The sequence below is a fragment of the Impatiens glandulifera genome, chromosome 5 (genome assembly GCF_907164915.1).
Source record: "Impatiens glandulifera chromosome 5, dImpGla2.1, whole genome shotgun sequence".
In the NCBI taxonomy this organism is placed as follows: Eukaryota; Viridiplantae; Streptophyta; class Magnoliopsida; order Ericales; family Balsaminaceae; genus Impatiens; species Impatiens glandulifera.
The window spans coordinates 44,967,239-45,034,831 of record NC_061866.1 but is presented as its reverse complement, the minus strand read 5'-3'; the positions used below and the strand labels follow the sequence as shown (position 1 = coordinate 45,034,831).

Sequence of the window (67,593 nt, the reverse complement as noted above, 5' to 3'; positions counted from 1 at the left end):
CAAGGCCCATCTTGTCACATAGTCTCGACAATTCTAACGAACTAAGCCCTTTAGTGAGACAGTCAGCCATTTGCTCTCTAGTAGTTACATATCCTAGTTTAAGTAGTCCGCTATTCAGTTTTTCCTTGATGAAAAATCTGTCAATCTCCACATGCTTGGTCCTGTCATGCTGCACGGGGTTATTAACAATGCTAATAGCTGACTTATTGTCGCACCACAGCTTCATTTGTGCCTCTTGGTCCATTTTGAGCTCCACCAACAGAGCTCTCAACCATATCATCTCTGCAACACCTAAAGCCATAGCCCTGTACTCTGCCTCGGTTGTGGATCTCGCAACTACCGACTGTTTCTTGCTCTTCCAGGAGGCCAGATTGCCTCATACAAACATGCAATATCCAGACGTGGACTTCCTGTCATCGGCACAACTAGCCCAGTCTGAATCACAATATCCCTCAATACTCAAATGCCCATTCTTGCGAAAGATCAACCCCTTGCCTGGTGCACTCTTCAAGTATCTCAGGATCTGGTACACCGCATCCATGTGACCCTCCCTAGGGTCATGCATGTAGCGACTCACCACACTCACCGCAAAGGAGATGTTAGGAGGAGTGTGGCTCAAATAAATCAAGCGACCAACTAACCTCTGGTACCTCTCCTTATCAACTGGCTCTCCTGCCTCAGCACTTAGCTTAGACTTTTGATCGATCGGGGCCACCGCAGGCTTGCACCCAAGCATACCTGTCTCTGTAAGTAAATCCAGCACATACTTCCTTTGAGATAAGACAATCCCCTCTGCACCATGAGCTATCTCAATCCCAAGGAAATATTTGAGTTGCCCCAAGTCTTTCACTTCAAACTCCTTACTCAACCTCTTCTTCAATAATGCAATCTCACCCTCATCATTACCAGTGATAATCATGTTGTCCACATACACTGCCAGCATCGTAATGTGAACTTCATGTCGCCTGAAGAAGACTGTATGATCTGCATTGGTCTGCCGGTACCCCATGCCTACCATAGCCCTCCTAAACCTGTCAAACCAGGCTCGAGGGGACTACTTCAGCCCATAAAGAGATTTATTAAGTCTGCACACCTTACCCTCCGTTTGTTTCGTGCCAAAACCCTGTGGGACCTCCATGTATACCTCCTCCAACAATTCACCATGAAGAAAAGCATTCTTCACATCAAGTTGATGTAACCTCCAACTCTCATTCGCTGCTAAGGAAACAAGTGTCCGCACTGTACTCATCTTCGCCACGGGTGCAAAAGTCTCGTCATAGTCAATACCGTACGTCTGACTGTACCCTTTTGCCACCAACCGGGCCTTGTAACGCTCAACCCGACCCTCTGGACTTTGCTTCACAGTGAAAACCCACTTGCATCCAACTGCCTTCTTCCCTGGTGGTAATGGCACAAGCTTCCAGGTTTTGTTCTTTGCGAGAGCCTCAAGTTCTTCAAGCATGGCGGCTTTCCACTTTGGATCCTCCTTAGCAACCTGCCAACACTTAGGGATAGAGACAATGTCCAGAGATGCAATGAATGCTCCGTGTGCAGGTGAGATGTGAGAGTAAGAAACAAATTGGGCAATATCATGTGGGAAACCGTATCGATTAGGGGAACTCCCGCATTGAGGTGAGGAGTCCTCCTTACGGACATGTGAGTGGGAATGGAAGAAGGAGGAATCATATCACCTGTGTACTCCTCTTCAGCGAGTGGTGTCTCAGAAGTCGGGGTAGGCAGGGACAAGGGACTTGACACAAGCGGCACTGTAGGCATGGTATCCTCAATCTGCCTCATTCGCCTCATGTATACTCGCAGCTCCCCTTGAGCTTGAGTACCATCGTTATCGGGGTCATCCCCGCCTCGTTCTGGCACCTCCTCACCTGTCGGTGCACAAGGGACATCGTTCACGCCCACCATCCTCCTCTCACTACCACTTCTACTCTCCCCCTCTCGCCTCATACCTCCATTATCAAGCGAGTCTCCAAAGGGTGATGTATCCTGGGAAGAATAGTATGGCTCATGCTCTCGAAACGTGACATCCATACTAACAAAAAACCTCCTCTCCATTGGGCTCCAACATGTGTAGCCTTTTTGAGTAGCCGAGTATCCCACAAAGATACATTTAACCGCTAGCGGATCAAGTTTTCCCACATTTGGTCTGTTGTTCTGCACAAAGCACACACAACCAAATACCTTCAAGGGGAGACTATCACTAATCTCACCTTTCAATAACTCAAGCGGGGACTTCCACTCCAACACACGTGAGGGCATCCTATTGATCAGTCTCGCTGCTATCAGGACTGCCTGTCCCCACAAGTACTTTGGTACATTCATTGAGATCATCATACTTCTTGCTACCTCAAGGAGATGCATGTTCTTTCTTTCTGCCACCCCATTCTATTTTGGTGTGTACGGACACGTGGTCTGATGCAGGATTCCCTGAGAGGATAAGTACTCTCTGAACTCATTGTTTGTGTACTATGTCCCATTGTCAGACCTCAATACCTTCACTACTGCCCCGTATTGAGTCTGAACCCCTTTGTGAAAATTTTTTAAACAAGCAGACACATCATTCTTGTTTTTCATCAAATACAGCCAAGTAGTACGAGAAAAGCAATCAATGAAAGACACAAAATATCGAAAACCATTAACAGAAGTTGTGGAACAAGGCCCCCACACATCAGAATGTATCAAATCAAAACTACAGGGGCTCCTACTACATGTACTGACATACGAACTCCTAGTGTGCTTGCCAAACTCACAAGCATCACAAACCAGTCTCTCTTTATTATCTTTTTTCAACATAGCTGGATACAAACGACTTAACAGATTAAAAGAAGAATGACCCATTCGCCTATGGTAGAGCAACAACAAGTCTTCCACACTACTCCTCACTCCTCCAGATCTCTCCACCACAGATGCGAGGGCTGAGTCCATCTCTTTTCTCTCAAGAAACCACAAGCCATTACGCCATGTGCCAGTCCCAAGCCTCATGCCCGTTCCCTTCTCCTGAAAGATCACCTTGGGAATATCAAAAGTGACAACACATTTCAGTTGGAGGATAATAGCACTAATGGATAAGAGATTTACTGGAAAAGATGGAGCATGCAAAACATTGGACAAAGTCAAGGAGTCAGTACATCGCACAGTACCCTTACCCACTACGGGTTGGGCCGTACCATCGGCTGTTCGAATACTCTCAGGGATTTCCAGGTGAGTATAAGAAGAAAATTCTCCAACAGTACCCGTAACATGTCTGGAAGCACCAGAATCAATAATCCATGGTGAACCAACGGTAGATATAGAGGCAAGAGCATGGGTGTCACTAGTACCTGCAACTGAATGAGCATAAGTGGCAATGTTACCCGAGGTAGATGCATTCTCTGCCGCACCTCTTCCCTTTCTCCTAAGAAGTTGGGAGTAGGATCTCAAGAGCTCATGATCCTCCGCAGAGAGCTCCTCCTCCTGCACACCATCTCCATTATCTTCACCTGCTACCATCAGGTTTGCCCGGTAGCCCCCTCTTCCACCTCCTTTGCGGCCACGGCCACGACCACGACCGCGCTCACCAGACTGACCACGTCCACCGGAGTTCCTCGCCTTTGGTGACTTGGTGCAAGCCGATATCAAGTGGCCTACCTCTCCACAATTGTAGCACTCCCGGGTCTCACCTCTAAACCTGGAACCACCTGAGTTGGAGACAGCTAGGGCTGACTTCACCCCTGGAAGTCCCCCTGCCCCGGCCTGGAGCTCAATCCGGGTCTCCTCCTGTATCATGGCCGAGACTGCCTCCTCAAGCGAGGGAATCTTCGGCTGAGCCAATAACATTGCAGTCCTCTGCTCAAAGGTTGGGGCCAGACCTCTGAGAAACCCCATGGTCCTATCCTGCATGCAAGCCTCAGTCTTCCTGCACGCAGGATCAGTGCAACATAATGTCCTCGTGCAGTAGTCATGATCCAGCCACAAGCGCTCCAGCTCTATGGCATACTCCTGAACAGTCCTTTCCCATTGTACACAAGCAGCGATCTCCCCTTGGACCTGGTAAACCCTCAGGTTGTTCCCCACTCCATCATAAGTCTTCTTCAGCTTCTCCTAGACACACCGCACATCCTCCATACCATCAACATTGGCCGCAATCGGTGTAGTCATCGAGTTTAAGAGCCAGACATACACCAGCATGTGAATGGACCTCCAATCATCCCATGCTGGAGTACCCTCAACCGGCTTAGTAACCGCTCTAGTCAAGTACCCCTATAATTTCCTCCCTACTAGTGTGTATCGCACTCGACGTGACCAGCGCAGATACGAAGCTGGACCATCGAGTTTCACATCAATCGGGGGAAGCTCCACCCTAGGTGCTGGTGCGGGTGCTGGTGTAGGTGCTGGGGTTGGTTTCGGTGTCGTGTCACTAGAGGCAAAGCTGAATGCTCGCATCAACATTGCGATCTCATCACCACTTAGTTTTTCCAAGGCCTCTTTCATCGCAAGACCCATGTTCGAACCCTCACTTGTCATCGATCCGACTCTGATCTACACGAGATTGAGTCAAATCTTCCTTCTTCCCCAAAACCACGATCACACGATCTTTAACCCGTAAGATCTAAAACTCATTATCTCGAACTTCTTCCTCTTCCTTTTAACCCGTTCTTGATCTCAAAACATCAAGGAGACCAGATCCAAACCCTCACCGGTGGGTCAGTTCTGCCCCTAGCAAGGCGGCGGCGCCCCTGGTGGGCGGAGGTCCTGATAGGGGCAGCGGAGGTCTGGTGAGGCCGGCGGCTGTTGCACAGTTTTTAGATACAAAACCCTAGATCTGAAACCTAGCTCTGATACCAAGTAGTTTTATATAAAAAGGAAAAAGCTCTTCTTATTAAATGAAAGACTAGAGTTATATAGAGGCATAAAAGCACTCTTACAAATAACCCCCAAACTATCCCAAAACTAACATTCCAACATAGTTAATATGAGGTAGTTAATATATTAATGTAGTTTTCCAACATTTATGCCCAATATATTATATAACTTACATGTTTTATTAAGTAAGTAAGCAAGCGGTATAAGTAACCCAATAAGTTAATAAGTTGTTTATGTTTGTGCAAATTTGAAAAAATAGTGAATCAAATTAAATCTACATTCTATGTGGGTAACCCACAGTGGTCATGATTTGAAAACATATTGCCAAAATCGTTAGAGATAAATCTTCCTACGAATTTTATATTTTGTATAAAATTAATCTTTTTTTATCAATAAAGGAGGAGTTTATAATTGAATAAGTGGTGAGAAAATCATTGAAATGACGTTTTATTTGGGTATATAAAAATAATGATACTTAATTTTTAAAATATCAGAAATGTCGGAGAGTTGTGGTTAATTTGGATATATATATATATATGAAGAGTAAATAGATATTTGGGTCGGATTATGGGTTTACCTGTCCATAAACTTAAAACGGTTAAAAATAAAATTAAAAATGTTATATGTATGTTTCAAACTTACAACCTAAAAAAACAAGTACCCCTTTAACCAATTAAGCTAATAACACTTTATATTTTAAATTCAACATCGTATTTGATGAACGCGAGATATTTTAATAATATAAGTTCAACTTTTTAACTAATTAATCTATATATATAATGATGCTTAATTTTTAAAATGTCCGAATTGTCGGATCGAGAGTTGTACTTGATTAGGATATAAATATGAATTAAATATTTGATTGACCAAAGTAAAAGTGTAAGGTCACGAGATAAGAGATTCATTCGGAAAAAATATGTGAATGAGATATGTGAGAATATATGGTGTATTACCGAAGTTAATTAAATTTGGAATGAGAACGTTTTATTTTTTATTTTAATACATTATTCGTTATTTATTAAGAATTTTAAACATTAATACATGTTTTTTTTGTGAACGTAATTTTTTTTTCACAATTTTTTATATAATTACTCGTGCGCTATAAACTAGTTGAACAAGTGATATATAAAGGTGCAAAGACTTTTTAATTTGGGTGAGTACATAACACAATTTTTTTTTATCTTAATAATATTTCTCCTAATTATATATATATTTATATATAATAACATAAATTATATAAACATGTAACAATTTTCAATAATCTTTTATATTTATATAATAATCTTTCTCTTAATTATATATATATATATCTTTTTCTATTTTTCACTTACTTTTATTATAAATATTATAAACAACCAATGTATATGTTTTTTTTTCCTGGTTCAAAAAAGGTTGAGGGATGATGAACCGCACAATTAATAACATTTTATATCCTATTTGGAAACATTTTTATTTATTTGTTTTCTTCTAAATTTGACAAAGAAACAGTCCAATTAATTTTTAAATATGAGTTAAGACTAAACTCTGATAAACTATTAAATATAAATTGATGTGAATTAACATATTGTTTGTCAATAAAGTTGTAAAATATTAAACTCAAATGCTCTAGTCATAATCAATACTAAAATATATCATACAAATTCATTGTTCATTTTTAGTCAAACACTAGGATCATGAAAATTATTCAAATTTGAATAATTTATAGTTGCAACTGATTAGAAATAAGTTTAAAAAAATATTGTTTAAGAAATAAAACAGTAATGATTCAATTTTCATGGTTATTTAAATAAAGGTTTTTGAGTTATACTACGAATAAATTATGGTTACAAAATAAAATAATAATTGCTATTTTTATGGAAGTCTAAACATTTCTTCAATAATAATTGACAACTTCAACCAGGGTGATTGACTCCCCTCTCCTCTCACCCACCTTGAATTTGTCAATATTGTTATGTAGAGCATAAATAATTAGGGCTTTTAATTATTATTTTTATAGAGAAAAAATCAAACAATGACAAGACCCCATTCATAATATTTCAAATGAGTTCATATTAATGGGTCACAATGTCACACTTCAAATGAAATTTATCTGTTTATTAAATTAAGATTGTAATTTAAAATATAATATAACATCGATCATAGATATAAATATAAATATGTACAACTTAGACAGGGAAATGCCTTATTTCGCAGTCTCTTGTTACATGGGCTTAAAATTGTAGTGTAATGATGTTTTGGGCCTATGTTTTTGTTGAGAACATATTTATTTATTTATAATTTTAAGTAACTTTAAATTGATTAACGGTTTGATTAAATAAATTAATATTTTATTTAAAACCCTATGGTTGTTATGTTACAATAACTAAATACTGGTAATTTACAAAATTAATATTAAGATATTAGTTGATTTATGATGAGTTTAATTCAAATCAAAGACCTAAATTTGTATCTTCATAACAAATCTAAGAATTTGTTTGAATTCAGATGATTTGAATAACAAGTTATTTAAAAAGTAATAATTTTAAGAAAATACGTATTTAGTAATTAATTTTTTTAATATATTAATATATAATAATAAAATAAATTTAAAATATATAATAATCGAGTGATTTGATAAATAAAAAAATAAAAAAATTATGTTTACTCCCGAAACACTGTCATCGATTTCAGCCTTCAATTGGACTTTTGACTAGCAATAAGAGCTTGTTTGATTTGAGTTATTAAAAAAATTTATGAATTTAAATTTTTTATTTGACAATGTTTAGATTATATCATTAAAAACATTGTATTTAAAATTCAAATTATTATTATTTTTTTTAAATGGACAAATTAAAATTATATCTAAAATTTAATTTTTATAAAAAATAAATTATAATATTTTAATAGATAAATTAAATAATTTAATTATTAAAAAAATCTTGTTATTTTTATTCTTCTTGCCTACCAATCTTGTCTTGAAGCTATTTGATATAGTTTTTTTGAGATTTTTTTAAATTATATTCAATCTTTTATAAATTATTTCTCATCATATAATATCATTCTAACAATCAAAATCACATCATCTAAAATATTAAATTACAAATACTTTATCTTACATAGATAAAATTTAAAATATTTATTATAATAATTTTACAAACTAAAACACAAATAATTTTAATTTGTGCTTTTAATTTGTGCTTCAAATCATATTTTGAATACGACTACATTTCTCTTTTATATCTCTTTTTTTATGTATAGTTATTTTATTGTGGCTATTCTTAGATATTTTCAGATTCTTTCTTTCAATATTTAACTCAATTAACATAAATAAAAACCTAATCCATACTAATCTAAACTAAATCTCACCACTAACACTAATGTCTCTTTCCCTAAATGTGTGATCTTCTTTCCCTAAATGTGTGATCTTTTTGCATCCAAACAAAAGCCACCTATCATTGAAGACATCATCTCTAGTGATATGATTCTTCATTCATTTTTAAATCGTATTCTGTTGTGACTGTTGTGAGCGTAATTTCAATCTGTCTTTGATTCTTCATCGTTATCATCTGAATGATAATCAATCCTAAAGAGTAAATATCCCAAGATGAAGGATCGGTTGATTTCACCTTGAATTTTTTCTTACAATTTAAATTTTTGATCAGAAAATTTATTAAATAATCAAACTTAAATCATAAATAATTTATATAGTATTTAACCCTCATTTTGTAGGTGCTCTGGTGGACCATATTCATCAGTTGTTACTGTAATTTTTTCTCCATATATATATCTTTTTGAACTTTCAGATATATACCAAGATTGGAAAAAATGCATCCACACATTGAGACAGATTGCCAAAGGTGTTAATCAAGTAAAAAAACAAAAATGAATTATTGGGATCTTAAGACCAGAAATGTGATGTTGGTTACTACTCAGGTAAAAATTTTACCTGAGTAATAACCAACATCACATTTATGGTCTTAAGATCCCCAATAATCCATTTTTGCTTTTTTACTTGATTAACCTTTGGCAATCTGTATCAATGTGTGGATGCATTTTTTTATCGATTTCAACGAGTTAAATCGCGATTTAACTACGATTTTGATTCTAAACGAGTTTATTTGACTCTTGACTTGTTTCTCCTTAGTCGACTCGCAAACTCGGACGAGTTTACGAGTTGACTCGTGATTTTGACAGCTTTTGGTAAAACACACTAATTTAGAACTTTTATTTATGAATGTTAACAAAATCATTGAATGTAAAGATTAATTTAGAATTTTTATTTATGATCATATTGAATGTAAACAGGTTATGAACATCGTAAAATTGATACATTTGGGGAATTCAAAAAGACATGGAGAAAAAATTATAGCAACAACAGAAGGATATAGGCCACCAGAGAATATACATTCTGAGGGTAAAATATTAAATAAATTATTTATAATTTTATAAATTTTCTGACCAAAAGTTGGAAAAATTTTGGGAAAAAATTCAAGGGGAAATCCACAGACCCATTATCATGGGATGTCTACTCCTTAGGAGTAATCATCCTTCAGATGATCAGTCTGAAGAACGAAGGACAGGTTGGAACGACTCCCACAACAGAATACGATTTAGAACTGAAGAACCATATCACAACAGACGGAAGTGGTTTTGATGGTAGGTGGCTCTTATTTGGATGCGATGTCACAACTTCTGAAAAGATAACACAGCTCGGAAAAGAATGCACGAGCTTCTATGCAAACCAGAGCTTCTATGCAAATCAAAGGCCGTCTATCAACAAGGTGCCAGAGAGGCTTTTAGATATGAACCAAGATGTTTGATATGGATTTTGAACTAAAACAGTGAAGAAAAAATAGTATTGGATGCATTTTGACACTGAACATTGAACAGTATTATGAATTTTAGATTTCTGCTTGATTTTGCATGTAAAACTTTGTATGGAAAGTTCTGATTTTGACACTGAACATTGATCCGTTTTATGCATTTTGACAAGAAAAACATTGTATGAAAAGTATAACACATATAAACCACACAACGCTTATAAAAGATCGATCTATTTGAGGACAAAAAAGTTAAGTTATTCAAACCTTGGTGAAGCAACAGATCTGAGGCCGAATAGGTGAATCCGCATTGAACTACAGATTAAAAAAGGTCGAACCTTTAATTCGCAAATACGAAGATAAGAAATAACGGAAATAGTCAGATCAAGCATGGATCTGTAAACAACCAACCAATATATATGATTGCTATATCATTAAAACAAATAAAAAATAAAAAGCTATGAAAAAAAATAAAATTTTTATCAAAATAGTCAGATCTTCAAACTTACTTATAGATCTCATAAAAAAAGCTATGAAAAAAATAATAATAATATATATATATAAGCCCAATAAACTTTTATATTGTAAAATTATTAATAATAATAATAAACAATTGATACTAAAGATTAAAATTACCAAGTTAACTTTAAAATTATTTCATTTATTTATATGCATAAAAATATCAAAACATTTTGTGTTCCTTTAACCCTAATTCAATATTCAACTTTTCTATTTTATTTTTTTATCCTAACATTATACATGTTTCATATTTGAAACCAAGTATTGTTTATAAAATATATATTTATATACATAAAATAATAATAACAATTATTCATTTTAAAACATGTGAGTTTATATTTTGTTTTCACTTAAATAAAATAGAGAAGCCATTTAAAAACACCTAAAAAAAACACTTTATTTATACAATCTTCTTACCTTTACCTATTGAGAAGCCCTTTGGAATCTTACTCAAAACCTTCTCATTAAAAACTCCATATTGCTTCTTAAACGCCTTCTCCCCAAAATCATCCATTTTATCCTCGTATTTCTTGTACACCACAGGTACAGTTTGAAGCAAAACAAACACTACACAACAACAATAATAAGATATGTTAGTATGTTACCAACATGACCTAAATTTTAAAACATGTGAGTTTATATTTTGTTTTCACCTAAATAGAACAATGTCAGCAAATCGACAGATAATACCCACAACCCAGAAATTACCTAGCAACAAAACCAGTCAGATCATATATTCATATGTTAATCCTGTTTACAATCAAATCAAAAGGATGGAATGAATGAAGAATTCAACATACAACAAGCAACTTCTAAGAAGATATAGAATAGACATGTTAATTAAAAAGCTTCACCGACGATGGCCATTATCTCCAACACTAAACTCACTGGCAACAAAATGTGATCAAAGTGGATCAGATTTTGGACACTGACAAGCGAAAAAAAAAAGTGAAAGTCCAATTGTTAATAAGCTATTGGAACAATATTTCTTTTGTTTCTATGAAGATAATGTGGACTAAATTGGTGAAGAAAATGTGCAAGATTCCTAATTTTCTTAATAGTTTGCAAATGATCCTACACTCTTAAATTCAAGGTTCCAATGGATTTTATCCAAACAAATAGTTAATGATATACTAACTTAATGCACAACATTTGCCTTTTTGTGTATATATATTGAATGAAGCTTCCAACTCAGAAGATTTTCAACAACTGTTTTTGAAGAAACTTGTAAATCAAAACATTCTGAAAACTCGAGATTTGTGTGAAAAAGTAGTGTAAGCCCTTTAACTTTTGGAGGTTGTGCAAAGAGAAGGTGGATTGTTGAAGGAGGCAAAAAACTGTGAAGATAGACAGGACTAAAAACTAATGTTTTGAAGGAAATTGTAAATCAAAACATACTGCAAACTTAAGATTTGTGTAAAAAAGAAGTTTAATTAACCCTAATTTGGCTGAAAAAAGAATGGAGCAATCATCTGAATGAATAATGAGAAACAAACTTTCCTTGATCTATTTCTCGTACACCAAATGTCTCTAATATTCAAAAACAATTTCTGTTTTTTCCATGGATTAATTGAGGGGTAAGAGACCTTTAGTTATAGTTTAAGATTCATGTTTGGGTATCAATTCAAAAAATTTGGTTTGGTCAGAAAATAAGGTATTGAATCTGAAAAATGATTGACAAATATTTGAACTAAAGAGCTTACTCACATTCATATGGTTGAAAAAAAAGGCGAAGAACTTGTAGGAACTCGGAGGAGTCTTCCCTGTCGTCCACAGTTTGGTTCGTCGTCATCACCAGCAGCAATGGTCATCGACCGATCTTTGTCTAAGAACAGAGATCAACGTTGCTTTCCCAAACTGCAGGACCAAAACGAACATCATCTGGGTCTTCTCCTTCTTCCAGATCCAGACTAGAATTGCGCCCACCACGACAGTCCATCTAACTGCCTGTGGAAATGCAAGAAGCTTCGCCCGGACGTTTTCCACTTCTCCGTGTCTCGTTTTTGCCGATGTAGCCTCCTCCTCCTCCTCCTCCTCCTCCTTGGTGCGCTTCAAATACAGCCTTCGACTTCCTCCACGCGAAACACGAGGCGAATACACCCGTCAGTCAGCGGATCTTCTGATTCCTTCGTCGTCTAGTTGCAGGCTTGCAATCAAAGCCTTTGACCGTCCTTTTCATTTGTATGTTTGTTTGAATTTTCTATATAAACTAAATACAACCAAACCAAAAATATGTTTAAATAGATAAGTTATCATGTTAAATAAAAACTTATAATTTTTATGCCACTTTAGTTCAAAAACTAAAATGAAATATATGAAAATTAATTCATATTTAAATTAAATTCCATTTGAACGAAATTTAATTCTTATCAAATTTTAGAAACTAAAAATTAATGAAATTTCATGAACTACTTAAAAAAAGAAGTGAAAGTCTTTATGTTAATAAGCTATCGGATCAACATTTCTTTTGTTTCTATAAAGATAATGTGGAGTTATATATTAAATAATAGGTTATCCTTTTGAGGTTTTGGTTGTAAATAATAATAATAATTTATATTTATTTATTCATTTTTTTTTGGTAATAAAATATTAATGTTTCCTTTTTCAATAAAATAAAATAAAATTTAAGACAAAATAAAATAAAATTTAAAACAAAATAAAAATCAGACCAAACCCAAATTTGAAGATATTTTGTAACTTAATGATATATATATATATATATTACATAGGTTTGTTTTTATATATTCGGCTTTCTCATTCTCTCTGTATCATTGTTTTGTAAGAATCATCTATCACCGATTGCCGCAGAAATGTTGAACTTCAAAAAGATTGTGTTGAATAGTTCCGATGATCAAACATTCGAGATGGATGAAATCGTTGCACATCAATCGCAAACTCTGCGGCACATGATCGAAGATAGTTGCGCAGATACTGTCATTCCTGTTCCTAATATCACCGCCAAGATTATGGCCAAGGTTATCGAGTATTGTAATCGACATGCCGCCGAAACACTCAAATCCGAAGAAAAGACTTTTGAAGAAGAACTCAAGAAATTTGATGAAGATTTCGTCCAAGTCGATCAGAGCATTCTCTTTGATCTTATTATGGTTTGATTTTTTATTTTAAAGTTTAATTCTTGTTTTGTTAAATTATTATTTGATAATTCTCTGTTTGTTTAGGGTTTCTGAATGAATTTTGATTTGTAGGCTGCAAATTACTTGGAGATCAAAACCCTACTGGATTTAACTTGTCAGGCTGTGGCAGATATGATTAAGGGAAAGACTCCTGAAGAGATTCGTAGGACTTTTAATATCAAGAATGATTTTACTCCTGAGGAGGAAGAAGAAGTTCGTAAGGAGAATGCTTGGGCTTTTGAGTAATCTTAATAATAGAAATCTTTAGATAAATGATTGTTATTAGTGGTGGTAAATATTATTATACTATGGATCCAAGATATTAAGTTTCTCTAATTTCTTTACATTCTAATGAATTGATGATGAGAGAACTAGGGTTTGGAAAAGGTCTCCTCCTCTGGAATCCATGGTCCGTGTTGTGTGACAGAGAGATGAATGGAGAAAGGGAACGGGTTTCTAAGAAGATATAGAATAGACATGTTAATTAATTTCACTTTTTATAGGCCCAAAATTCATTCATAAAATAATTCATCTTTTAATTCATCTTGGATAGTGCAAGAGCTCGGATTTAAAATGAACAAATTCAAACTAGAAAAACATCTTTCTGGTTCTTGAAGAACAGGGGCGAGGGGATTAATTTTGAGGAAAAAAAATTGGTCTTATTATTAGAAGATCAAATGAATGAAATTGGATATGAATGAAATATAATGAAATAAAAAAAAAAGGGCCCCACTAGGGCCTGATCTAGCCGGGCCAGAAGAATAGAATGAAACCTTTTTTTTTTTTTTGATGCGCATCAAAAGGTGACACCTTTTATTCGTGTATACCGATTGATTTTGTAACCAGTCGACATTATATTCAAACAACACCTGTTGGTCCGCTATTATTCAAATCATATATATATTGCCTGGTTAATGAGGTGTATGAAAAGTCCATATATATTTAACTACATGGGATGAAAGCAATGATTTGTAGGTGATTTTTAAATGTATATGAATGTAAGTGTATGAAAAGTCCATATAGATTTAATTACATGGGATGAAGCAATGATTTGTAGGTGATTTTTATTTGATTTTTTTGTGTAATGTATATGGATGTGTACTCAAAGGTGACATGGATTTTAATAAGAAAATCAATATGAAGAATGCATAATGAGCCCAAGTTAAGTGTGTAAAATGATAGTAGTAAATTGTTTTTTATTTTATTTTATTATTAATCATTTGTTTTTATTAATAAAGCCCAATGGATTTTAAAGTTTCTTTTTTAAATAAAGATATATATATATGGGAATTGGGAACTAACAACATTGCTCACTCCATCTCTTTATTTTTTATTTTTTTCCACAATAATATGAGATAAAATAAATAAATAAAATAAATTGAAAATAATTACTAAATATTAAAATTTATAAGATCACGAAGAAAAGAAAAAATTACATAACTTTTGGCCTCATCAAAACATTTCTGTTAGTAATTTATAAAAATGAGAAAAGAAATTATCTTTAAATTATATATATATATTTGTTGTAATGTAAAAATTACTTTAAAAAATGATAGAGAACACTTCTATCACGAGAATAAAAATAAATAAATAAATAAATAAAATAAAAATGAGTATGACCTTTAAATAGAAAATTAACACTTATTGTATTTGGTTATTTATGAGTATATATAATATATTTTTTTTAACATTCTAAAAACACTTTCATTTCGAGTCTATTATGAATTAAGTTGGTGAAATTACAATAGAACAGTCCATAATAAAAAAAGAAAAAAAGCAAGCATTCATAATAGCACATAAATCCAACTGTTAGACTTAGACACATACATATGCTAGGTAATTATCCTTAAAAAAATGTAATTTTAGAAAATAAAATAAAATCAAATCAAATCAGATTGGATGGCTGACATATATAACAATAATATAAAATCTTTTATAATTTGTCCACATAAAGTATAGCATCATATAATTTATAATACCATGTATGATATAGAATGATGAAAGGTATATGTGTGTAGATTTTAGGAACAAAATAGATCATGTATAGCACTTCATATACATACTAATTTTCAAATAAGACCTAAACATGAAATTGATTCATCATTTTTTCCCTCCTAAGGAACCATCAAAGTGTTAACTCTCATCCTTGCCCATCTACATCTATATCCATTTTATTCTACATTTTCTATAGTTTCTTTGTAACAAGTGCTATCATCTTCATAATTATTATCCATCTCATTGACATTCTCATTTAACATATCAATGCCCAAATCCTTCTCAGTATCTATTTAAGAAAAACATCCAAAGTAACATATATCAAACCAGCAAAGAAACATCTAACTAAACAACATAGTTTTCACAAATATTGTCAAGAAATTAAACATTCAGCTAGGTCAAACACATGACTTAAAAATATTGCAGATATTATGATACCGTGAAGAAAAATTAAATAGTTTTTAACAAACTGACAAATCTTTGCAAAGTTATGGTAAACAAACATAAGAACCGGTATGTGTAATGTGTGCATTATTATTCAAATCACAATAGTGAAAATATATGCTCAAGGAAAAAAAAAGAACTATTCAAGCAATCTAAAATTTTAATATAATCTAGCCAGGATATAGTTTGGTAGTTTATAAATTCTGCAATCAATGATAAAAAACAGACTCAAAATTAATATAGTTCTCATATCTTTTTATAAGAAAGATAGCAATAACACTAAGCTACTCCAAATAATAAAAAGTAAACTTATAGGATATTGTAAACACCCCATTTTTACACCCTAAATATTTAATAAAAAAATTCGGTCAAAATAATACTCATGTTTGCTTATTAAACCGGAAAAACAAAAATAAAGATGCCTTTCGAAAACCGACTCAGAAAAGTTTAAAAATCCATGATTCGAATGACAAGTTGCAAAAGTTTAATGGTGGTTAGGGTTTTATACATTGTAATGGGCTTTCAGCCTTTAGTGGACTTAATAATAGTTGTTTAGTCTTTTTTGTTTTTGATATACTCCTATAAATAGAGACATTGTAACCTAGGGTTACTTGAACCATTATTTCATGGAAAATAAATAGAATGGACGACTCCGCGAGGATTGTTGTCTTTGACTTGAAGAAATTCTCGACTAAAATAAGTTTGAAGAGATTTTTCTTTGAAAAATGGTTATTGCAGAAGTCCAAATTAAAATAAATGAAGAGTTTGAGGCCTATTTTAATTTCAAATTATAAAAATAATTCGAAATTAAAATAGAAAATACCTATTTAAAATAATTAAAGAAGCCAAGGGCCTCTTTGTAACTCCCCAAAGAGTTTGGGAAATCAAACATAACAAAAATCCTCCCGTCTCCGGCGACTCCTCCGGCTAGGCGATTTCCGGCGATCGCGACCGAACCCCGATCGGAGACAACAACGCAAGGGTCTTCATCGCGATTCACCGAGGCTTCGCCGTCCCTCCCCGCTGCACCTCATCGCTCCAGTTCGGATGAACTTCACTGTCACAAGAACAGCACATATCCGATTTCGCAAATGCAGGGCGGACAGATCTATCTTTGGCTCTTCTCCTTCTTCCAGGTTGTGATTATCCTTGCTGCATAACTGATCGGAGCTCGCCTGCGCCTTTGAATCGCGCTCAATCTTATGCAGCTGGATGATCCACTTACAGAACAAACAAGGATTGCAGAGACAGCATTTCACCTTTTCGGTGAATACCGATTTCGCAATCACAGACAAACAGATCCAGATCTTTGATTTAAGGACAAAGCAAAACCTATCCTAATCCAGTCCTAAAGCTAACCTAAACTAACAACTATCAATCTAGGAATCTAAACAACCACAGCAATCAAACACAGCAAGGGAAACAAACAAACTCAAAATAACAGACAGCAACTGTAAACAGATTTCAATCATCAATCAAACGGCATCGGTATACAAAACCGATGCCTTAATCATCACATTGAAGAAGAACATACCTGAACAGCAAAGCAAGGCAAAACAGAGAGAATAAATCTCGAATGAATCCGAAGTACAGATGATTTTTCCGGCCTTTTCTTGTTTCTTAGCAATTCGTCTTTGTTGATGTTGTTTCTCCTTCCTAGGCGTGCTTCAAATACATCTTTCCTTCATCCACGCAAGAACTGGTGCTCGAATCTTCCTGCTGCAGTCTTTCGTCGTCAAACAGAGCAGCTTTTCCTTTTCCTTTGTTGACTGTCCTTTGTCTTTCGTCAATCGAATGGAACAGAGCTGGAATCTCAAACAACCACTGGAATTATTGAAGGAAGAGAGAGAGAGAATGAGAGATGAAAGGGTATCTTTCCCACGAAAAAACTCTCTCCTCTTTAAATCCCTTTTTCCTCCTCGTGTTCCATGAGGCATACCTTTTGCATTTTATTGGAAGATTAGTTTGGTTGGGGGGTTTTAAATGGCATGTTACGTTTATGTTTCGTTTAATACGTCGTTCAATAATTTTTCTTCCTGCAATAAACAAAACCAAACACACATTAATTTTAGTATATAAAATTTATTTTATATCATGATTTTATTTATTACTTTTATTTTATTTTTGTAGACTTAAATTTAATTATAAATTTATTGGGCAAAATAGTTGTGTTCATGGTTAAAATATATTTTATTTCTTTTAAAAAATATTATTTTATTATTATATATTAATATTTTTTATAAAAAAAATTATATTTTCTAAATATCATTATCACCTTATTGAAAAACCTACAATTGCATAATTATTTTTAGTGAATGACAATTTTTTTTATAAAATAATTTAAAAGTTTCCTTTGAGAATTTTAATGTTAAACTGTTATATTATTTATAAAATAAAATCCATTAATTAATGAATTTAAATTAATTGTTTATTATTATTATTATTATTTTGTAATTTAAAAGTTTATGAAGCTCGTAATTAATTAGTTGAAGAATAAATTAAAAAAAAAAAACTAAAATTGAATACATTAGAGGCCCTAGGTTGACGGGCAGTGTATATCCATCATTCTTCTTCGAGGATCAAATTTGTTGTTTCAAATAATATGATACATCTTCATAAAAATTAATTATTTTAAAAAATAAGTCAAAAGTAATGAGAAAAAAATTCACATATTTTATAAAGATGGTACATAATAAACATATCATTTAAAAAAACAAATTTAACCCTAAATTGGCTATTTACATGAAAGATGTATTTACATGAAAGATGTCGTTGTTGGTCTTTTTATTTATAGGACGTTAAATTTTTGACATGTTATTATCATACATAGGTTTTGTCTTTAAGTTATAGGTGAAGTCTAACAAATTATTCTCTTAATGCTCAATCATCTACGCGAGGATCCTGGTTGCACAAAGATGATGACTTAACTCAAAATTCTATCGACATTTCCCAACCAATATTCTCGTCACTTATGTTCCAACCAATTTCTCATCTAGTTTGATGGATCTGAAGATAGATATGTCCAAATTCATCACAGCAAGTGGATGAATTGGATTGAATACTGAGAGATCTCAAGATGGAAGAAAATGATAGAAGTTAGTGATGACATTGAATCTGTACGGAAGGAAGAACGATGAGCAAGATATCGAAATTTCACCGTAGAGAAGGAAACCTGTAAAAAAAAGAAAACATATGTGTCACGTATTATGACATATGAAAATGTTTAACATTGTTAAAAATTTTATTCCATTTGAATAAATACGACATAATTTACATAATTTACAAGTTTATGGATATAAATAACATATTTGTAAATATTTGTAAGTGGCAGATAAAATTATGAAATTGGCTCAACTTTGTGAATAAGTATAGGATTTTTTCTCAAACTAATTTAACTTTTCTAATTAGTTTCTTTTTTTCTCTTTTTATCGTGTATATAAATAATTTCTTTTTATTTATTAATTTTACATAAATATTTTTTTTCTCACTAATTATATCAAATATTTTGTCAATAATTTTTATATTTATATATAATATTACTATTTTTTTATGTATTTATTTATTTATATATATAATAATATTAAATAATATATAAAAAATCACTCTGTTATAAAGTCATTGTTGAATTGATGGATAAATATTAAATTAGATAATTGGTTATTGGTACTAGTTAATATGTTCTATTTTTGTCTTCACCTATTCAAAAAACAACATTTATTTTATTAATATGTTAAATAGATCTATATAGTAAGAAAAATTAAAAGGATGTGTATCTCACAATTAATTTATTTGGTTAAATTTGTATTCATAGTTTGTGAAATTTTGCTTTTAAGGACAATTTCTAACACATTTACACATGGATAACCATTATGGGCAACAAAAGTTTTTTTAAAAATTTCAAAATGAAAAGTTTCAGTTGATAGGTCATATAGATATTGCTACAAAGCCGAAATAATTACAAAGAGATTCAATCAATATTAGAGAATCAGACAATTAAAACATTTTAGTGTATAAAATTAAATCTAAATTTCATAAAACTGAATAAAGATATGCCCAAAATGACTTGAATCTCATTTTAGTTTATAAAAGAAAATGCTGACCTAAAATAGAGATCTAAATATAAATTAAACAATATCAAGTTAATTATATTCTCTTGATAATTATATTCTCTTGATATAAAGAATAAAGTTAGAGATTCAATAATATAACTATATAGAGTTGTAAACATAAATGAATCTACATCAACAACAAAGAAAGATCTAATCTAGAATGTAAAAATGTATTCAAGATAATTACCGTCGTTGTGGCGTTAGAACGTATCGCTCCATCTGCAAATCAAATCGTAGTTTTTCGTTTTGAAAAGGACTTCAAGTGGATATCATCTTATTTAGCAGCCATTGTTGCTTCTCTCTCAACTCGGATAATAGCAATCTTCATCTACAAAAACGAATCACTTGAACATGTACAACTCCATCTAGAAAATCACATTTTTTTTTTTATTTCGATATGGACTTCAGCTGCCATCATCATCTATATGTTGCCTTGTTTGATCGTCAATGTTTTGGTACTGTTAGCTTTCACAGTTGTTTCTTCCGAAACCACTAATACACTATCTGTAACTAAGAATAAACTAATCAAAAGTTTAAATTTATAATGAAATGTAAATAGACTACGTAGATCCATCATACTTGTATCACTATGGACAACGCGTGAGTGCAAAACTGAAGAGTTTATCACTATGAACAACGTGGCGTGATGAGCACCTCCAAATAATTAGATTTTATTTAATTGAATCGGGAATAATTTGAATTTAACAAAACTACTTTATAAACAAAATGAAGAGAAATATCAAATAAAGATAATTTGATCTATCTATTCCTTTAATTTCTTCATGGCTATATTGTTTAGGAGAAATTCAAACCTATGGTTTCATATATAAAATGTGAACACTTTGATTGTTTTATCACTTATTATTGTTAATTTTAATTTAAAATTTTGTATATATATATATTTTTGATAAGTTTTTGACTTTTTATTTTAAATGGGTGGTTATATATATATATATAAGATTTGATAAAATATTATAAAGATTAGTGAATTTTATTTATTTTTTTAAATAAAAATATATTTTTATAGTTAAGAAATATAAATCTAGAACTGATTATAAACCTCTGAATGAATCTATAGATCTTAGGATGAATAATATCTTTGAGTATAATACATTTTATTTAATATCTATTAAATACAAGTAAAAATTCTAAATTAAATCATTATCAACTATATATATAGTTATAATTATATAATATATTACTAACCAAAATTGTAAAATCATATATACTAACAATGTTAACTAAACTACATATTAGTTACAATCTAATCATATATTATTACAATTAACGAAGAAATCAGTAAAGCTATTGAAACTATATTACTAACTAACTAAAAGATGAAACTAGAATACTAGATTATGTATACTAACTAAACTAGATAATATTATTATTAAAAAGTTCAATCTGCTTAATGATGTGACAATGCATAGCTGTTTTTTCACTATGCTCGATGTACTTTTCAGAGAGAAAAATATGAACGGTCACATAGGGCAGACGAAAGGACATATCCCCAATATTTAGTTATTGAGATAAAATTAGATTTATTGACATTCATATCACCATTAACCTTAAATTTCATCTTCACCCTAATTCAATATTCAACATGTTTATTTATTAATTTTATTTGAAATCTTCTTTATCCTAACATTACAAACCAAGTATTCTTCGTCAATATTAATAATTCATTTCTAATTAATACGATTACTAAGCTTTTTTTTTTATATATATATTTTACAAGTTCAAACTTCCACGTAAAATAAAACAAAAAATATTAATAATATATTAAGTAAGCACAATGACTTTCTATAGTTTACATTGACCTAAAAAAATAAATGCATTATTACACTACCCTGAAATGATCTTTCCACTTCTCTCAAGTAAATGAATTTTCTTAGTTTTCATATAATACAGCTTAATAAATATTCCATTTAAAGTTTTTTTTTATATTTATTTAAAAAGAAAAGCAAGGTCTGGATTAAATTATTTGGTGTTTGTGTTGAAGTGGTAGATGATGATATAAAGGGTGGAGTAAGGAAGTTTCAATAATTAATTAATCTTGAATCGAATAATAAATGAAAGGTTTGTTTCATTTATCGAAGAGAAAATAATTCAAGAAGTCAATTAAAGGGGGTTGATAACGGCACATTACTGTCTTTCTGAAAATTTAAGATGAAAATTGTTTTTGCAATAACACATGACTCAATATCTTAGTTTTTTTTAATGCTCTTTAAACTAACTTAAAAGTTTAACATATTTTGGTGAACTATTTTATTTTTCTTCCAAATTCAGTGTATTAGTTTTTCTAATTTGAAAGACATTGTATTTTAAGTATTTTTATAAAATAAAAAATAAGTGTTTATAAAAGTTATACGAATTATAGATATCTTTATCAATCAAATGTTTCAAGCAATCTTCCTTACTCCGTGAAATTGTTATGATTAAATCATTTATTTAGTTATATATTTCTTAACTATTTATTTTATACTCACTTAGATAGACTCGCGCTTCAATCTACTGTATATTTTTTCAAATTTTCGCATTCCGGCTAAACGGGGAAGAGCAAACCGTGAGCTTGTCCCGGAGTTGGTTTGAGATTTTTTTTATTATTAATTTATTTAAAAATTATAAATTTTATAATATCTTATTGAATTGTTGATTTAAACAAAATAATGTTCTGAGTATATTTTTAATTATTTATATATTAATAAATTTATTAACATTTGTTTGTTTAACTTGTTCTAAACTTGGAGTGTTTTGAAATAAATTAGGACCTGTTCGTTTCAGATTATTTAAATAACCTAAAGGGAGAAAATAATGATTATGAGTGATGATTTCAGATTATTTAAATAACCTAGAGGGAGAAAATAATGATTATGAGTGATGATTTTGAAAAAATGATGATGTTTTTTTTTTATAAAGAGACGTAAAAGCTATTCATATATATAAATAAAATAAATAATAATAATTTAAAATAAATGGTATTTTAATATTTTTGTTAATGATTTGATTGATAAAAAAAGAAATAATTTGATAATTAATTTTGTTGAATTATTTAAAAATTTTGAATAAAAACCTAACCTAAGTCATAATTTTAAATTAATACTAAAGACCTATTTTAAAAAATGTAGAGTATTAAATATTTTATAATTTAAAAGTTTATTGGGCTGAAACCCGGCCTGCAAAGGTAAGGAACGCATATGAGTTTATTTGAGCTTTTACGCCTTCTCTCTCTTTAAATAAGTTTCTTCCTCCGCCCTTTCTTCTTCTTCTTCTTGCTTATATCTCTCATTATAGGCAAAAAAACAAACAAGGTGTTCTATTCCCTTTGTCCATTTGCACTCCCTTCTATAACTAGGTAACAACAGTAGGTTATGGATGTCTTCGCAAAACGGTTCTTTCCCGACCATTCAACGCCAGGACTGCCACTGCAGGTTGATGAGCATATGTCGCTGTACACGTATTTCAACTCTCGTCTGAAAGTGTCGGATGATATCTTTATCTGCTCCAAACCTCTCAAATGCTTCCAACCTATGACGATGTTAGGACTCATGGAAATCAGATTGTGCAGTTCGGCGTCCTCGTTTGACGGTCTGCCGCGTGAGTTCTTAACTCCTAATCAGGACTCTATCAATTTAGAGTCTGTTCGTCACCATCTTTGGGATGTGTGCGGAATGCAGCAGACGCATATCCTGAGAACACAGATGGGCTGGAACTGGCGTGACAACCATGTGTCGCTCCTGTACAACATGTTACGCTACATAATGTTGGCGGATGTGGCGGAGAAGCACAATGGGCTCGATGCCCAATTCGAGATCTATGATGATGGACGTGCGAGGGTTGACCGCAACCAGTTTTGGACTGAACAGTACCCTGAGAACAGCAACTGGCTGCCGAGTGGCCAGGCGGTCGTGCTTATGGTAACTACCCTGAGTATCAAAGGCTCCAGGGGCATCCAGATCAGCATTATGCTGCAGTCGATCTCCGTGGTCTTGATGAGGCAGGGGCCCGCTTCGTGCTGCTGATGCTGGGATCATGGAAGCGTCGCAGTCGGCTCCGGCTAGACGCGGCTTGTCCAAAGCTCATAGATTATGTCTACTACAGGTCTAGTAAGGAGATCGGAAACTTGAAGAACTGGATGGAAGAAGAAGGCAGCCGCTAACGTTAGCGAGGTGGCACCGCCGGCTAGGCTAACAGCAGATGAAGCCTGGGATGCGCTCCGCGGGTATGTCGCCAATAATCGCATTTTTCACCCCTTCTCAGTGACTTTGTATATGCTGTCTGCCACGATGTTCCAATTTCTTCCATGTACGGCCGAAGGTCAGGCGTGGTTGAAGGTAGGACATGTGGCTTGTATGCCTACTTTCTTCTCCATCAGAGGCAGGTATGAGGCGTTTAACGCAGGTATTGATGACGCTAACATTAGTCATCGGGCTCTCAGCGAGTGGGACTATCTTAATAATGGCATGATCGAAATTCGAAAAGGTCACGCTTATGGCTATTTGTTTTTCCCAGGCTTACTATACTGGTCTGGGTGTTCGCAGTACGCGCCTAGGGCTGGAGGAAGACCCTAAATACTTGTTTAGCTCGTCAGCTGCATTCAACGCCAATAAGGTGTCGGCCGCTGCGGCGGAAGCTGTGCGCGGCACGGTGCCTCTTCCCTGCATGAATGCCGTATACCTTGAGATTGATCTTAACGTGGATAGGGTTGACATGTCTAGAACTGTTAGCCTGTTGAACCGGTCTCGTGCAGGGTTAGACGACGACTATGATTTGGTAGAATCGCCCCCGGTGAACCGATGAGTATTAGGGTGCCAAATCTCCCACTAGCCGGATACCCCACCTTGTTGGTCCCGCTTAACCCTTTCGAGTATACAACTCCATTGAGCCTTGCTGGCCGGATTAGTGCAACAGATTTACAAATAGGGCGGAGGGGGACGGTAATCAGGCCTAGAGACATGTGGCACATAGCAAGTCTGATTAAGATGTGTGGTTATGATATTGATTATGAGCCGTGGGCTCGTAAACAACATGGCCATGGTAAGTTCCAGGCCCGGGCCCCTGAAGCAGTCCATTTTTCTTGGCCTGTGATGGTTTCGCCCGATGACACAGAGCTAGGCGGATCATTTCTTAATATGTCTGAAGCTAAGACGCCAGCCATACCACTGCCGCACATCTGCAGTAGGTTCTTTTCAGGGCATGTGATCGATTACGAGGTCCGCATTATGGAGCGGGGAGGAGGATCAAGTGAAAAAACTGGAGATCTTAACCTTGTGAAAGACTTTTGATAAGAGTTGGCTAAAAATGGAATGTGATTAAAAGTAGAATTTTGAATTTAGTGATGGTGTGTAGAACTTCTTTGCTAATCAATAACCTTCTATTAAAAAATATATTAAATCGAATTTGATGTATTTTAATTTTGAATATTCTTTGTCTAGTAAGTTACTCACTCGAATTGAATTGAAAATATTAGAACTCGATCGAATATTTAAATTTATATTTGAATTCGGCTCGATTACGACTCGAACTCAAATTAAATTTTTCAAATTAAATTTTATTAGTTAAAATTATATTTTATCACTAAACAAATATAATATAATATATATTTCACAAATTGCATATTTATAATCACAATATTATTTAAGAATAAAAATATAAATATTATCACAAAATTTAAAGATAATTATTAAATCACAAAAATCTCAATTTAAAAATTATAATCGAAATTAATATTTAGAAGATGTCATCACAAATATTACACGTCTGGTAGGTAATATGAGTTATTGGTTATATAATAATCTTTAAATTCTAAAATATTCTAAAAGTAATAAACAAAATTCTCCGTTAATACTATAATCCAAATAATAGATAATTCAATGTCTTTTAACTGTGAAATAATCTAAAGATCGACGAAGGAAAAGAAAGGGAAGATTTAACCAAATAATGTAAAAGATGGAGAAAAGAAAAGGAAGATTTAACCATTTAGAAGGAGAAAATAATTTGACCATTTAGAAATAGAAGGAGAAAATGATTTGACCATTTAGAAATAGAAGGAGAAGAGAAAGATAGAAATGATTGACTGTTTGGGAATGAAATGTTTGGAATGGAAAGAGAAGATAAAAATTAGTTTGATTGTTTGGGAATTAAAGAAGGGAGTGAAATTGAAGGTTTAAAAATGAAAGTCTTTGATTTTTTTTATATATATATATAATATAATATAATATATTATATATGAACTAAATAATGTACCTATTTTATTAGGAAATTTGACGAAATCACCTCAGTCTTAAATGTGCTGGTTAATTGCATTGGTAACCACTTAATTTTTTTTTTTTTTATGAAATTACCTTCGGTTAGTAATGTGTGAAGGGAGGATCGTCACACTAAAGAACCCTAATTTTTTTTTATATAAATTCCCAGTTTCTTTTCATTTCGTTATTTTCCTTTATCTTTTTGTTATTTTACTCATCTTCCCAACAGCAACCTCTTGAATTAGTTTAAAAACACATATTACTCATCTCATGATCTAATTCAACGATTATAAAAAAAACATTATATTGAAATATTGTCATACCATCACTGAATCAAGTTGTCACAAAAATAAAATAACTCAAACCATGATTGACAACTAAATCATAAAGAATAAATAATTGAACCTAACATGAACAAAGTTCAAATTTACAAAAAGTTTCAACTAATAGTTAAATAAAAATAAAATAAGTATTTAAGCATCTTAAAATTCTCTTTTTGGTCTAATGTGTAGAGTTGAATTCAATGAACAAATGTTGTCTAAAAAGACAATTTCTCAATAAATGAACTGAGAAAAAATCTCTTAAGTCAGATGAAACTAAACTTTAGGACTTGAAAATTTGTAAGGTTATTTGTTGGATCAACGCCAAAGAATTCAAAGACCTACTGAGAAGAAAAAATTGTATTATGATACCAAAACAAAATAGCTAAGACCGTTTATGTTGGGGAAAATAATATATTTATAATTTATCCCATGACAAAAAAGATAAATCATCCAATTACTCAAACTAGAAATAGAATATCACACCAATATCATTTTGTTGAAACCTTAAGGTTATACTAAGCATAATAATACCGTATTTGGTTCTAAACTTTGCAATGAATCATATTATTCAAGATGTAAGTTCTTTCTTTTTCTCTAATAAATAAAAATAAAAAAAACATGTATATTCCACCTAATTAAATGTACACGAGGTTATTAAAGTCTATATATTTGTCAAAATTCTAAAAAAATAGTTAAGCCAAACTTGTCTTTACCACGAATTTTTTTCCTTAGTTAAAAATGAATAACATCATGTTGCAATTATAAATTTATTGACTGTTGTAAATGAAAAAATATTTCTTTAAATATTTCAAACATGAAGATCAAATTCTTATATCATTACAAGGTTAATTTTATAATCACACTACTTGGAGTAGTAAAAAAAGATAAGGTTAAAACATAAAGTAAAAACAAACCTCTAAAATTGAAATAAAATATAGTAAAAATATCCACAAGGTATGATAGAATATTAAAAGCCATCAAAATTTAGTATCCATGATCGATCGTCCCTAATAGATTCTAGCAAGATGAGGCATTCAACAAAGTATCATAATTTGAATACTAAACAATTTTTCTTTAAAGAACGACAAAATCATTAACATTTTAAAAAAAAGAAAAATTAGTTTGTTTTAAATTAGTGTGATTTAGCAATAAAAATAATTAAGTTTAACATATAAAATACTTAAATTTGGAAGCATTATAAAAACAAACAAGAGTTTTATGCGATACACACGAATAAAAATATAAACAAAATAAATTTAATAAAATAAAATTATAATAATTTGTATTTAAATGTTTAAAATCCTTAATAAATCACGAATAATATATTAAAATAAAAAATAAAACACTCACATTCCACATTTTATTCATTTCGGTAAAACAACTCATTTTTTCACATATCTCATTACATATTTTTTTTCCCAATGAACCTCTCATTTCGTGACCTTACACTTTCACTTTGGTCAAATAAAAAATCTCAAACATTACCAATTTCTTTTTACCATCACTTTAGTCCATCAATGCTCAATCGACCTCTCATCTCGTGACCTTAAAACACTTAGACTGACCAATCATCTCATTCCACATTTATCTATCAATTCAAATCGAATCTCTCATCTCGTGATCTTAACTTTCATTTTGGTCGAACAACTAATCTTCTCGCATATTTTAACCACCAATATCAATTTCATTTCCAATCGACCTTTATCTTTACGTTACTTTCACGTCGACTAATAAAAAAACATCTTATTTCATATTTATCCACCAATCACAATCAACATTTATTCTCTCGAATACATTACTTTCACTTCATTAACAACTCATATTCTCACATATTTTATAATATACAACCCATCATTCTTATCCTCACTTCGGATAACCATACATCTCATTCCACATTTATTCACTCCAATTGACCTCTGATTTTGCAACCTTACTTTCACTTTGATTAATTAATCATTTCATTCTACATTTTCCCACCAATTCACAATCGACATCTCATCACGAGACATTGCTTTCACTTCGTCACACAACTCATATCCTAACATATTTTACAATATACAACTCGATCATCTTTATCCTGAATTCGACTTACCATCCATCATATTCCACATTTATCCACTCCAATAATTGACCTCTCATATTTGACTTTACACTTTCACTTCGGTCAAATCAACCATCTCCAACATCATCAACCTCTTTTACTCTTTACTTTGGTCACCAATCCCCAACTGATCTCATATTTCGTGACCCATCTCCTCACATATTTTACAATATACAACATGACTTGTTATCCTTACTTCGGATAACTAACCATCTCATTACACATTTATCTACACTCTAATCAACCTCTCATATTGTGTGATCTTACACAATTTCATTTTGATCAAATCAACCATCTCCAACGTTATGAATCTCTTTTATCCTCACTTTGACCCATCAATCCCCCAATCGACCTCTCATATCGTTACCTTACTTACTTTGATTAACCAAACTATCTCAATCCACATTTTATCCCACTAATCTCAGTCAACCTCTCATCTTGAGACTTTACTTTCATTTCGGTCAAACAATCAATCTTCTCACATATTTTACAATAAATAGTCCAACTTACGTATCCTCACTTTGACTGACCAACCCATCTCATTTCACATTTATCCACCCTAATCGGACATCTCATACCGTGACCTTAAACTTTCACTTTGGCACACCAATACCCAATCGAACTCTCATCATGTGACATTCTCACTTCGACTAATCAATCATCTCATTCCATATTTTTATCCACCTCAATTGACCCAGTCGACCTCTCATCGTGTGGCATATTTACTTTGACTAACCAACCATCTCATTTCATATTTTTATCCACATTAACTGACCTCTAATCTTATAACCATACTGTAGACACCCCATTTTTACACCCTAGATACCTAATAAAAAACCCGGCCCGAAATAATACTCATGTTTGTTTATTGAACCGGGAAAACAAAAATAGAATCACATCTTGGAAAACCGACCCGGTAAAGCTTAAAAGATAACGATCTAAAGGTCGAATTTTATAACGACTCTGTTTTCCCAACCCGTGACATGTTCATGTTGTACGTTTTGAAAAATCTTGAATTTTGAGTATAATGTTATTGTTTGCAAATTTGTGCAGAAAATGCTCAAAAAGAAGAAAAAACTACCGATTCAAATCCTGGGAGCTAGCTGAAGCTATGTTGCACTTCTAAAAATCATATCTTTTACACCAATGATCCATCTTCAGTGTATGAGCTACCGTTGGAAATCCCTTTGAATTATCTTTCCAACGACACCAAATACTTCTCCCAGTTCTCCCTGAAGCTCAGTCCAAGTTGCCCGCAACGAAGGTGATGCGTGAATTGACACGTTTTTGTGAGGCTAGTCTCCTGACCAACACGGACCATTTCGTAAGCAAAGGAGAACATGGGGATGTAGGCAAGAGTCTTGCCTTTCCAATGGTACCAACCTCATTGTGGGGAAAGCTCAGTGCACAAAGTTATGGGCTATTAAAGTTATGAAAGTGAAAACTGCGGGATTGAAAAGATTGAAATGGAGGGGTGACTTTAAAATATCATAACTTTGGATAGGAAGGTCCGTTTGGGTTCATTCAAAAAGGAGATTCATGTTCGTGGTGTTAAGAACTGACCATAAAATTTTTACAATTTTCTGAGCAAAAACGCGACCGGAGTGATTCGTTTAGTGTGAAGGTGCAAAGAAAGAAAAATGGAAAAGGAGAAAAACGAAAAAAAAGGGAAAATATATATTTTTTCTTTTCTTCCAAGCGTGCCCTTCAACTTTTGAGCTAATTACAAATGAACCCCTGTAATAAAATTAAAAAAGAGGGGAAGATGAGTTTAGAGGGCAGTTTTTTGGAGGGATAGAGTTTTAGAGAAAGAGAGCAGTTTTTTTCAGTTCTTGGAGCTAGAAGAGCGGTTACAAAAATCCTAGAGAGTTTTTTGGAGATTGTTTCCATTGTTGAAGAAGGAGGAGTAATCCGAGCTCATTGCCTTGGACGATTGAATCGACGAACACGCGAAGAACGGCAGAAACTTTGGCTGAAGCTTCTTCGAATCCGGCTGATTCATTTTGTTTCATCTCCTTTTGCTAATCAGGTAAACATTCAAACTGAATGATGTTATTGAAAGGTTGATTGGAGGCATCGGTTATGAACACCGATGCCGCTTGATGATTAGAAATGTAATTGCAGTTTGTTTCATTTAAATTTGAATTATGTTTCCTTTGCTGCTGTAGTTATTTCCAATTGATTGAATGCTTGATTGATATTTGTTAGAGTTTGGCTGATAGATCTTTGATTAGGAGTAGTTAGTTTGATTAGGAGTAGTTAGGATCGAGGATAGGATTAGAAACCAGTCCTTCTCTCAATCTCTCTTCTCTTCTCTATCCTCTTCTCTCTCCTCTAAACCTGATGAATATACGACTTATGCTCTCACGTTCTGATCAGTAGAGCCATCACTCATATTAAGATGCCTGGATTAGGAATTGATGAATGTACTCAACCTTTTGGCACATGCTTTTGGAAGAAATGTTGGTGATGAGAATGTTGGCTATCGGGTAAGGTGTTGATGAGCAGAAATTAGAGTTTTAAGTTCTGCAAAGATGGAGAAGATTTCTGGTGGAATTGAACAAGAGAAAACAACAATTTGTGGAGAAGACGATGAATATTCAATATCACAGAAAGCATCGCAGACTTTGTGGGCTACTGGAAAGCTTTCTGGACCAATTCCTGATGGTTTCCATTCAGTCCTTCCTGAAAGAAGACTTCGGCAGCATGATACTAGCATTCCTTCACTGGATGGAAATTTTTCTCTTGATTCGGAAGATATTATAGCAGATATCATTCTAGTGGATGCAGAAAAGGACAAGAAGCTTTCTATGCTGAAACAACTAGCTGTAACTTTAGTAAAGGGAGCTGAAATCATTATCAAGGCGGAACTACAGGCGGAGAAGCAGCAACGGAAGAAAGGAAAGAAGGAAAAAGAGATCCTCTAATAGCTCAACTTCATCTTCTCCATCGGTATCACACCTAGATTCAATCACAAATCATCTCTTCTCTCTTTCCTTCCTTCTTCTTTGGCGGATTTATCAAAGCCCTCACTCTCTCTCTCTATAGGCGCGCTTCTTCAAAATCATCCCATCCACCTCTCAAATCTCCCATGGCTGGGACATCCTATAGAAGTCCAGCACCTGGTGAACCACCCTTTGTGAAGGTTGGAGACAAAGTTCAGAAGGGACAGGTTCTCTGTATCATTGAAGCCATGAAGTTGATGAATGAAATAGAGGCTGATCAATCTGGAACCATAGTTGAAGTTGTTACAGAAGATGGCAAACCTGTCAGTTTTGAGACACCTCTTTATGTGATTGCACCCTAGAGAAGGAAAAAGACACATCCAGAAAATGTTGTTAATAATGCAGGCACCCTGAATGATGAGCAATGCAGTAGTTATTTGCTTATTAGTCTTCTGAGGATACTATCCAATATGCATACTAATAACTCAGAGGGAATGAAAGACCAGGATCTTCTTTCTCATTTTCTAAGAAATCTTTCAAGTCCCTCTAGCACAATTAATGGGAGGGACATAGCTGGTTTGCTTTCTAGTTCTCAAAGTCTTCAACAAGTCATGGACACGTGTGAAAACCAATGGTAACTCTGATTTGGTTTGGGAAGCAAGCAGAGATGGGGAAGAAAGTCGGCGGCTGCTTCATTTTCTTTTCTTTTATTTTGTTTTCCCCAACTTCTGTTGAAGTTGCAAAGAGGCCCCTGAGCCTCTTTTATTTTTTAAAATAGCCTAAATACTTTAATTTCGAATTAATTATTTAATTCGAAATTAAAGTAGTACCTGAACTCTTTCCCTCCTTTCAATTGGAGCTCTAAACTTTCTTTTGCTTTTATTTTAATTTAAACTTAAAAATAAATATATATATATTAAAAATAAAGTAAACTTAAGGTCCTGTTTGTTTCCCAATTTTATCAAACCACCTTAAAATGATGATTTTAACATTCAAACCACTTTCAAACTTTCTTAAATTTTTCCCAAAAACTCCAAAATATTATCTTCTTCAAAAATAAATTTTCCCGGAATTTTTAGGGCCCGTTTGGAAAAATATCAATCTTTGTAGTGTCATATCGGGGGGTTCTATAACTCCGAAAATTCCAAACTCGATTCCTGTGAGCTTTTAATAATATTTTTGACTATTATATGAAGTTTTGGGAAATTTGGGAATTATTTTTAAAAATGACTCATTTTAATGTGTTGTGTTCGGAGTTTTACTTAACTCTGCTAATTTTGAAAGGGGAAACACTTGGGACCTTGGGTTAGTTCATTCTCTTCTCTCCTTTGAGCAAAAGAATAAAATTCTAGTCCTCCAATCGAATTGTTATTCTCCTCATCCATCCTCATTTGATCTATCTCGGGAATTCTGATTCTCGTTTTTCTTTGACAAAGTTGCTCTATGCCTTGCGATGCTCTTTGATGCCTTTCAATGCCTTTTAATACTTTTCAATGCCTTATCCTTGTCGAATACCATGAATAGGACTAGCCCCTTGCAAAATGATTAAGATTTTCTCACACAAGCAAAAGAGTTCTGAATTCAGAACGAAAACGTAACAATCTTTCAAACATCATATGGTCAATTACTTAGGAGCAGAGACTGTTTGTAAAGACAGACGTATAGGACATAGCGCCGTAGGCCCTTTCCTAATACGTAACCAAACACCGGACTTTTAAAATGAATCTCTGATTTTTTCTTTTCTTTAGTTTCTTTGGGAAGTAAACTAAAGTGGCGACTCTCAAGTCAATTAGATCGATACATTTGCGAGTGCATCGATTTAAAACATGTACGGGCCAATTCAATTCAGAAAAAGGGAGCATATGCCCAATTAAAAAAAAGAAGGGCACACGCGCCAGAAAACGGAAGTGAACGGAAATGAACGCGTACACATACACTTTCACTTCGGTCAAATTAACCAACAACAAACCATTTCCTTCCATATCATGAATGTCATTTAACCCACCACCAATTTCATTGCATATTTTAACCATCAATCATTGTATTTTTAAAATATTTAATCAATACTCAGTATTTTAATATATTTAAATTAAATATTTATTTTTAAAATTTATTAATTTTTGTCTAAGGTTTATTATATATATATATATATATTATACTATTAATGTTAATTTTTTATTATTGTTTTAAATAAATTTTGAATTATTAATTTTATTTATTTAAATTAATTATTAAAATAAAATATAAAAAAATGTATCAATTTCTTTCGTAATTAACTAAACTCAATTAAAGGGTTTGTTAAAGAGTTTTGTTAGGTTGTAAGTTCGAAATATATCTATAACATTTTATTTTTTATTTTTTAATCGTTTTAAGTTTATGGACGGGTAAACCCATAATCCGACCCAAATATTCATCTACTCTCACATATACCAAATAACCACCGCTCTTGACCCGAAAATCCAAAAACTTTAAAATTAATTATTATTATAAATAGTTAGGGGATCGAAATATTTGCAAAAAATGTGTATATAAATGATGTTGAAGGGTGACTAAATCTGTTGACTATACACAATTTTAAATGTTTATCTATCTCTTATTTATTAATAATTTTTCTATCTATTCTTTATTAATAATTTTTTTTTTATCTCTTTTCTTTATTAATAATTTATATTTTTATCTTTTTAATCTTTATTAATATTATTAATTTGTAAATATATGTTTATATATTTTATTATTTAATTTATTTATTAATAAAAAATTTAAAATAATAATAGGGACAATAATAAATAAAATAAAAAATAAAATATTTATTTTTAAATATATATTATATTTGATAAATATTTATTTAAGAGAATAAAAAAATAAATATAAAATTCTTAATTTTTTTTAATTAATTATTTCTGTACTTTGAAGATTAAAGATTTCTCTAATTAATTAATAAATATAATTAATTATTCCCTAAGTTCAAAGAAAGTATATATTTTTGTACTATTAAGATTAAAGGTTAAGGTTTTCTCTTTAAAAAAATTGAAGACAAAATCAAAATCATTAACAATTTTAAAGGAAGCAAAATTAGTTTGTTTTAAATTAGTGTGATTTAGCAAGAAGTTAAATATATAAAATACTTAAATTTGGAAATTTGGAAGTATTAAAAAAAATATTTTATTGAAATCAAATCCAAACTAATATATTTCTTTTCCCTAAGATCAAAGAAAGTTTGATTTTCTGTCGCCGATTAGAAGGAACATCTCCACCCTTCTTCCATCTCTCGAGTCTTGATATGGAGAAGAGAAAGATGCTCCCGCGCAATATGACAGGTTAGCATCTCGCTCTGCATATTCTAAGATTAGATAGATAGATGGTTTTACGATCAGATATCTCTTTCTCTATTGTCGATCGATTGATTTAGTTAGGCACACTTGTTTATTTGCTCTCTGAAACATTTATATCTATTAGGCTTAGTCGATTATAACATTCTACATTACATTGGATAACATGTTTTTTCGTTTTCATCAGGAAGAGGAGGAAGAGGGGAAGAAGAACCAAAGCTACTCACACACAAAGACTTAGTAATAATGACAGATAACTTCAGAGAAGAGAACTGCATTGGGACTTATCAGTTCGGTAAGCTTTTTCGTGGGATTCTTAATGATCAACACTTCACTATCAAGACATGGGATGCACCTAAATAGATGAAACTACCCTCGGAAATCATGAACGCAGATTGATGGTATTCATGTTATCAAGACACGTTGTTATTCTATTTCCCTTTCTGTCTCTTCTTAATTAGTCTTAAGTAACTTCAATAATATTTTCGCAGGATGAACTCATTATGCTGCGGCATGAAAGGCTTGTGCATACATGCATTCCCAGTTTATATGGATATTGTCGAGACAAAGACCATCCACCTGCTGTTGTTTATAACCTCAAGTCCCTCGATTCACTCTTCAACCTTATCCCAAGAGGTTTGTTTTCTACACAATTTTACTTTAGGTTTAACTGTATTGTGTTATTAAACCAAATTATAAAATATAGTTAAAAAGGTAGAATTGACCAAAGCCATAGAGATTGAAAGATATATTTAACAATGTATCTCTATTACATGATCTCTGGATTGTATATCTTTCTTTTTATACAAATTTACTCTAACCCTACTATTCTATTTACAATCACAACATATTGTTTTTACATCCATACCGTATTCATGTTTTTACTTTTCTTCTAACAACATATATTGTCTCATAAATAAGTTTGAACCCTTAAACATTTCTTGAGTGATTAGATTTTTAACTTAAAACAATGATGAACAGTTAATTTCACGATGTTTGTGGTCTATCTGAATTTGGCTTCTCCAATTCGAGGACACTATAATATCAAGTAATATTTTTATTCATAACTAGGTATCTGCATTGATTTGCTTAGGTTCTTACACAACTTGCAAACATGAAAAAATCTAAATCTAAGATTTTTTTTTTTATAAAAACATGTTCTTTGTTTTAGTTTATTCTTACAAATATAAAGCATATATGTTTTATCAATTTGAAACTGCATTGTTTTTCTTATCTTCAATTCATCTGGCATGAAAATTTCAAATTCTTTCCTTATATATCCTTCAACTATATCTTAACTTATCTTCTACAATATTAGACGATTTTACATGGGTACAAAGGATTAATGTTGCCTTTGCATTTGCCTGCCTCCTCAAGTTCTTACAAGCTAGATTAGGAGACCTTGATCCATTTGTGATTTGCAATTTGGCTGCAGAACATGTGTTATTGGATGAGGTCAGTTTTCTGCACTTTTTGTTATCTAATATTTTCACAGTCCAATAAGAAGAATATAAACAATCAATAACATTATGTTTTCTTTTTCTCTAAGACCCGCTTTTGTTAGCATATTTATCTTTTGTTCTTTTTTACATGCAGAAATACAACCCGAAGTTGGTTGATTTCAGCATGATAACAGGTGGAATATTTCCAAATAGGCACGTATATTCTTTTCAACCTTCTTTTGGATGCTTGGTTTACAAAGACCCAGACTTATTTCAAGACTTGCCAGCTCAAATAGGTTTGTCAATTTTGTTTTGCTCTCTCTAAATTACCTGTGCTAACTATGGGATATAGTGAGAATTATACTTCTATAACAGGTAGTTCCAGATAAGGGCAGTATCTTAGTAACGGCAGAATAGCTGAGAGTTTAGATGAATAGAGAATAAGATTGATTACAGGGCCTGCAATCGATAGAAGAGATTAGAATGAAATAGGACATAGAATAAGAGTAGAGAGAATAGGAATTAACCTGAAGAGTTTTACAAATTGATCGATAGTCTTTTTCATTCCTGTTCAGTTGGTATTTAACTATTTCCCCCCAGAATAAGTTCACTCAGTTTTTTCATTCGGTATTTAACTATTTCCCCCCAGAATCAGTTCACTCTCAGTTTAATCAATTGTTACCAGTAACTGTCACATTCTGTTACACAGTTTATTCAAAATAGAAAACCTGCTGTTGCACAACTTATTAAAAAAGAAATTACAGAATATTGAAGAACATTTTGTTTCTGAGCAGAAGAGTGCCATTTTTAAGTAGTGTTCAATCCATTATGAATTTATCAATACTGATTGGACTCAGGTTATCCACAAAAATGATTTGTCCAAGCCACTTCATGTTTAAGCTGGTATAAGCCTATTGCAGGTGCAAATTGTGGATTCAAAAGAATCTGGTCATGTCTGTTATTTAAATCGGTTGTTTACATGAAATATGTTGTTGTTGATCATTTTATTTATACTCCAGCAAGCCCATAAATTGTATCGTTTTTATGTTTCTGACTAAAATTATTCCCTTAATTTTGACATCTTGTCATTTTAAAATAGAGTAATCACTTAATATTTGAAATTCTTTCTTGCAGCAACCTGGACAAAAAAGAGTGATGTTTATGCATTTGGTGTTATGCTTCTAAGCCTAGTTTCCAAAAAAATCATCACGGAAGAAATGTATTGTATGGGTGAGATTTCTGTATGCGAATGGGCACATGAAAAATATGAGCTTTGCGAATCATTGGTTCACGAGAGCTTGCAGGAAGATCCATGTTTCTATGATGTTGATGGGAAAAAGTTTTCAATGATAGGTGTGCTTTGTACATCTGATAAATGTCAAGATCGGCCGTCAATAAAGGAAGTTGTCAATAAACTATTACATCTGCGTGTTCTTCAGAATCAAAAAGAACTTTTGATCAAGAAACTCTACCCCTACTTCTCTTTTGATATGGGGAAGAACAAGAAACCATTTAGCGATATGAAGTATAGAGATACCCAAATAGGTACACATTTATTCTTAACTTTTGCTTATCTGAGATAGTTTTGTTTTACTATTTGCTCTTTCTTTCTGACTCATAAAAATGCCTGTAAAAATGTTTTACGAAACAGATAAACAGTTTCAATTTGAGATATTCTTGAAGACTGACATTGTCTTTTTATTCAGATGATTTCACCGATTTATGATGAACGATATCGAGAGATTCACTGTTCGCCGCTTGAAATACTTCACTAACAATTTCAGCAAAAAGAATTACATTGGAAAGTTTCAGTTTGGCAAAATCTTCCGTGGAGTTCAGGAGTGTTGCGTTAGTGGGAACAGTTACCTCATTGTTAAGATATGGGACAATGATCAAGACCGAGAACATAATTTACTCAGACTAGGGGTACGGTTGTTTATGAATTTTATTTGTTGAACATATAAATTTTAACTACAACAATCTTGCTTACAGGATGAAATGTTACTATTACATCATGAAATGTATATATGCCATCCTGGGATGGTTAGGATGATGGGTTACTGCATTGAAGATGGACATATTGCCATTGTATTGTTCGTGAAGTCTAAGAATTCCATGCAAAATCTCTTGTCAAGTGGTATATTTCTTTTCATTTTATGGAAGTAGCATTTTATTTTTTTATTGTGTGTGTCCTTTAGATTTCTAAACTCTTGAAAATATACTAACTGGTGCATCATTGACAACATATAGAGTATATACTAACTGATGCTTTTCTATATCTAGGTGATTTTAAATGGCTACATAGGATTAAAGCTGCGTGTGGAGTGGCTTCTCTCCTCAAGTTTCTGCATGTTGTACCGCATCGCATGAACCCTTTCGTTATTCGTAATCTGCGTTCAACTCATATAATGTTAGATGAGGTTATTTTGATAAAATTGAAATTGTGATTTTTTTAAATTGTTTTTCATTTTTTTCATTTAAAGAAAAGATAATTTATTTTTATAATTGATATACAGGAATATAATCCAAAATTGATTGATTTTGGCATGATTGTTGGTGGGATTTTTCCAAGCTTGGGAAGACAATATCAAGTGGAACCAGCTAATGACATACGATGTAAGCTAACCAGTTTTAACTTAAAAAATTTATTTAGACGGATCCCTTTTAAGAGTTGTTTCTAACTCTAGTAGTTTAGTTTGTTTTTGTGCTGAATTTATTATGTTGACTTGTGTGTTTAATTTAGGAAGTAATGTTGAATTTAATAATTAAGTGGTTGTTGAATAACAATGATTTGAGATCATTTGGCAGGCACTTGGACAACAAAGGATGATGTCTTGTCTTTTGGGTTGTTGCTTCAATGTTTGATATCTGAAAAATTGAAAATTGAGTCAATTGATGGATGTTTGGCTACTTCAAATGACATAGAGAAGACTCTTGTACATGAGAGATTACAGAAAGATCCAACATATTATCATGAAGATGGACAAGAGATTACAAGGTTGATTGTGCAATGTGTGCAGCCTGATTCTACTTGTCGGCCTACAATGTCTGAAGTTGTTGAGGCTTTTCAAAAACTAAAACTGATAGAGACCCACCCAGAAATTATGTGCTTAGAGAACTTGTTTCGGAACAAGTGTAGTGCTGAGAAACCTATGAATCCTTCAAAACCTAATATGCCTATAAAACATTTGCTGGGTAACTGACCAACAACTTTACAATATTTTTTAAGTTATATCTATTATATATATATAGAGACTTTGGATAGTTAACTTTAGAAATAAAGATTTCTTATATTTGGAACAATGTATTTATTGTTTTGTGTAGCAATCACAACAATTTATCTTATTAATCATTAAATCAATAATATAATACTCAATCTAATCATATTTATGTAATACTATTTATTTTTTGGATTTTTTAAAATAATTTGTTTAATTTAATTTGTTGATTTATGTAAATAAAAAAATGTAAAAAAAGTATAATTTTATAATTTCTCCCCAAAATTTAAGTGATTGATGTTTTAACAAAACAAAAAAAGTTATTTATTAAATGTCTAATACAATTTTGGTAATACAGTAAGTTCAAAATGCATCACACAAAATCATTCAAACACCAACAAATTGTAGCAATAACAAAGTGATAAAAGAAAATTTAATTTCTTACCTAATTTTTCTTTATAAATCTTTAACTTTTATTCAAGTTATCTTTTCTCATTCTTCAATTTTATTTTTCTTTATATTATCCTCCCATCTAATATTCTTCTTCCTTTAATCACATTCAATAATATTAAATTTTTTGTTTTTCTCATTGATCCTTTATAATATGTTAACCTTGTTAATATTGAGACATATTTTTTCAATATCCAAAATAAAACAAATACAATAGAGAAAGAAAAAAAAGACATACCTAAATAAAAATGCTTAAATTTGTCTAACTCATGCAAACTATTTTTTTTTAATTATATAATGATATTAAATAATAAAAAATCTAAAAAAGATAAAGGATTACAATAGTTCAAGATTTAGGCAAAACAAGTTTTATAAAAAATAAATAAACCAACAAGATAAAAATAAAAAAAACAACAACTAGAATGAAAACAAAAATGAATGACACAAATAACAAAACTTAGAACGCATTAATAAGAAGTAATAGTGACTTTCTAATATGCAATGCTCAATCTTTGATAAATTAACCATTTTTTTTTTCATAAGTGGAAATTCGCCTCCACGTTCAAAAGCCTCAATTTGATCCAAAGAAGCCTCTGCGTCAAACAAAGATAATTTCATTTCAATAAACTCCACATCATTTCGAACTCTTGAAAATGTTATTGCGTTTCTCTTAATTCAAACAAAGAAATAATAAAAATACTTGAATACTTTTATCTTGATGATTGTCATTTCCTTTATATGAGTTATTTTTTTAATAACTAATCAAACAAAGAAATAATAAAAATACTTGAATACTTTTATCTTGATGATGGTCATTTCCTTTATATGAGTTATTTTTTTAATAAGTAAAGAGACTAATTGATATTGATGTTGAAAACTTAACAGCCTAAAGAGACTATCAATGGCCACTATATACTATCCAATCTTTTATCATCTCTAGTATTTTCAAATAGATATTAAGATATGAAATATTATATTATATTTTGTTTATTAATTAATTATCTAGAAATAACTCCTTCCAACAAATTAATAAGCCAGGAAAATCATTTAAAACAATAAAAATAATTATGTTATATATATAATATAAATATTTAAATTTACCAGTAATAAAAAAAAATATTTAAATAATTCAAATAAAACATCAAACCAACCCACCGGTCTATGTTTGTATAGTTTATTCTCACAATAGTAGAATTAAGGTTATTAGCGACGAATTTTGACGACGACAAAATTATACCATGATTAATAATTATTATTAACAACGGCGATCAAAAAACCGCGGTTAATAAAAAAATATCAGCGACGGAGAAATTACACCGTGGTTGATAATTATTATCGACGGCGGTTTTCGTTGTTAAAACCGTCGCTAAAATTCAGACTTTCCCACCATTATTATTCGCGATGATTTTCGTTGTTAACATTTAAAATTCAGTTTTTTTCTAAAATAACTTAGTTCAAAATAAATTAAAATAAATGAGTTCCAATGACAACAAAAACAATGATCGGTCAAACAAACTACTTGGACAAAGTTTACAGATATATTTTAAATTTGTTTGTAATTTATACGTATTAAATATAAAATATTATTTTTTTATTAAATTCAATTTTATTATATTTTTATATATATTTATTTTAAAAATAAATTATATAATTATATATTTTACCAATATATATTAAATTTGTTTGTAATTTATACATATTAAATATAAAATATTATTATTTTATTATATTTTTATATATATTTATTTTAAAAAACTTATATAATTGAATATTTTAAATATATATATATATAAATTTTTAACATTTTTAATTAAAACCCAAATAACAAATATTTAGACAAATATATATATTTAATCAAGAACAAATTAAAATTTAAAGAAGTTTGTTCGATCATTTTTTTTTAATTTTAAACTAATTAATAATATATTATATTTAATAATATTTTAAATTAAATAAATTAATATTTAAACAAAATATATTAGTTTAAATTATTATAACATATTAAATTACAAAATATTTTTATTTAATTTGAATATAACAAAATTCAAATTAAATAATTAAATTAAAATATAATCATATAATATAAATAAAATAAAAATCATTTGTGATAATATTTTTATTTATATATATATATTTATATATGAAAAATAAATAATTTAATAAAAAAAGTATTATTTTATATAAAAATAAAAATATAATTAATATTAGATATAAATGTAAAAAATATAAATAATTAAATAATATTAATTAAATATTTTAAATAATGTATTTATTTTCAAATTTAATACTTATTAATCATATTTATTTATTCAAAACTTATATTTATTATATGTTGGATCTTTCTATTGTTTTTCAAATTTATAATTCAAAACTAATATTTATTACAAATTATATTAATTATTATTATTATTATATATTAAATATAATTACATAAAATATATTATAAATTATTTAACCAAATTTAATTAATTAAATTATCATAAAATAAATTTTGAATAACTTTTTATTTTAATATATTTAAAATATTAAATAATAAAACTAATTTTAATTTAATAAAATAAAATTTAATTATAAATTTTAATAACATTAATAATAAATTTAAATATATATAACATTAAAAATTATAATTATTTAAAAATATTAATATTTTTATTATTTCTTCTAAAACATAATTTATCATATATATAATATATAATAAATATTTTTATTTCAATAAAATATTAATATGGTCATATTTATAACTAAAATTAGCAAAAAAAAAAAAAAATTATTAAAATTTTAATAATTATTATTAACTAAACTAATTGTTTAAAAATAAATAAATTTAATATAAATATATAACAAAAATATAATTAATAATTCATTTTTTGAAAGTATATTATTATTATTATTATATATATATAATTATTTTTATAATATATATATTTTAATTTAATTTTTATAATTAATTAAAATATCACTTATTTTAATATTTTTATAATCAGTTTTAATAATATAACTATATTTAAATCATATTTATAATTGGATAATTAAATATATAATACAAGTTTTATTATTGATAATATTTAAAAATATTTTTTTTAAATATATATCAAGAACAAAATTTATGAATATAAATATCATAAATAACTTGTATACAATAATAAATTGTTTTTATTAAAAAATAATAAAATTAAAATTTACATATTAAAATGAAAGATTATAATAAACAAAAATGAACTTTAATTTTAATTTAAAATTTAAGAAATAAATAAATAAATTATAAATGTATAAATACATTGTTATATATATTAAGATTAAAAATTATATATATATATATATATATATATATATATATATATATATATTAACAAAAAAAAAGAGAATAATATATAATAAATATTAGAATTTTAAATAATTTGTTTTATCAATTTAAATATATTATTTAAGAAATATAATATTTTAAATAATTGAATTACAAAACAATTAATTATATAAATTTTGTAAAAACTATATTATTTTGTTATAATTATTTCTTATATTTATATAATTTTATAACTATTTAATTTATTAATCCTATTATGTTTTATTATATATATATATATATATATATAAATCTGTTTAATATAATTTTTTTAAATATATTTGTCTTAAAATCATTTTATCTCTTATTATTATTATTATTTTAATAATTATTTTTTTAATTATGTTATAGATAATGTTTTAAAAACAAAATTTTAATTAATATATATATATAGGGAAATAAAATATTTAGTAATAAAATATTTTGTATTTTTATTACATACAAAATACTAAAATGTTTTATAAATATATATTATAATAGAAATCCGTTTGATAATGTCTTTAATTTTACTTTTTATTATTTTATTCTTCTAACTAATAATATTATAACATAAATTTTTTATTATATAATTTTTAAGTATAATTTAAATAATACAATTTTCAAATATTATATCAGATCGATCTTTTATTATTTTTACCTTTTAAATATTATACTTTTTAATATTTATTTTTTTGTCCTCAAATAGATCTTTTATAAGCGGTGGGTGGTTTATATGTGTTATTTTATTTTATCTTCTTTCATTTTTACTACCATTATATTATTTTCATCAGAATTTTTCATACAATTTTTTCGTGTCAAAATGCATAATACGGATCAATGTTTAGTGTCAAAATCAGAACTTTCCATACAAAGTTTTACATGCAAAATTAAGCAGAAATCTAAAATTCATAATACTTTTCAATGTTCAGTGTCAAAATGCATCTAATCCTATTTTTTCTTCACTGTTTTAGTTCAAAATCCATATCAAACATCTTGGTTCATGTCTAAAAGCCTCTCTAGCACTTTGTTGATAGACGACCTTTGGTTTGCATAGAAGCTCGTGCTTTCTTTTCCGAACTGTGTTATCTTTAAAGAAGTTGTGACATCGCATCCAAACAAGAGCCACCTACCATCAAAACCACTTCCGTCTGTTATGATATGGTTCTTCAGGTCTAAATATGTTGACCTGTTCTTCGTTCTTCAGATTGATCATCTGAGATGATCACTCCATCCCAGGATGATGGGTCTCTGAATTTCCCCTTAAATTTTTTTCCTAAAATTTTCCAACTTTTGGTCAGAAAATTTATAAAATCATAAATAATTTATTTAATATTTTACCCAATTTTCCAACTTTTGGTCAGAAAATTTATAAAATCATAAATAATTTATTTAATATTTTACCCTCAGAATGTATATGCTTGGTTTATATAGTTGTTGCTATAACTTTTTCATAAACTGTTTACATTCAATATGATAATAAATAAAAATTATAAATTAATCTTTACATTCAATAAATAAAAGTTCTAAATTAGTGTTTTTTAACTGAGTAGTAACCAACATCACATTTCTAAATTATTATTTTTACCTTTTAAATATTTATTTTTTCAAAATATAATTATTATTACTTTTACTATATAATCCATACCAATTTCTATGTTATTTCTCATATATATAAATATATATATTATATTTTTATTATATTTATTTAATTTGAATATAAAAAAATAAAAATTAAAATATCAACATAATAAAATTAAAAAACAATTGTAATAATATATATATATATATATATATGAAAAAAATTAATAATTTATTAATAAAATATTATTTTATATAAAAACGAAAAAGTAAAAAAAAAATTAATGATATATATAAATGTTTAAGATATAAATAATTAAAATAATATTAATTAAAATTTTAAAATAATATTTTGGATATTTTACATTTTAACGATTATATTTTGTATCTTTTAAATCTCTTGAATTTTCAAAAACTTTTAATTAATTAAATTATTTTAAAATAAATTTTGAATAACTTTTTATTTTAATATATTTAAAATATTAAGTAATAAAACTAATTTATTTATAAAATAAAATAAATTTAATAATAAAATATTTATAATTTTAATAATAATAAAATAAATGTAAATATATATAACATTAAAAAATACATAATTATTTAAAATATGTATTTTTAAATAAATTTATATTTTATTAACTATAAATATAAGATAAATTAAAAGTTTATTATTTATTTTATCTCTATTAATGTTTTTTATTATTATTGTTTTAATAATTATTTTTAGTAATGTTTTAGATAATGTTTTAAAACAAATTATTAATTAATATATATATATATATATATATGGGGAAATAAATTCTTTAGTAAAAAAAATATTTTTTATATTTGTTATATAAAAAATAAAGTTGTAAGCTGTAAAATTCTTTAATTAATTATTTATGAAGTCTAAAAAAAATTTAAAAAAAAACTAAATATATTGTCTATTTAAAACATTTTGTAGGTTTAAAAATACGTAAAAAAAACATCAATTTTTTAAAGTAATCCTTCGTATTATTTTGGTAAGAAGAAAATGAATTTTATTAGTGTATAAACACTTTCTTTACATATATTTGGGGTTGATTTTAGGTTAAACATTTTCTTGTGTTGAATCCATAAAAAAAAATTAAAAAAATGATAATAAATTGGATTGAGACCTAACTATTTAACTATTGTTTGTCCATCTTGTTTAAGAGAAGTTAATAAACAAAATTATGATTTTGCGGTTAACCAGTTAATTTTATAATTTTAAATTTATTACACTTAAATTTTATAATTTTATTAAAATTTGGTTTTATAATTTTACAATAAAAATTTAATTTATATTTATAAATAACAAAAAGTTATTATTAATTTAAATAGATAATTTTATTTTATATATATAACTTATTTATTGTGTCATTTATTTATTATTATTCATGAGTTGTATACTTAATTATATATATTTTAAATTGATAATACAAAAAAAACTTAATAATAATATAATGATTTTATGACAACAATAATTTATGTATTTGGCGACACTTTTGCACTATAATTTTTGTTTTTTTTTGTTTTTGTGTTAATTTATATTATTTTTATTTATATCAATTTAATTTAAAGTAAATTCTAAATTTTGAGAACCTTAATTTGAAAGTATAATAATTATCCTTTACAAGGTACAAGTCAAGCTGCATTATAATGTTTTTTTATTCGTTACATTCTTAATTATTAAAGAAGATAATTTGAGAACAACCTATAAAAATAGGATCCAAAAACATTTATTTTTTGTTCATTGCTTTTCTTTCTCGGTTTCTATAAAAAAAAAAAAATAGGAAAGATATATACTCAAATATGAAGATTTTAAGATAAATAAAAAAAAAAAAAAAATAGGAAAAATGTTAGAAAGTTAAATTTTGAATCGTATTTTTTTTTATTTTAATTTAAGAATTTAAAATACCAATATTTTATTTTTATTATTTAGGGAGTTAACAAGTTGAACAAGTAATTTTTTTAATTTAGTAAATTAATCTATAAAAATAATATTTTTTTATGCAAATTGAGTTCTGAACTTAATACTTAAGTTTAATAAGTTGTGTCAAACAATTATTTTAATAATATAAATAATATATATTCAAATTGTTTTATTATATTTTTTAAAATATAAGAACTAAAATTGAATTATAATTCTAAAAAAAATTAAACATAAGAATTGAGTTATAATTTAATATCAATTATAATTTAATATATATTTTGTAGTGTAATACAATCTAGTAAAAGAAAATTGGACAATATATTTTTAGTTAGACAAACTTATAAAAATCCGAAGTTAGTTCAATTCAAACTAGTTAATCCAAATTACTACTTCGGATTCGAATCGGGTTATGTTTCGAATTAATACATTAAATGTTCTAAGCACTCTATTACTCGATTTCTTACACTGAGATATTCATTTATAATACTTTGAATTTGATGTTTTATGATTTAAACATTCATATTTTTATACATTATATTTTATATTCACTAATAAAACAAATATATATTTATGAATTCCTGACAGTTTTGAGTTGTCCAAATTGATGGATTTTGTTCAAATTTATAGAGTTGAGATAGGAAAAATATTGTTGCAATCCAAAGTCAGCAGCCATGTACTAGAAGAAGTAAAATTAACTAATGTCGGCTAATTGGGTTGAAGAGTACTAATATAAAAAGAGTGATTAATATCTTGTTAAAATTACTAATATAAAAAGAGTGATTAATATCTTGTTAAAGTTGTCAATTATTCAATTATTTGTACTACTTGGTCAATTCTTAATATATATAAGTTTTTCATATTTGTCAACTTGAAGCAAATAATAATAATAATTGAAAAGTAATATTTGATTATTGAATGGTTGCTAACAATTAGTATATAGAGAGAGAAGTACGGCTTCACAATAATAATAATAATAAAATCTTTCAATTCAATGCCAAAATAATTTGGGGCCATTACTTCTTCCGCTGCCTTTCTTGTTTCCTGTCCGTCATCTCCTTTCCTACCATTACTTTCTCACTCACTATTATTAATTAATTAATTAATTAATAATTAAAATAAATAATAAATTATCAACCATGCATCTCATGATCTCATTAATATATCTTATCTACAGCTCACTTGTTCCATTCTACACCACTAAAAATATATATGATATCTCATTCTTCTCCATCACTTATTCTCTCTCTCTCACAAAGGATACTCTCTGATTCTCCCGCAATCTGAAGTGGTAAAGTTTTTGGATACTGGGATTTGTCTGTCTCTATGTAGGTAGATTTGGATAATGAAAATCCAATGCGATGTGTGTGAGAAGGCACCGGCAACGGTGATATGCTGCGCGGATGAGGCTGCGTTATGTTCAAAATGTGATTTTGAAGTACACGCAGCTAATAAACTAGCAAGCAAACATCAGAGGCTTCTTCTTCAATGTCTTTCTACCAAGCTTCCAACATGTGATATATGCCAAGTATGTTAATCTAATATGAATTGAATTGAAGTGAATTGAACTGAAACAAGTATGTATTATTATAACTACAGGAGAAGCCTGCTTTCATATTCTGTGTTGAGGACAGAGCTCTGTTTTGTCAAGATTGTGATGAACCTATTCATTCTGCAAACAAACATGCTGCCGACCACCAAAGGTTCCTTGCTACCGGCATTCGGGTCGCCTTAGGTTCTCGTTCCAATAACAACAACAACAACGATGCTCCTCCTCCAAACTCAATAACATCATCATCATCAAAGCCATCGCACCCACCAACTCAACAACAACCTGTTTCTCCATGGGGTGTCGACGACTTGTTGCGTTTCTCCGACTTTGAATCATCAGACAAGGTATTATTATTGTATATTTGTATTCACATCATGTTTGTAATTCATTAATATTCTTATGTGCAGAAAGAACATCTGGAGTTTGGTGAACTTGAGTGGTTGCTTGCAGATGATCATGTTGCGGCTGCGGAAGTTCCTCAGCTTAACAACAATTATGCTGCTAATTCTTCATACAGGCAGACTAAATCCAACGTGCCGCCATACAAGAAGGCAAGAATCGAGATCCAACAAGATGACGATGATGAGTATTTCACGGTTCCTGATCTGGGTTGAATTATTTATAATTAATTGTTGGATTATGTAACTAATTATGAATGTTTGTTAATTAGTTTGAGATTCTAAAACATGTCATCACTTCAAATTACATCTCTTAGCATTTCGAACAAATAGATCATTATATATATTCTGTTTGTTCTATTATATATATTTTGTTTGTTCTAGCTATTTTGTTTTTATCAAACGATCTGGTATATCATAGCGAAATCTTGGTATATCGAATAAGATTTTGATCGATATTATATTATTCATATCGAAAACATAACATTTTCAGTATATTTTTGATATTATTTTTGTAAAGTTAGCTGTATGAATATTTATTTCTGACATTATATATCATGGTTGATAGAATTAATGAACATGGCTTCTCAATGACTAATGTTTATGAGTTATGACTCATGTGAAACAACTTATTTTCAAACCAATTAAGATAGTTGGATCAAAACATATATACATCTGAATTCAAAATCTTATATTTATAGATATATAATTTTTAAAAGTTAATTGGAAATTTTGGCAGATATGGTATTGACAGTACACTTACTTGCACTAAACCCTAATACAAGTTTTTTTCTAAACTCTTCACTTTTTTTAGTATCATCTTGATCAATATAAATATAAATTACATTTTACCATAATACAATTTACAAATTTTAGTATATATGTTTATATCTAAAAATAAATATGATATATTGAAATACTCATGTGAATACATCAGTTAAAATTACTCTTATCATTAAGTTTAGTTTTAAAATGATTTTAGAAATGGATTCAAATTCTGAAATAGCAATTTCCAAATGGGGACAATACTGTTATCAATGTGTTCAGATGTGTTCTCATAAAAAATACATAAGTCTTTTGTCTTGTTAACTACAAATATATAATGAAGAAAAGAAACCTCGAGATTTATGGGAATTCAGAGTTTCTTCCTCAACAACAGAAATGTTTGAAATGTATGGTAGTCAGGTGAGTCAGTATAAGAGAAGCAAAGTAGTAAAAAAATTTAGAAAAGCCAATGAACAGTGACATTACCAAGCCAAAGGAAAAGTGGGAACTGAGCCAAGGCAATGAATAGAAGAAGATAATGCTGTTTGCTTGAATCATGACTTCTCACCTCCGAAACTCTCTTCAACGTCTTCACCAAGAATATTCCCATGCACAAGCAAGTCCAAGGCATCAACAAATAGTAAGAGTGTCTCCACACGATCCTTCCCACTATACCCAAACTTATACCAGTGAACATATATCCCGCATAAGCAACTATGTCCAAAAACGGTGCCTCCCCACTTCCCAATGAAACTAGCAACGTTTTCAGAAGAATGAATTGCATTCCCCACCCCATCAGACCCTTTATGATTAACCAATTCAGAACTTCTGGGCTAAACCTGAAGAGAACACACCACATACGGAGACCTTAAACAACATACATACATACTAAAAGGAAAGAATCCAAGGCCTTGTTTAATGTGGGAATCATGAATTTCAATAACTACTTTGTTATTCAAACAATGCCCAAGTGCTTACTGCTTACTTACTTGCCATAAAGGCCTAATGAAAAGCCAGCCAGCACAATATAGGTGCCAAAGACCATGAATGGAATGTATAAGTCAGGTGCATTTATATCGTGTATTGGTGGTTTATACGACAACCTCCCACCAACTGGCTCCGATATCCTGGTCCAATGGCCCTGGAAAATAGGTGGACATGTCATACAATAAAGAATTGGAGAAGTAAATGAAGATTTGTGGTTGAGCCTCTCACCCTATGCAGAAACGGAAACAGAACAACCTTCAGTTTGTTCCTCACATAGTGATCGTTCACTTGGAAGTAGTATTGAGGATCAGAGAAATACCTACTAATCTGTTTCATTTCAAAAATGACAAATTTAAAAAAAATAAAATTGATTTCCACTTGTTTCATGTACAGAGTTAGATGAACAAAGCTTCTTGACAGTAAAAATGAGCCAAGGATTTGCCCAATTAAAGAAGGCATTTTCAAACAACTTACTATATCTACTTCACTTGCATTATGTTCAACAACAATTCAGATTTTATCAAACTATTTGATAGGATATAGATTTGTTCAAAAGAAATGATCTTTACATCTGGAATCTCAATGTAAAGAATGCACAATTATGATAAACTTACATTGCTTTGCACATATTCTGAGCTTGAACCCAAGATTTTCTCTCCATAAGCGCCTAAACCACCTCTTATAAACCCTGAACCCGCACCATAAAAAGCATTCCCAAATGCGTTAGGGATGTCAGGTTGCTGATTCTTTTGTGGTCTAGGTACTTCAGATTGAACTCCTAGATTATCAAACATTTCTGCAACAGGAAACAAAATCAAACTCCTAAAGATGCTTCGAAAATTCAGTCCAAATCAAGATGGAATTGATGTATATACGTGAGAGTAAATTGATGGAATAGATCGTATCTGATGTATAAATGAAGAAAGGATGAGCGCGATTCGAGAATGAACTCGGATCTTGCACTGTAAACAATCAATGAAGTCGCAATTGAACATGGAATCCAAATTAAACTGATAGAGATTGTGATTAGTACCTCTGTGTATCTGATTCTGATCAACTAAGGGTGAATTCCGTACTCCGGCTAACCCCCGGCGCAGGTTAGTCGTCTCTAGAACTCTTCTTTGCGTGAAACCTGGTAGGGGTGAAGGAGAATCGAATTGCGGCTGGACAAAAAAACTAGTTAATTAATTTATTTATGTAATTTCAGTCCCAAATTTACATATTTTTATCAAATTAATTAATTTATATATAAAATCGAAAATAAATTGTTTTTATCCTTAATATAGAAAAATAAAAACTATGTTAATTTATCCATTTAATAAAAAATAAAAAACCACAACCACAATTTGTCTTACAAAATATTGAAATACAAGTTCTAAAATATATAAGAGGAATAATAGAGGAAAAAAATGGTTACTTGATAATATATATATATATATATATATATATATAATTTATTAAAAATATCTTTAAAAGTATATTTTATTTATAGATTTTCAAAGTTTATTATCTATATATGATAACTCAAAAAAAAAAATAAGACTTTAATTCATTTTGAAAAAAAAAATATCACACTGAAATAATTGTCCCTTCCTCTATTTCTTTATTTTATAAAGTCAATAATAAATTCTTAGAAAATTTTAAAAAATACAAATATGGTATCTATATATATATAATGATGCTTAATTTTTAAAATGTCCGGATTGGCGGGTCGAGAGCTGTGGTTAATTTGGATACTTGGGTCGGATTGTGGGTTGACCCGTTTTTAAATTTAAAACGGTTAAAAATAAAATTAAAAATGCTAGAGGTATGTTTCGAACTTGCAACCTAACAAAACAAGTAGAACTCTTTAACCAACTAGGCTACAAAGACTTTATATTTTAAATTCAACATCAAATTTGATAAACGCGGGACGTTTTAATATTAATATAAGTTCAACTTTTTAACTAACTAATCTATATATATATAAGGGCAAATTACCTGGGCGGCCCTCGAACTATCTCGATTGCTCACTTTTGGCCCTCAAACTAATTTTTGAAACAAATCGCCCTTCAACTTTTATAAAGGTCACCATTGGCCCTTCCGTCAACTTTTTAGTTAAACCTAACCGTTTAAGTTTAAAATATTATTTTTTTATATATTATCTTTAATCTTATATTTTATATTTATATATATAATTATTAAATCGCTTTTATATAATATTATATATATATATTATTAAATTTTATATAATTATTAAATCTTTTATATAATAAATAAATAATATATATATATATATAAATACTTTTATAACTTCTAACTACTAAAATACTTTTAACACTTAAATTATTTTTTAAAATATATATTATATAAATATTATATATAAATTAGTTAAAGATAATATATATAAATTATATATATAGATAAAAATAAATAATATATATATTATTTATTTATTATATAAAAGATTTAATAATTATATAAAATTTAATAATAATATATATATATAATATTATATATAAGCAATTTAATAATTATATATATAAATATAAAATATAAGATTAAAGATAATATATAAAAAATAATATTTTAAACTTAAACCGTTAGGTTTAACCAAAAAGTTGACGGAAGGGCCATTGGTGACCTTTATAAAAGTTGAAGGGCGATTTGTTTCAAAAATTAATTTGAGGGCCAAAAGTGAGCGATTGAGATAGTTTGAGGGCCGCCTAGGTAATTTGCCCTATATATAATGATGCTTAATTTTTAAAGTGTCCGGATTGGCGGGTCGAGAGCTGTGGTTAATTTGGATACTTGGGTCGGATTGTGGGTTGACCCGTTTTTAAATTTAAAACGGTTAAAAATAAAATTAAAAATGCTAGAGGTATGTTTCGAACTTGCAACCTAACAAAACAAATCCAACTCTTTAACCAACTAGGCTACAAAGACTTTATATTTTAAATTCAACACCAAATTTGATAAACGCGGGACGTTTTAATATTAATATAAGTTCAACTTTTTAACTAACTAATCTATATATATATAATGATGCTTAATTTTTAAAGTGTCCGGATTGGCGGGTCGAGAGCTGTGGTTAATTTGGATACTTGGGTCAGATTGTGGGTTGACCCGTTTTTAAATTTAAAACGGTTAAAAATAAAATTAAAAATGCTAGAGGTATGTTTCGAACTTGCAACCTAATAAAACAAGTACAACTCTTTAACCAACTAGGCTACAAAGACTTTATATTTTAAATTCAACACCAAATTTGATAAACGCGGGACGTTTTAATATTAATATAAGTTCAACTTTTTAACTAACTAATCTATATATATATAATGATGCTTAATTTTTAAAGTGTCCGGATTGGCGGGTCGAGAGCTGTGGTTAATTTGGATACTTGGGTCGGATTGTGGGTTGACCCGTTTTTAAATTTGAAACGGTTAAAAATAAAATTAAAAATGCTAGAGGTATGTTTCGAACTTGCAACCTAACAAAACAAGTACAACTCTTTAACCAACTAGGCTACAAAGACTTTATATTTTAAATTCAACACCAAATTTGATAAACGCGGGACGTTTTAATATTAATATAAGTTCAACTTTTTAACTAACTAATCTATATATATATAATGATGCTTAATTTTTAAAGTGTCCGGATTGGCGGGTCGAGAGCTGTGGTTAATTTGGATACTTGGGTCGGATTGTGGGTTGACCCGTTTTTAAATTTAAAACGGTTAAAAATAAAATTACAACCTAACAAAACAATTACAACTCTTTAACCACCTAGGCTACAAAGACTTTATATTTTAAATTCAACACCAAATTTGATAAACGCGGGACGTTTTAATATTAATATAAGTTCAACTTTTTAACTAACTAATCTATATAGGTGTTGAGTAAATGGATACTTGGGTCGGAATGTGGGTTGACCCACCCATAAACTTAAAACGGTTAAAAATAAAATAAAAAATGTTATCCGTATTTTTTTTTCACGATTTTTATATTAATACTCGTGCAAATGCACGGGAAAAATGCTAGTAACACTGGTAATGGTAACATCTGAACAATTGTTTTTCGAATCCAAAAGCGCTCACAAGGCGCATAATAAGAATAAGACCAAAAGAATCTTCAACATCGCATCGTTACTTGATAAATCAATAATAAAGTTTAGTGAGATCAATGAAATAATTCGTTCAACAAAAAAAATGGTGTCAATTATGTCAATTAAATTTTATTTAGTCATTTTTAAGATAAATCTCTTAACTCTAATTTTTAGATCTAAATATATCATAAATTTTAGTATTTTGGAATAGCTTGGTGTAATTTTGATATATTTGAAAATGAACTAATCCTTTTGTGCATTGAATTGATGTTGTTTTAAAGTTGAAAATTATACTTCTTTTTAAAACTTAATAAACACACTAAACCCATTGTCCACGATTTACCAAATAGCTTTAGACTAGTATTTGGTCACTTTTTCTCCCAACTTTTTTGGGTCCCAAGACAAGAAAACAAAATTATTTGGTGAAATTGGTTCCATTCCCACATTCCAAAGACTATTATAAACTTGTTAGTTACAATTTGATAGATGAAAAACTGACTTTTAATAATAAAAAATAATTACCTCAAGACTTCCAACATCCCAACAATACCCACTATACCCAATTCCCTAATTCACATCTATCAAACTTCTAACAATTTTTTACAACTTTCCTTGGTGTGTCAATTAAACAAACCACGTGTATTTTAAAGACTTGATTATTTAGGTTTAATTTCTTGACAATTCCCTATAAAAAATAATAATAATATTACTATTTTTCAAAACCTAGGTTGGTTTGGGCCAGCCACCCCACAGTCCACCCCAATTTCCCAATAAAGGATATTATAAACATTTCTTTCACTGTTATGCCTTTTTCAATACAAATTTATTTAAAAATAAAATAGAGATATTTTTTTAAAATTTGGACTAATATATCATAATTTATGTATTTATAACTCACTATTATATAATACTTAATTTTCAATGTGTCCGGATTGTCGGATCGAAAGTTGTGATTTGGATATATATTTGAGAGTGAATGAATATTTGGGTCGAATTGTGGGTTAACCCGCCCATAAACTTAAAATAGTTAAAATAAAATTAAAAATATTTTAGGTATGTTTCGAACTTACAAGCTACCAAAAATAAGTACATATCTTTAACCAACTAGACTAATAAAATTTTATAGACTTTTAATCATATAAGTTCAACCCTTTAACCGTAAAAATAAAATTAAAAATTCTATTATATTTTTACCGTATTTTTTTCCTTCTATTTTTATATAATTTGCCTCATGCAAATGAAACAAAAACATCTTAAATAAAACAATTTTTTATATAATAAGTTTTATTTTAAAATATTGATTATAGTCAAATTAAATAGTGACATTAATCAAAGATACATTCAGTTGTACAACAGTCCTATTTTCAACTCTCACACATTATTTCTTCTTTCATACTTCCTATCTTGTTTGATTTCGTCATGTTATTTGTGAAAATAAAATTTTAATTATTTGAGTTTTTTTATTTATTTTCAAAATGGTCATCAAAACTAATAAATATAATTAAGCTCTATCACAAAAATCTTGAAATTATTTTAATAAATACTAATTTATAATAAATAAAATAATAAGATTTTGAATGTTTAATTAAATTATTTAAGGAATATTTTGTTGAAATTGTTGGCTTGAAAATTTTAAGAAAAGCTAATGATAGGTTTGTTATTCTCTCCATCTGAACAATGTTGTTAATAAATATTTAATATAATAAGAAATTATTTTAAGATAATCCAAGATTAAACATCCCGTTCTTTGGTAGTGAGTATAATGTTGGATTTTAATATAATGTTTGAGAAAACTATATATATACAAAATTATACAATTTTATAACTTACAACAATATTTTTGTGTATCCCAAAAGAAAAAATATATAAAGAGTTTAAACACATTTTTATATATAAAAAAATATTTTATACAACTTATAAATTTTATCAAACAATAATAATTGGCTTGGCTGATTTTAATTGTTGAATATTAGATCAAAATTAATTAAAAAAACAATGATAAAAAATATTTAAAATAATTTAGTTATTTCACTTATTCCTAATATATATTTTTAAATATAAGAAATTAACATAACAAAGACTAATGTATAAATTAAGTTAATGTAGACTTGAGAAAGACTAAAATTTTTAGAATAGTCTTAAAAAGATGAAAGGAAAAAAACTAATATATAACTAGCTAGAGAGACTCTAATCCAAAGTATGATTTAAAAAATTTATGAGACTAATCACTATATAACTAATAATATCTTTTTAAATTGGTATATACCATTTGATAAATAATTATATTTTTTAGGCCGAAATACACCCATGTAGACTTAGAATCACAACACAAGTGATGACTTAGAATTACAACACAAATGAAATAGTAAAAATAACAAAGACTACATTAAAATTATATTTCTTAGTAGATATTGAGATTACTTTATGAACAAGTCACTTATATTATTAGAAGTTTCATAATAGTTGGCTTGAAATATATTTTGGTGCCTTGTTCAGAAAGCAGTCTTTCTAACATTTAAATTGAAAAATTATAGCTCAATTATTGTTTCCACTTAAAACTTGGACCACTCTAATCTTAGTTATATATTGCTCATCCATCTCAGGTTGAATTATAATATAATTTAATATTACTTTCTTTACTCAATTATTGATAGAAATATTATTTTTATATATACTAAATAAAGAAAATAAAATTGAATAATCACACTCAAAACTTTATGTTGTACCATTTTACCCTTAAAATGAAAAATATTTACGACTGAGCAATAACAGACATTATAATTCGAGAATTGATAGAAAAGAAAAGATCACTGTGAAGTTAAAGCTGCAAATCCACCACCCTTAAGCATCCGTTTAAACTCCACAAAATTAACCCTACCATCTCCGTCGGCATCAACTTTTCCGATCATCCTCCGGCAATCATCTGCAGCACGTCCTTGTTTCATCCCAAGAGAAGCCAAAACAGACCATAACTCATCCACAGTAATAAACCCATCTCCATTCTGATCAAATACATCAAAAGCCTCCTTAACAAGTTCATCTTTTCCATCATCATCATCTCCATCTTTCTCCTCAGCAATCGATCTATACAGTTTCTTAAACTCATACATATCAATACAACCATCTCCATCAACATCTATTTCCTCAATCATACGGTTTAGATCTGTAGTTGATACGAATATTCCAATGCTCTCCAACGAGTCTCGAAGTTCATCGTTAGTGATTCTTCCGTCGCGATTGTGATCGAACATTTGGAATACGCGGTGGAGATCGTCGGAATCCGCACGCCGATGATGATTCTTCGACTGTTGTTGTTGTGGTTGATGTTGATGTTGTTGTTGTTGAAGTTGTGGGTACCATGATTGAGGTAAGAAGGATCTGAGTTTCTTGGGAACCATGGCGAGGAAGATTGCGTTGAGAAGATTGTATAAAGATATGATCCTGAATAATATTGTTGCCATTTGAATTGATCAAGATTGTAGAGAGAGAAATGAAAAGGAAGGAATTGAGAGTGAGGGGGTGAGGAAAGGAATGGGGGTGGAGTTTTGTAGGCATGGATACGCGCATTATGATTGTGAAAGCGGCTATTTTTTATTTATATTATTATATTATTAATTAATTGTTGCTTGCTATTTCAATTTCAATTGCGCGTTATTATTAATTTATAGTTTTAATTATTGTTCTTGTTTATATGTTCGATGATATAGATTCTTCTTGCCGTTTCAACTTATGGCATCTTGTTAATTTTTTATTATTAGGTTGAGATAATCAAACATTATTAAAGAAATCAAATTTATTCATCTTTGTTGAACATAGAGTGTGTATAAGTTGAACAAAACATCTAAAAAAGGATAATATAGTTACTAGAATATTGGATAGTAGTAAGTTGTTAATGGAAATAGATCTAAGGTTGAAATGAAAGTCATTCATAATTTTACAAATATCGGAAATGGCTATACATAGGAAGAGAAAAAAAAATTAACGTACATGAAAATAGTGAACATATGATTTATTGATCGAAAGGAAGACTCGTGTAAGTGGCGAAACCAAACCGGGGCCGGCATGGTGCACCAAGCTTGTGCACCGACTAACTCCTGAATTAGTAAGATATAAAAAAATATGATAAATTTATGTAGCATCAAGTAGTTGTAGTATAGTGGTAATTAATCCTGTCTGTCATCGTAGTGTCATAGGCTCGATGCGTTTTTTTTTAAATTTTTTTAATATGTAATAGAATTATTAATTATATGTTATATATATTTATTAATTTTCATTTTTTTTTCTTTATTATTTGTTAAACAAAATATTGTGCAAAAATAAGTACAAGCAATATCTATACTTTTAATTGGGTTGAATTTTTTAAAATAAACCTATAAAAAGTCATTATTCTTTATAATTCATAATCTCATCAATCACATTATACAATTTATCAACAAATACAAATTTCACTAAATATTAATATTTAAAAAAAAAAAAACATTTTAGATATCCCAAATCAAATGTACTCAGATATCTTCATGGAAAACGTTTCATCTTTGTTTTGTTTTTCATCTAATTAATTATTCAACATATTCACTAAAATAATAATAATACATTTAAAAAATCAAATTCTAATTTTTCAACAAATAAAATTTTAAAAATAAAAAGATTAAAACAAGCTCCAGCTCTTCTGGAAATGTTTAGAAGAGAGAAGGGGGAAAAGGGACAAAAGGAAAGAAGGTTGTCCGTTGGATTAATAATGTAGACGTGTCGCGTTGCCTATTTTTTGGCGGAACTCTTTAATTTAAGACGCGGGTTATAAACGTTTATTTTGGTCGGCTGAAGACTGAAGAGGCCGGTCATCACAAGTAACAAACGTCTCTCTTGAGTCCGGGTGGATCCCAGTTGTCCCGGTCATCCCGGATCCCCTTTATCAACGGTCATATATATCTTCTTTTTCCTTCATCAACGGTCATTTCCAGACAAGTAGACCGTTTGATGAGGATAAAATTAATAAAAGGGTCTACAGCGCAAACATGTGAAGTTATTATAATCTGATTTATGGGGAAAAAATTTTGAAATACTCTTTTTTTTAAAATGATAATTTATTATTTTTAAAGACTCATCATGACTTCACAGCACATAATATAGTTGTCACCCCTTATTTGAATCGAAACTTTATAGGAATATTTTGTGTAATATTCAAAATATTATAAAAAATTAAATAAATATATATTGTTTTTAAATTCATATCACCCACACAAAAATGACTTGTAGGCTTGTAGCCTATACAAAATTAAAGACCACCCCAAACTAAAACTACACTAACATTTTTATTCAATCTGGTCTAGTCTCAAAATGACATAAAAACGAACAAAAAAATAATAATAATAACACAACTATCATTCATCATGCTTCAAAATAAATATATGTTTTAATATTTAAATTTGAATTATTGGACAGGTTTAAAACGCATAAAGTTGTTGGACGTGAAGTGTAGTTAAACGAACCAATGTTATTAAATTTGTTAATATATAAATAAATAAAATGTATTTCTGAACATTATTTAATTTAAATTAATACCTAAATAAAATATTTAAAATAAAAATAATTTTGTTGGTTTCCATAACTAAAATAATGAAATATATATTTAAAAATATTTTCCATATATATATTTTATTATTTATTCATACATAATTTTTTTTAAAACTCAAACAAACAAGATTATATGAGAATAACCTTAACCAAGTCCCAAACAAGACTTAAAAGAACAGGGTCAAAAATCCTCCCGTTGTAAATCGGTATACATTTTCTTCCCAATTCAATTTTTTTTTTTTTTTATCATGCAGTCAAGCTACACCAATAATAAAAGGTCTTCTCAATAAATAAAATTCATAAAAAGAAAAAACCTGTAAGACTAACATCTAAATTATTCTTCTTATCTCATTTATAAATAAATAAATAAAAATCAAATTACCCTTATATTTTATTTTGCAATATTTTATCATTTAACCCTAGCTAATCCATTTTTCATAAAAAAAAAAAAAAAAAAAAAAACATATATGTGAATAAGATAGGTAATATTTATGAAAAATCATAATCGATTTAGCAAACTAAGAAGATGGTTAGAAGCTTCAATGAGACCGTACCCCTTGTGCATCTTATATATAATAAAGACTGACATGTCTATCTATATACACATTAAAATATATAAGTTATATAAGTAAGTGATAAATAAAACCCCAAATAATGTCTATAGATTAATGATTGATATTAGTTAGTTGTTACACGATCCATTAATAGTGGTCTCACATAGATAATAAATTATGTCAAATTAAATTAGAGTGCAGAGTGTAATGTACTTAATTTGTAGTGTAAGTGCAGATTAAGACATCAGATCTCTAATAACCCTATTTAATAATAAATCATGTCATTAAAATTTAAGCTCTTTAATTAGTTGTCTTGTAAGTGCCAGCAAATGACAGCTTTCTTAATTGCTCACATATTACATATTATTATTATTTTTTTCAATTTTTATTAAACAGATTTTTTTGTTTTGTTTAGTTGAAAATATATAAACATTTTCATTAATCCACAACTTTTGCAAAAACTCAAAATGCGGTAAAAACAATACTAAGTAATAAGAGTGTTATTACAAGTTATTAAAGAATTGGAATAATATCATATTTATTTACTATGTCAAATTTTACTATCTTGTAGATGTAGAGATTCAAACCCTTAATGTAACTTTTGTATAATAGTTATGTTTTTATAATATAATTAAAATTTATGAAGTTAAAATAATAAATATATACTGTAAAAAAAAAAATTATTATATAAAGTTTCATTCAGATGTAGTGATTAATTTGTTAAACTCATAATAATACTATGTGATAGAGTCTAATTATCTTCATAAGGTATTTTTCAGTAAAAAAATGTTGTAATTTAATTATGAATTGAATCAGCAAATCAAAAGTATTACTACAAAGTAGAGGTAATACAAAAAATCAATTCACATTCTAGATATTATCATAACTGGAATTTAAAATTAAAAGAATAAATTCAATTATATATATAGATTTATCATTATTTTTAAATATCTTTAAACTAGATTTAGTCAAACCATAATTAATAACATTTTATATCCTATTTGGAAACTTTTGATTTATTTATTTTCTTCTAAATTTGACAAAGAAACAGGCCAATTAATTTTTAAATACGAGTTAAGACTAAACTATGATAAACTATTAAATATAATCTGATGTGAATTAACATATTGTCAATAATTTTGTAAAAAATGAAACTCAAATGCTCTAGTTATAATCAATACTAAAATATATCATACAAATCAATTGTTCATTTTTATTCAAACACTAGGATTATAAAAATTAGTCAAATTTGAATAATTTATAGTTGCAACTCACTAAAAACTTTAAGTAAAAAAATATTGTTTAAGAAATAAAATATTAATGATTCAATTTTCATGGTTATTTAAGTATAGGATTTTGAGTTATACTAAGAATAAATTATGGTCACACAAAATAAAATAATAATTGCTATTTTTTTTTATGGAAGACTAAACATTTCTTCAATAATTCTTGACTTCAACCAGGGTGATTGACTCCCTTTCCTCTCACCCACCTTGAATTTGTCAATATTGTTATGTAGAGCATAAATAATTAGGGCTTTCAATTATTATTTTTTATAGAGAAAAAATCAAACAATGACAAGACCCCATTCATAATATTTCAAATGAGTTCATATTAATGGGTCACAATGTCACACTTCAAATGAAATTTATCTGTTTATTAAATTAAGATTGTAATTTAAAATATAATATAACATCGATCATAGATATAAATATAAATATGTACAACTTAGACAGGGAAATGCCTAATTTCGCAGTCTCTTGTTACATGAGCTTAAAATTGTAGTGTAATGATGTTTTGGGCCTATGTTTTTGTTGAGAAAATATTTATTCATTTATAATTTTAAGTAACTTTAAATTGATTAACGGTTTGATTAAATTAATCAATATTTTATTTAAAACCCTATGGTTGTTATGTTAAAATAACTAGCTACTGGATCCTAGTCTAGTTTTGGATTTTTAATGATTTTAACAATTTAGTATTTGTTCTTTCAATAACTAAATACTGGTAATTTACAAAATTAATATTAAGATATTAGTTAATTTATGATGAGTTTAATTCAAATCAGAGACCTAAATTTGTATCTTCATAACAAATCTAAGGATTTGTTTGAATTCAGATTATTTGAATAACAAGTAATTTAAAAAGTAATAATTTTGAAAAAATACCTATTTAGTAATTAATTTTTTAAACATAATAATAAAATAAATTTAAAATATATAATAATTGAGTGATTTGATAAATAAAAAAGTAAAAAAATTATGTTTAATTAGGTTTAGTCCCAAAACACTGTCATCATCGATTTCAGCCTTCAATTGAACTTTTGACTAGCAATAAGAGCTTGTTTGATTTGAGTTATTTAAAAAATTTAAGAATTCATATTTATTTTTTGACATTGTTTGGATTATATCATTAAAAACATTATATTTAAAATTCAAATTCAAATTATTATTATTATTATTATTATTATTATTATTAGATGGACATAGAATATTATGGTAAAATTACTACCAATTAAAATTTTATTTAAATTTAAATTTATAAAAAATAAATGATAATATTTTAATCGTTAAATTAAATAATTTAATTATTAAAAAAATCTTGTTATTTTTATTCTTTCTTGCCTATCTATCTTGTCTGGAGCCAGGGGTGGAACCAGCCGGGCTAATTCTTTATAAAAAAAATTATTCGGGCTAATTCTTTATAAAAAAAATTATTCGAGCTAATTCTTTATCAAAAAAATCTATTCGTGTTAAACAAACGAAATAATCCAAGTATAGAATCACTAATACTTTTTAGTGACCGTGAAACATCAATAACTACAGTAATTGACCATCATTGTTGCGAGACACATACAATATTTAGACTACCCGGGCAAGCTTACATTTGTATCCGCCCTGCCTGGAGCTATTTGATATAATTATTTTGAGATTTTTTTAAATTATATTAATCTTTTATAAATTATTTCTCTATCATATATTATCATTCTAACAATCAAAATCACATAATCTAAAATATTAAATTATAAATACTTATCTTACATAGTAAAATTTAAAATATAAAAGGTTATTATAATAATTTTACAAACTAAAACACAAATAATTCATCAAACAGAAATTTATATTTTCTTTAAAAAAAACCGAAAAAGAAAATCTAAAAAAGAAAAACAATGTAAGACAAACCCTGGTGACTTTAGAATTCTTATTTTGCATAATTTTAAAATAATTTATAATTAAAAAAATAAATGATTGCATAAAATATAAAATTTAGTAGAAAACCTAAAGTGTTGTTGAAAATAAATTAAAATTAAAATTCACGATCCCCGATTTCTAAATTCACATAACCAACTTAAGCGGTTAGTGTGATCCATTAAGGTTACATCCATTATTTGTTAGGATCTCTTTTAAATAATTTAACATAATTAAATATTATTATTTTATCATTAAAATATTTAATGTACAAAAATATTTTAAAATATGGGTGATTTTATGTTTTCTTTAATTTGCAATAAAAAGAGTAATTAAAGGATGTGATGAAATTTCTAATTTACATAAATAAATAAAATAAATACAACTTAATTAAATAAACATCCAAACAAAATATAGTAAATATTGACCTCAAAATTCAAAATACATTATATTAAATTTATAAAAAAAAATCACCATTAACATTATAGAAGAAAGAAGAATTAATATTATATTTTAAAAATATATATTAATAAATAAAAATGAATTTAATTACAACAGTTTATTAAAAATATTAAGATAATATTTAAAAATATATCTATATATATATGAAATATAAAACCCTAAATAAAGTCTGCCTCTATAATAAGGTTTCATGACATCCGCCTACTCTCTATGATCAGGTTTTAATCTTTCGACACTTAGTTCAAACAGTTTTCACAACATTTCTCAGAGATTTTAATCTTCTTTTCATAGTATGTTTCTATATCAGGTTTTAATTGGCAATGTAATTCAAACAGATTTCACAATATTTCTATGATCAGGTTTTAATCATTCTTTTCATTGTATGTTTCTATAATCAGGTGGTTAAAACAGATTTCACAACATTTCTATATATTTTTTCATGTATAAATCCATTATGCAAATGCACTATGCACGGGCAAATGTTTCAAGCACATAATATTATAATTAATCTAGCACATAATATTATAATTAATCTAGCACATAATATTATAATTTCTCTTTTATATTACAATGTTTTTTTATATAGGTTATATTATATTTTAAATATTAGTAGAATAGTTTGTAATTTGAGTTGAATAATCTTAAACTCTTAATAATTAAAAATTTATTTTGTTTCAATTTCAATAATCATCTAATTTCAAATTAAGTGAATATTTATAATAGTTTTATAATAAAATTAAAGAGACAAAATTTATTAAATAATAAAAAGTTGAAGAAAGAAAATTATACTCAATTATTAAATAATTTAAGTGACTTGTATAAAATTAAACAAAAAGAAAAATTGATATACACAACATATTTCTAAATTGACATTTTCAATCTTATTTATAGGGTGACATTTTCAATTACATATGCCACTACATTATTAATAATTTAATATATATATATATATATATATATATATATATATATATATATATATATATATATATTAATTAATTACCTGGGCTACACGGTAGCCGCTACGTGCCTCCGCCATGTGACTCAATTAATAAAGTTCTATCTCTTTATAAACAAACTAAATCAGACTAACCCTAATGGCACGGGCAGAAATTAAAATAGTTCTCTCTCTCTTTAGAAAGTAACCCTAATGACACTAAGCTACAATAAGACACCAACCTTCATTATTCATTCTGAAACTTTGCATATCAGTATTGGATGGATCATGGATGATATTAGATAAGCTAACTACCCAGATTGGGAGAGGAAGACACTCATATAAATCGTTGGATGGATGATCTAGATATGCTAACTAACCAATTCTGTTAGTTGAATTGGGACAGTAATAATACAGATAAATCCTCCTTAATAGTTCTTTTTTAACTACTACTTATTAAGAATTTTAAACATTAATACATATTTTTTTTAAAGTTTTATTTTTTATTTTAATATATTATTCGTTATTTATTAAGAATTTTAAACATTAATACATATTATTTTTTTTAAAAATATTTTTATCCGTGTAATTCGCATTCCACAATTTTTTTTATATTAATAATATTTCTCCTAATTTTCAATAATCTTTTATATTTATATAATAATCTTTCTCTTAATTATATTATATATATAAGAACATAAATTATATAAAAACTTATATATATATATATATATATTATCTTTTTCTATTTTTCACTTACTTTTATTATAAATATTATAAACAACCAATGTATATGTTTTTTTTTTCCTGGTTCAAAAAAGGTTGAGGGATGATGAACCACACAATTAATAACATTTTATATCCTATTTGGAAACATTTTGATTTATTTGTTTTCTTCTAAATTTGACAAAGAAACAGCTCAATTAACTTTTAAATATGAGTTAAGACTAAACTCTGATAAACTATTAAATATAATCTGATGTGAATTAATATATTGTCAGTAAAGTTTTAAAATATTAAACTCAAATGCTCTAGTCATAATCAATATTAAAATATATCATACAAATTCATCGTTCATTTTTACTCAAACACTATGATCATGAAAATTAGTCAAATTTGAATAATTTATAGTTGCAACTAACTAGAAATATGTTAAAAAAATATTGTTTAAGAAATAAAATATTAATGATTCAATTTTCATAGTTACTTAAGTAAAGGTTTTTGAGTTATACTAAGAATAAATTATGGTCACAAAATAAAATAATAATTGCTATTTTTATGGAAGTTTACTTCAATAATTATTGACAACTTCAATCAGGGTGCACCCACCTTGAATTTGTCAATATTGTTATGTATAGCATAAATAATTAGGGCTTTCAATTTATTTTTTATAGAGAAAAAATCAAACAATAACAAGACCCCATTCATAATATTTCAAATGAGTTCATATTAATGGGTCAAAGTGTCACACTTCAAATGAAAATTTATCTATTTATTAAATTAAGATTATAATTTAAACTATAACACTATAATATAAACAAGGACAGTGAAAGTCTCTTTTACATGGGCTTAAATTTGTAGTGTAATGATGTTTTGGGCCTTATGTTTGTTCTACAAATTTTATTTGTTATTTTTTAATTGTCAAATTTAAATTAAACTGTGGTTAAATTAATCAATATTTTATTTAAAACCCTATGGTTGCTATGTTACAGCAGTAACTTACTACTGGATCTGATGCCTTAGTTTTGGATTTTAATGATATATATATTTTTTTAACTTTCAATAATTAAATACTAGTAATTGTTAAAAAAAATGTTTTTATTTTATGAAAAATCTTATTTAAATTAAGATATTAGTAGATTTATGATGAGTTTCTTATTGATATGGATTAATTACAAATAATTCAAATTAAAGACCTAAATTTGAATCTTCAATAACAAATCCAAGCAATATTACATTGTCATCCAGTTCAGTATTTCAGTTGGACTTGTGACTAGCAACAAGAGCTTGTTTGATCTTGAGTTATTTGGAAAATATTATGAATTTATTTGACATTATTTGGATAAAATTATTAAAAATATTGTATGTAAAATTCAAATTATTATTATTATTATTTAAATGGACATAGTTAAAAGCCAAACTCTCAATACTGATAATATTGCTATCAATTAAATTTGTATTTAAAATTATTTTTTTATATTTTAATTAATAAATTAAATAATTTGATGGTTAAAATAAACCCATTTAAGATAAAATAACAAAAATCTGGCTTAAAAGAGGAAAATATAATATTATAGGACATTAAGAATAAAAAATAAATCCAAGATCAAACAAGTTATAATTCAATGTATAT

At 28.6% G+C, this 67,593-nt stretch overlaps 7 protein-coding genes across 13 annotated transcripts; 4 read left to right on the top strand and 3 right to left on the bottom strand.

The window, feature by feature from the left end:
• Positions 1 to 9,055: 9,055 nt before the first annotated feature.
• On the bottom strand, positions 9,056 to 12,195 carry LOC124940644 (reticulon-like protein B4). Of its 7 annotated transcripts, none has more exons than XM_047481173.1 (5): positions 11,883 to 12,195; positions 10,829 to 10,883; positions 10,593 to 10,742; positions 9,924 to 9,971; positions 9,056 to 9,669 (listed from the first exon to the last, which is right to left on the bottom strand). In XM_047481173.1, exons 1-5 carry the CDS (start codon positions 11,886 to 11,888, stop codon positions 9,596 to 9,598), a joined length of 333 nt encoding a protein of 110 aa, XP_047337129.1. In that variant the 5' UTR covers positions 11,889 to 12,195; the 3' UTR covers positions 9,056 to 9,595. The 7 variants fall into 7 exon arrangements, with proteins under 7 accessions (XP_047337129.1, XP_047337130.1, XP_047337131.1 ...); XM_047481174.1 differs by having other exon boundaries at positions 9,056 to 9,568; XM_047481175.1 differs by having other exon boundaries at positions 9,056 to 9,565.
• A 753-nt stretch (positions 12,196 to 12,948) lies between these two features.
• LOC124940248 (SKP1-like protein 1A) lies at positions 12,949 to 13,555 on the top strand. Its single transcript, XM_047480745.1, has 2 exons — positions 12,949 to 13,282; positions 13,382 to 13,555. The coding sequence occupies exons 1-2, from the start codon at positions 12,986 to 12,988 to the stop codon at positions 13,553 to 13,555; spliced, it is 471 nt and encodes a 156-aa protein (XP_047336701.1). The 5' UTR covers positions 12,949 to 12,985.
• Positions 13,556 to 36,117: 22,562 nt separating this feature from the next.
• LOC124940626 (G-type lectin S-receptor-like serine/threonine-protein kinase At1g61360) lies at positions 36,118 to 38,374 on the top strand. Its single transcript, XM_047481148.1, has 4 exons — positions 36,118 to 36,258; positions 36,400 to 36,541; positions 37,380 to 37,790; positions 37,952 to 38,374. The coding sequence occupies exons 2-4, from the start codon at positions 36,430 to 36,432 to the stop codon at positions 37,969 to 37,971; spliced, it is 543 nt and encodes a 180-aa protein (XP_047337104.1). The 5' UTR covers positions 36,118 to 36,258; positions 36,400 to 36,429; the 3' UTR covers positions 37,972 to 38,374.
• Positions 37,971 to 39,448, top strand: LOC124939475 (serine/threonine-protein kinase BIK1-like). Its single transcript, XM_047479948.1, has 5 exons — positions 37,971 to 38,171; positions 38,238 to 38,382; positions 38,529 to 38,665; positions 38,762 to 38,861; positions 39,054 to 39,448. Exons 1-5 carry the CDS (start codon positions 37,971 to 37,973, stop codon positions 39,446 to 39,448), a joined length of 978 nt encoding a protein of 325 aa, XP_047335904.1.
• Positions 39,449 to 47,974: 8,526 nt separating this feature from the next.
• Positions 47,975 to 49,002, top strand: LOC124938572 (B-box zinc finger protein 24-like). Its single transcript, XM_047479041.1, has 3 exons — positions 47,975 to 48,271; positions 48,343 to 48,639; positions 48,703 to 49,002. Exons 1-3 carry the CDS (start codon positions 48,089 to 48,091, stop codon positions 48,907 to 48,909), a joined length of 687 nt encoding a protein of 228 aa, XP_047334997.1. The 5' UTR covers positions 47,975 to 48,088; the 3' UTR covers positions 48,910 to 49,002.
• Positions 49,003 to 49,701: 699 nt separating this feature from the next.
• Positions 49,702 to 51,614, bottom strand: LOC124938714 (protein YIF1B-A-like). Its single transcript, XM_047479209.1, has 5 exons — positions 51,479 to 51,614; positions 51,060 to 51,241; positions 50,674 to 50,772; positions 50,448 to 50,599; positions 49,702 to 50,297 (listed from the first exon to the last, which is right to left on the bottom strand). Exons 2-5 carry the CDS (start codon positions 51,237 to 51,239, stop codon positions 49,916 to 49,918), a joined length of 813 nt encoding a protein of 270 aa, XP_047335165.1. The 5' UTR covers positions 51,240 to 51,241; positions 51,479 to 51,614; the 3' UTR covers positions 49,702 to 49,915.
• Positions 51,615 to 57,234: 5,620 nt separating this feature from the next.
• On the bottom strand, positions 57,235 to 58,031 carry LOC124940144 (calmodulin-like protein 3). Its single transcript, XM_047480627.1, has one exon. The coding sequence runs from the start codon at positions 57,984 to 57,986 to the stop codon at positions 57,333 to 57,335; it is 654 nt and encodes a 217-aa protein (XP_047336583.1). The 5' UTR covers positions 57,987 to 58,031; the 3' UTR covers positions 57,235 to 57,332.
• Between the last annotated feature and the right edge of the window lie 9,562 nt (positions 58,032 to 67,593).

Excerpts from the sequence above, each read along its gene's own strand:
- LOC124940644 (XM_047481170.1), bottom strand. Across the intron at positions 10,743-10,828 it reads GCTGACATTGTTCTATTTAG|TGTTTGTTTTGCTTCAAACT; the intron begins GTGAAAACAAAA and ends GTTGTTGTGTAG. Across the intron at positions 9,972-10,592 it reads GGGCTTCTCAATAGGTAAAG|TTCAATGCGGATTCACCTAT; the intron begins GTAAGAAGATTG and ends TTTAATCTGTAG.
- LOC124940248 (XM_047480745.1), top strand. The coding sequence starts at position 12,986 with ATGTTGAACTTCAAAAAGATTGTGTTGAATAGTTCCGATGATCAAACA. Across the intron at positions 13,283-13,381 it reads TTCTCTTTGATCTTATTATG|GCTGCAAATTACTTGGAGAT; the intron begins GTTTGATTTTTT and ends TTTGATTTGTAG.
- LOC124940626 (XM_047481148.1), top strand. The coding sequence starts at position 36,430 with ATGATAACAGGTGGAATATTTCCAAATAGGCACGTATATTCTTTTCAA. Across the intron at positions 36,542-37,379 it reads AGACTTGCCAGCTCAAATAG|CAACCTGGACAAAAAAGAGT; the intron begins GTTTGTCAATTT and ends TCTTTCTTGCAG. Across the intron at positions 37,791-37,951 it reads GTATAGAGATACCCAAATAG|ATGATTTCACCGATTTATGA; the intron begins GTACACATTTAT and ends CTTTTTATTCAG.
- LOC124939475 (XM_047479948.1), top strand. The coding sequence starts at position 37,971 with ATGAACGATATCGAGAGATTCACTGTTCGCCGCTTGAAATACTTCACT. Across the intron at positions 38,172-38,237 it reads ATAATTTACTCAGACTAGGG|GATGAAATGTTACTATTACA; the intron begins GTACGGTTGTTT and ends TCTTGCTTACAG. Across the intron at positions 38,862-39,053 it reads ACCAGCTAATGACATACGAT|GCACTTGGACAACAAAGGAT; the intron begins GTAAGCTAACCA and ends ATCATTTGGCAG.
- LOC124938572 (XM_047479041.1), top strand. The coding sequence starts at position 48,089 with ATGAAAATCCAATGCGATGTGTGTGAGAAGGCACCGGCAACGGTGATA. Across the intron at positions 48,272-48,342 it reads CAACATGTGATATATGCCAA|GAGAAGCCTGCTTTCATATT; the intron begins GTATGTTAATCT and ends TTATAACTACAG. Across the intron at positions 48,640-48,702 it reads ACTTTGAATCATCAGACAAG|AAAGAACATCTGGAGTTTGG; the intron begins GTATTATTATTG and ends TCTTATGTGCAG.
- LOC124938714 (XM_047479209.1), bottom strand. The coding sequence starts at position 51,239 with ATGTTTGATAATCTAGGAGTTCAATCTGAAGTACCTAGACCACAAAAG. Across the intron at positions 50,773-51,059 it reads CAGAATATGTGCAAAGCAAT|ATTAGTAGGTATTTCTCTGA; the intron begins GTAAGTTTATCA and ends GAAATGAAACAG. Across the intron at positions 50,600-50,673 it reads TGTTTCCGTTTCTGCATAGG|GGCCATTGGACCAGGATATC; the intron begins GTGAGAGGCTCA and ends CCTATTTTCCAG.
- LOC124940144 (XM_047480627.1), bottom strand. The coding sequence starts at position 57,986 with ATGGCAACAATATTATTCAGGATCATATCTTTATACAATCTTCTCAAC.